Source organism: Neolamprologus brichardi, chromosome 3 (genome assembly GCF_056152115.1).
Source record: "Neolamprologus brichardi isolate AB-2024 chromosome 3, ASM5615211v1, whole genome shotgun sequence".
Lineage (NCBI taxonomy): Eukaryota > Metazoa > Chordata > Actinopteri > Cichliformes > Cichlidae > Neolamprologus > Neolamprologus brichardi.
Genome location: NC_142106.1, coordinates 18,025,946 through 18,098,034, shown reverse-complemented (window position 1 = coordinate 18,098,034; position 72,089 = coordinate 18,025,946). Strand labels below are relative to the sequence as shown.

The window sequence follows — 72,089 nt, the reverse complement described above, 5'->3', positions numbered from 1 at the left end:
AATGGAAACACAAACCTCACGAATTTTGTCCTCCAGCTGCTTCTTCAGGTTCTCTGCTGCTTTTTTCTCCTGCTGGAGCTGATTGATGATTTCAGTATTCATGTGAAATGTTACATAAAGAAAGAGAAGAAGGAAGAAATGTTCATGTTTAAGACACAATAATGAAACACAACCAGAGTCACATTAAAGCTCTGAATTATAGCTGTATCATGTAAATATAAGTTGGCTGATAAAAAAAAAAAAAAGTAAATAAATTAAGACCCTAAGGAAATATTTGAGTTTGAATGTGTTGTCTCCCAAAATAAAAGTCATTTTTGGTTAAATAAATAAATGCACAAAATATAACATTTATCAAGTCTGATTTATAAAATAAAGAAAAGATTAAAATAATGAGTTTTTTTTAGCTTTTACTTGAGTGCAGCTGGATTTCAGTGTCACTAAAGGGTTTGTGGTGTTTTGTGTTGGTAAATAAAGCATCAGTGTCAGAATTAAATGTAAAAACATAAAAGCATTTTTTGTCTTTTGCCTTTGTTTTCATCGTCCCTACGCATGCTCAATCATCCAGGTAAGTTTTCAGTGGGAGAAACCTTTCGTCACTCATCCAAGTGACTTCTTCAGTCTCAGCTGACTGCAGGTTTCCAATCTTATAAACAGTACATTTGCATAATGACTAATACGAGCACCACTGAAGGAACAATGGGTTGTCAGGTCAGATCCTTGATCAACATCATCATGTTTAAGGAACACGTCTGCTCAGTGACAAATAGTTGGAGATCAACATATTCCTAAATAAAAAATAAAGAACGAGGTTGCCACGTTCTTCGGTCATTTTGCTGTTCAGTTATGTCCTACAGCAACTACGACAACATTTGTAGACAAGTTCCTAAATTTATGTTTCAAATCTATGAGGCACCGCCTGTAAAATAAATAAAAATAAACACCTTCAAGCACGGAGAATACAACAGAATAAAGATTGTTGTCAATAAATGACAGTTAATCACAGCATCACTGCAAACAGCAGATAAATCAGCCTAAAATATTATAATCAGTACAGCTCTGCTTATTTTCAATGAATTATATAAAATCAGAATTTCTGAATTTTTCTTCAGAGTGTTTCGATCAGCAGAGAAAGAGATCTGATTAAACATGGCAGTCATGTAAATGCAGGAAGTTAATGTATAAAAAATGAACCTGTTGTTTTGTGGAATCGAGCTCATTGTTCAGTCCCTCCATTTCTCTCTTCATGTTCTGTTTCTCTTCCTGGGCTTGACTGATGTTTCCAGAAAGCTGCAATTAAAAAGAAACAAAGACAGAGAAGACAAAAGTACGTTTTTATGTTTTTTGTTATAACATGTGGGTGATTACACAGAGTCAACAAATTAATTACTATATGGAATCACAAGTTTGATATGATATAACTTGAGGAATGGAGAACCTAAAGAAACAACTTTGTTTGAATTTCATTATAAGTAAATTAATTAAGCTTTGTCTTAAATTAAGAGTTTTCATATAAGAAGCAAGTATGTGTGACAACAACACACACCGTCTCAATGAACTCAACAAATTTCTCTGTACATTTTCAACCAACAACAACACCCTGCAATAAAAGACAGTCTTCACCCTGATGAGAAAACACTGAATCTCAGAGTGACTGATGTCTGTAAAACTCTGAGGAGAGTGAGTGTATGAAAGGCAGCAGGACAACATTCAAGGACGAGTACTCAGAGAGTGTGCTGAGCAGCTAGCACACGTCCTTACAGACATCTTTAACACCTCGCTGGAGCAGAATGTTGTTCCAAAATGTTTCAAATCTGTCACCATAATTCCAGTGCCCAAAACATCCACCATCATGCGTTTTGCCCTTTGCATTAACTCCCTTAATAATGAAGTCCTTGTAGAGTCCCTTCCACATCAGTCTTTGTACTGGCCAAACCGCTCCACAGAGCGATGTCGTCTGCTCGTTACCTGAGCTTTACGAGAACAGTCACGTATGAATGCTGTTTGTTGGTTGATCATCCCCCAGGAGGTGGTGAAAAAACTGACCCCTCCCACAGGTATCAACACCCCCATGTGTATCTGGCTGCTGGACTTCCTCAATAACAGAAATCACTCTGTGAGAGTGGGAAACAGCATCTTCAGCTCCACCTGTCTCTCCATTGGCTCCCATCAGGGCTGTTTACTGAGCCCACTGCTGTTCACGCTGCTGACACATGACTGCAGCGCTGCAACTTCCTCTAATCGCATGATTAGGAACGCAAATGACACAACAGTGGAGGGTCTCATTATGGACAACATAGATCTGTCCTATAGAGGACCGGTGCAGTGTCAACAATCCTGAATGTCAAGAAGACCAAGAAGTTGATCATCAACTTCAGGACAAAACAGTCCAGTCATTCACCACTAATCACTGACAACAGAGCTGTGGAGGTAGTCAGCAGTGTCAACTTTCTGGGGGTACAGATAACTAAGAAGTTAGACTGGTCACCAAACACATCAGCACTGGTTAAATAGTCTCAGTAGTGTCTGAGCTTCCTGCTTCCTTCCAGGACTTCTCTTCCATCCATCCAGGAAGTCGAGCACAGATGCTGTCTCAGCAGAGTCCATAACATCATCAGAGACTCCGCCCACCCCCACCATGCACTGTGCTACCTGCTGCCCTCTGGAAAGAGGTTTAGCAGCATCAGGACCAGGACAGCCAGATGTTACAATAGTTTCATTCTCCAACCATCAGCACACCAACCACCCACCCTGACTGCCTCCCCCCTCCCCTCTGTCCCCCATGACTGTATATTTACAGCTGTGTCATTTCATGGCTGAAATGATGATTGTGCACTTTTCTGCTGCTGTTACTGCTGTTCAGTATATTAAAGGTCCTGCACAGCTTTTCTTTGCCAATAAAAATATTTCATAATCCTAATAATTTCTTTACCTATATTGTTACACGTTTATCCAATACTCTTTTTTATACTTGAAACCTTTAGACTTATTTTTTATTGATTTATTGATATTCTACATTCTGATGACGAGTAAATGCACCACAATTTCATTCTGATGTGCACTAACTGTTCTGAATGACAATAAAGTGGTGATTCTGTTCTATTCTGATAGCTTTATACAAAGAGATTAAATCAAAGCTATTTTATGTAAATATAAGTGAGCTGATGTAGCCTGATGTTAACAACATGAAGTGTTGTGGGATGATCTGAAAAATGTGTATAAGGTGGATTTATAAGTGCTTTTGTGGTCAATGATACAGAAACTGCAACAATGGAAGGAAACACACATGTGTGTGATTACACAATACAATCACACATTCATACATAAAAAATAATAAATTAAGTTCTATATAGAATTAAGAGCCTGCTATGATATAAATTACAAAAGGACGATCCCAAAGAAACACATTCATTTGCATTTCATTATTAGTTCATAATTAATTGAGTATTTTAAATTAACAATGTTGATATAAATGAAAAAAGGAAGATGATGAGTTTCTGCATGTCAGCACTTTCTTTGGATGTAAACAAGAATTATAATCTTGTTCAATATATAGAAACAGTTACTTTTATAGACTTTTGGTGTCAAATAAACAAACTAATATCTAAAGTTTGCTTCATAAATATTTACAATACAGAGATAAAGAGAGTTGAGTCAGTAAATTCTGAATGTTTATAATGGAAACACAAACCTCACGAATTTTGTCCTCCAGCTGCTTCTTCAGGTCCTCTGCTGCTTTTTTCTCCTGCTGGAGCTGATTGATGATTTCAGTATTCATGTGAAATGTCACATAAAGAAAAAGAAGAAGGAAGAAATGTTCATGTTTAAGACACAATAATGAAACACAACCAGAGTCACATTAAAGCCCTGAATTAAAGCTGTATCATGTAAATATAATTTGGCTGATAAAAAAAGCAAATAAATTAAGATCCTAAGGAAATATTTGAGTTTGAATGTGTTGTCTCCCAAAATAAAAGTGATTTTTGGTTAAAAAGATAAATGCACAAAATATAACATTTATCAAGTCTGATTTATAAAATAAAGAAAAGATTAAAATATTGAGTTTTTTTTAGCTTTTACTTGAGTGCAGCTGGATTTCAGTGTCACTAAAGGGTTTGTGGTGTCCTGTGTTGGTCGATAAAGCATCAGTGTCAGAATTAAATGTAAAAACATAAAAGCATTTTTTGTCTTTTGCCTGTGTTTCATCGTCCCTACGCATGCTCAATCATCCAGGTAAGTTTTCAGGGGGAGAAACCTTTCGTCACTCATCCAAGTGACTTCTTCAGTCTCAGCTGACTGCAGGTTTCCCCAAATCTTATAAACAGTACATTTGCATAATGATTAATACGAGCACCACTGAAGGAACAATGAGCTGTGAGGTCAGATCCTTGATCAACATCATCATGTTTAAGGAACACGTCTGTTCAGTGACAAATAGTTGGAGATCAACATATTCCTAAATAAAACATAAAGAACGAGGTTGCCACGTTCTTCGGTCATTTTGCTGTTCAGTTATGTCCTACATCAACTACGACAACATTTCTAGACGAGTTCCTGAATTTATGTTTCAAATTTATGAGGCACTGGCTGGAAAATAAATGAAAATAAACACCTTCAAGCACGGAGAATACAACAGAACACAGATTGTTGTCAATAAATGACAGTTAATCACAGCATCACTGCAAACAGCAGATAAATCAGCCTAAAAAATATAATCAGTACAGCTCTGCTTATGTTCAATGAATTATATAAAATCAGAATTTCTGAATTTTTCTTCAGAGTGTTTCGATCAGCAGAGAAAGAGATCTGATTAAACATGGCAGTCATGTAAATGCAGGAAGTTAGTGTATAAAAAATGAACCTGTTGGTTTCTGGAGCAGAGCTCATTTTTCAGTCCCTCCATTTCACTCTTCATGTTCTGTTTCTTTTTCTGGGCTTGACTGATGTTTCCATAAAGCTGCAATTTAAAATAAACAAAGACAGAGAAGACAAAAGTACGTTTTTATTTTTTTTGCTATAACATCTGAGTGATTACACAGAGTCAACAAATTAATTACTATATGGAATCACAAGTTTAATATGAAATAAACTGAAGAATGGAGAACCTAAAGAAACAACTGTGTTTGAATTTCATTATAAGTAAATTAATTAAGCATCATCTTAAATTAAGAGTTTTCATATAAAAAGCAAGTATGTGTGACAACAACACACACCGTCTCAATGAACTCAACAAATTTCTCTGTACATTTTCAACCAACAACAACACCCTGCAATAAAAGACAGTCTTCACCCTGATGAGAAAACACTGAATCTCAGAGTGACTGATGTCTGTAAAACTCTGAGGAGAGTGAGTGTATGAAAGGCAGCAGGACAACATTCAAGGACGAGTACTCAGAGAGTGTGCTGAGCAGCTAGCACACGTCCTTACAGACATCTTTAACACCTCGCTGGTGCAGAATGTTGTTCCAAAATGTTTCAAATCTGTCACCATAATTCCAGTGCCCAAAACATCCACCATCATGCGTTTTGCCCTTTGCATTAACTCCCTTAATAATGAAGTCCTTGTAGAGTCCCTTCCACATCAGTCTTTGTACTGGCCAAACCGCTCCACAGAGCGATGTCCTCTGCTTGTTACCTGAGCTTTACGAGAACAGTCACGTATGAATGCTGTTTGTTGGTTGATCATCCCCCAGGAGGTGGTGAAAAAACTGACCCCTCCCACAGGTATCAACACCCCCATGTGTATCTGGCTGCTGGTCTTCCACAATGACAGAACTCACTCTGTGAGAGTGGGAAACAGCATCTTCAACTCCACCTGTCTCTCCATTGTTTACTGAGCCCGCTGCTTTTCACGCTGCTGACACATGACTGCAGCGCTGCAACTTCCTCTAATCGCATGATTAGGAACACAAATGACACAACAGTGGTGGGTCTCATTATGGACAACATAGATCTGTCCTATAGAGGACCGGTGCAGTGTCAACAATCCTGAATGTCAAGAAGACCAAGAAGTTGATCATCAACTTCAGGACAAAACAGTCCAGTCATTCACCACTAATCACTGACAACAGAGCTGTGGAGGTAGTCAGCAGTGTCAACTTTCTGGGGGTACAGATAACTAAGAAGTTAGACTGGTCACCAAACACATCAGCACTGGTTAAACAGTCTCAGCAGTGTCTGAGCTTCCTGCTTCCTTCCAGGACTTCTCTTCCATCCATCCAGGAAGTCGAGCACAGATGCTGTCTCAGCAGAGTCCATAACATCATCAGAGACTCCGCCCACCCCCACCATGCACTGTGCTACCTGCTGCCCTCTGGAAAGAGGTTTAGCAGCATCAGGACCAGGACAGCCAGATGTTACAATAGTTTCATTCTCCAACCATCAGCACACCAACCACCCACCCTGATTTATTTATATTCTACATTCTGATGACGAGTAAATGCACCACAATTTCATTCTGATGTGCACTAACTGTTCTGAATGACAATAAAGTGGTGATTCTGTTCTATTCTGATAGCTTTATACAAAGAGATTAAATCAAAGCTATTTTATGTAAATATAAGTGAGCTGATGTAGCCTGATGTTAACAACATGAAGTGTTGTGGGATGATCTGAAAAATGTGTATAAGGTGGATTTATAAGTGCTTTTGTGGTCAATGATACAGAAACTGCAACAATGGAAGGAAACACACATGTGTGTGATTACACAATACAATCACACATTCATACATAAAAAATAATAAATTAAGTTCTATATAGAATTAAGAGCCTGCTATGATATAAATTACAAAAGAATGATCCCAAAGAAACACATTCATTTGCATTTCATTATTAGTTCATAATTAATTGAGTATTTTAAATTAACAATGTTGATATAAATGAAAAAAGGAAGATGATGAGTTTCTGCATGTCAGCACTTTCTTTGGATGTAAACATGAATTATAATCTTGTTCAATATATAGAAACAGTTAATTTTATAGACTTTTGGTGTCAAATAAACAAACTAATATCTAAAGTTTGCTTCATAAATATTTACAATACAGAGATAAAGAGAGTTGAGTAATTAAATTCTGAATGTTTATAATGGAAACACAAACCTCACGAATTTTGTCCTCCAGCTGCTTCTTCAGGTTCTCTGCTGCTTTTTTCTCCTGCTGGAGCTGATTGATGATTTCAGTATTCATGTGAAATGTTACATAAAGAAAGAGAAGAAGGAAGAAATGTTCATGTTTCAGACACAATAATGAAACACAACCAGAGTCACATTAAAGCCCTGAATTAAAGCTGTATCATGTAAATATAATTTGGCTGATAAAAAAAGCAAATAAATTAAGATCCTAAGGAAATATTTGAGTTTGAATGTGTTGTCTCCCAAAATAAAAGTCATTTTTGGTTAAATAAATAAATGCACAAAATATAACATTTATCAAGTCTGATTTATAAAATAAAGAAAAGATTAAAATAATGAGTTTTTTTTAGCTTTTACTTGAGTGCAGCTGGATTTCAGTGTCACTAAAGGGTTTGTGGTGTTTTGTGTTGGTCAGTAAAGCATCAGTGTCAGAATTAAATGTAAAAACATAAAAGCATTTTTTGTCTTTTGCCTGTGTTTCATCGTCCCTACGCATGCTCAATCATCCAGGTGAGTTTTCAGTGGGAGAAACCTTTCGTCACTCATCCAAGTGACTCTTCAGTCTCAGCTGACTGCAGGTTTCCCCAAATCTTATAAACAGTACATTTGCATAATGACTAATACGAGCACCACTGAAGGAACAATGGGCTGTGAGGTCAGATCCTTGATCAACATCATCATGTTTAAGGAACACGTCTGTTCAGTGACAAATAGTTGGAGATCAACATATTCCTAAATAAAAAATAAAGAACGAGGTTGCCACGTTCTTCGGTCATTTTGCTGTTCAGTTATGTCCTACAGCAACTACGACAACATTTCTAGACGAGTTCCTGAATTTATGTTTCAAATCTATGAGGCACCGCCTGTAAAATAAATAAAAATAAACACCTTCAAGCACAGAGAATACAACAGAACAAAGATTGTTGTCAATAAATGACAGTTAATCACAGCATCACTGCAAACAGCAGATAAATCAGCCTAAAAAATATAATCAGTACAGCTCTGCTTATTTTCAATGAATTATATAAAATCAGAATTTCTGAATTTTTCTTCAGAGTGTTTCGATCAGCAGAGAAAGAGATCTGATTAAACATGGCAGTCATGTAAATGCAGGAAGTTAATGTATAAAAAATGAACCTGTTGTTTTGTGGAATCGAGCTCATTTCTCAGTCTCTCCATCTTCTGTTTCTCTTTCTGGGCTTGACTGATGTTTCCAGTGAGCTGCAATTAAAAAGAAACAAAGACAGAGAAGACAAAAGTACGTTTTTATGTTTTTTGTTATAACATGTGGGTGATTACACAGAGTCAACAAATTAATTACTATATGGAATCACAAGTTTGATATGAAATAAACTGAAGAATGGAGAACCTAAAGAAAAAACTGTGTTTGAATTTCATTATAAGTAAATTAATTAAGATTTGTCTTAATTTAAGAGTTTTCATATGAGAAGCAAGTATGTGTGACAACAACACACACCGTCTCAATGAACTCAACAAATTTCTCTGTACATTTTCAACCAACAACAACACCCTGCAATAACAGACAGTCTTCACCCTGATGAGAAAACACTGAATCTCAGAGTGACTGATGTCTGTAAAACTCTGAGGAGAGTGAGTGTATGAAAGGCAGCAGGACAACATTCAAGGACGAGTACTCAGAGTGTGCTGAGCAGCTAGCACACGTCCTTACAGACATCTTTAACACCTCGCTGGAGCAGAATGTTGTTCCATCATGTTTGAAATCTGTCACCATAACTCCATTGCCCAAAAAATCCACCATCATGCGTTTTGCCCTTTGCAACTTCCTCTAATCGCATGATTAGGAACACAAATGACACAACAGTGGTGGGTCTCATTATGGACAACATAGATCTGTCCTATAGAGGACCGGTGCAGTGTCAACAATCCTGAATGTCAAGAAGACCAAGAAGTTGATCATCAATTTCAGGACAAAACAGTCCAGTTATTCACCACTAATCACTGACAACAGAGCTGTGGAGGTAGTCAGCAGTGTCAACTTTCTGGGGGTACATATAACTAAGAAGTTAGACTGGTCACCAAACACATCAGCACTGGTTAAACAGTCTCAGCAGTGTCTGAGCTTCCTGCTTCCTTCCAGGACTTCTCTTCCATCCATCCAGGAAGTCGAGCACAGATGCTGTCTCAGCAGAGTCCATAACATCATCAGAGACTCCGCCCACCCCCACCATGCACTGTGCTACCTGCTGCCCTCTGGAAAGAGGTTTAGCAGCATCAGGACCAGGACAGCCAGATGTTACAATAGTTTCATTCTCCAACCATCAGCACACCAACCACCCACCCTGATTTATTTATATTCTACAGTCTGATGACGAGTAAATGCTCCACAATTTCATTCTGATGTGCACTAACTGTTCTGAATGACAATAAAGTGGTGATTCTGTTCTATTCTGATAGCTTTATATAAAGAGATTAAATCAAAGCTATTTTATGTAAATATAAGTGAGCTGATGTAGCCTGATGTTAACAACATGAAGTGTTGTGGGACGATCTGAAAAATGTGTATAAGGTGGATTTATAAGTGCTTTTGTGGTCAATGATACAGAAACTGCAACAATGGAAGGAAACACACATGTGTGTGATTACACAATACAATCACACATTCATACATAAAAAATAATAAATTAAGTTCTATATAGAATTAAGAGCCTGCTATGATATAAATTACAAAAGAATGATCCCAAAGAAACACATTCATTTGCATTTCATTATTAGTTTATAATTAGTTGAGTATTTTAAATTTACAGTGTTGATATAAATGAAAAAAGGAAGATGATGAGTTTCTGCATGTCAGCACTTTCTTTGGATGTAAACATGAATTATAATCTTGTCCAAGTTGATGATCTAGGACTCAGCTCATCACTGTGTCAGTGGATCCTCAACTTCCTCACAGACAGAACCCAATCAGTGAGGGTGGGAAAACAAGTCTCCCCCTCCATCTCACTCAGCACTGGAGTGCCTCAGGGCTGTGTTTTAAGCCCCCTGCTGTACTCACTGTACACGTATGACTGTGTAGCCACATCAGACACCACCTCCATTGTCAAGTTTGCTGACGACACTGTTGTTGTAGGCCTGATCTCCGACAACATCGAGACGGCCTACCTGGAGGAGATTAGGAACCTGGAGACCTGGTGCCAGGAGAATAACCTCCTCCTAAACATCAGCAAGACTAAGGAGCTGATCGTGGACTTCACTACAAAGCAGGCAAGGAATTACAAGCCACTCATCATCAGTGGCACGCCCGTGGAGAGAGTGGACAGTTTCCGATACCTGGGTGTCCACATCACTCAGGACCTGTCATGGTCCTGCCACATCAACACCCTGGTTAAGAAAGCCCGTCAGCGTCTCTTCTTCCTCAGAAGACTTAGAGACTTCCATCTGCCACTGAAGGTGCTCAAGAACTTTTACTCCTGCACCATCGAGAGCGTCCTGACGGCAAACATCTGCACCTGGTTTGGGAACAGCACCAAGCAGGACAGACGAGATCTGCAAAGAGTGGTGCGCTCAGCCGAATGCATCATTCAATCAGAGCTCCCTGACCTGCTGTCCATCTACACCAAGCGGTGCAAGTCCAAAGCTAGGAAGATTATGATGGACTTCTCCCATCCCAACAATGGACTCTTCTCACTGTTGAGGTCTGGGAAGCGCTTCCCAGACCTCAACCTTAAGGCCAAAACAGAGAGAATGAGGAGGAGCTTCTTCCCCCAGGCTATTCGGGCCCTGAACCAGGTGTAGGACTGGACTCTCACACACATCACATCACCACACGCACTACCACACATTTCCTATAATCCTATAATTCCTATAATTTATAATCTTTATAATCTCCTTCTGCTATGTGCACATTTTTTACTGTAAATTCCTAAGTTAATTTTTAAATTTTGTAGTAACCTGTAAATTGTAAATACTGTAAAACTTTTTTTCTGTCATTTAATGGTTGGGCATTGTACAGCTACAAGCATTTCACCCCCATGTCATACTGTGTATGGTTGTGTGTGTGTGACAAATAAAATTTGAATTTGAATTTGAATATAGAAACAGTTACTTTTATAGACATTTGGTGTCAATTAAACAAAATAAAAGAATTTTGGTGTCTTGTGTTGGTCAGTAAAGCATCAGTGTCAGAATTAAATGTAAAAACATAAAAGCATTTTTTGTCTTTTGCCTTTGTTTCATCGTCCCTACGCATGCTTAATCATCCAGGTGAGTTTTCAGTGGGAGAAACCTTTCGTCACTCATCCAAGTGACTTCTTCAGTCTCAGCTGACTGCAGGTTTCCCCAAATCTTATAAACAGTACATTTGCATAATGACTAATACGAGCACCAATGAAGGAACAATGGGCTGTGAGGTCAGATCCTTGATCAACATCATCATGTTTAAGGAACACGTCTGCTCAGTGACAAATAGTTGGAGATCAACATATTCCTAAATAAAAAATAAACAAAGAACGAGGTTGCCACGTTCTTCGGTCATTTTGCTGTTCAGTTATGTCCTACAGCAACTACGACAACATTTGTAGACGAGTTCCTGAATTTATGTTTCAAATTTATGAGGCAATGCCTGGAAAATAAATGAAAATAAACACCTTCAAGCACAGAGAATACAACAGAACAAAGATTGTTGTCAATAAATGACAGTTAATCACAGCATCACTGCAAACAGCAGATAAATCAGCCTAAAAAATATAATCAGTACAGCTCTGCTTATTTTCAATGAATTATATAAAATCAGAATTTCTGAATTTTTCTTCAGAGTGTTTCGATCAGCAGAGAAAGAGATCTGATTAAACATGGCAGTCATGTAAATGCAGGAAGTTAGTGTATAAAAAATGAACCTGTTGGTTTCTGGAGCAGAGCTCATTGTTCAGTCCCTCCATTTCACTCTTCATGTTCTGTTTCTCTTTCTGGGCTTGACTGATGTTTCCATAAAGCTGCAATTAAAGAGAAACAAAGACAGAGAAGACAAAAGTACGTTTTTATGTTTTTTGCTATAACATCTGAGTGATTACACAGAGTCAACAAATTAATTGCTATATGGAATCACAAGTTTAATATGATATAACTTGAAGAATGGAGACCCTAAAGAAACAACTGTGTTTTTAATTTCATTATAAGTAAATTAATTAAGCTTTGTCTTAAATTAAGAGTTTTCATATAAGAAGCAAGTATGTGTGACAACAACCCACACTGTCTCAATGAACTCAACAAATTTCTCTGTACATTTTCAACCAACAACAACACCCTGCAATAACAGACAGTCTTCACTCTGATGAGAAAACACTGAATCTCAGAGTGACTGATGTCTGTAAAACTCTGAGGAGAGTGAGTGTATGAAAGGCAGCAGGACAACATTCAAGGACGAGTCCTCAGAGAGTGTGCTGACCACAGATGGGCAATAACGCGTAATCCGATTACATTTTGATAGGTAATGTGATAGGTTTACTTTTTTGGAGAAGTAATCAGTAATTAGTAATGATGTCCTCTGCTCTTCACCTGAGCTTTACACATCTGGAGGACACAGTCACATACAAATTCAGCATTATGACACCCCCACCCCCACCTCTGTTTTCTGAGCGATGCTTTCACTGACCTTTGATTCCAGTGTAGGAAATGTTTTCATCAGCTTCTGAATGATTTCATCCTTTTCGTTCTCAGATACGATGATCTGTCAGAAAGAAACACAGACAGACAGATGTTGATGTTTCTGCAGCACTTTGTTGATAAAAGTGACAAAATTATTGAAGCTTCACACTGTGAGCAACATGTTTCCAACCATTGTGTCCTGATTGGTGTTTATTTTTCAGTGATACAGACTGTAGAGAGTAATATGTAATATGTAAGAATCTAAATGATTTTAATTACAGTCATAAACACACAAAAAACTAAAATCACTTTATTTCTTAGACATTTTATTTAAACACAACTACTGAGGATTAGTGCTACCCTGTGCTACTCTGCTTCAGCTTATGACCATCAACCACACAAGTCTCATATACTCTACAGTCTGACAGCACATTTATTTTTGTTGTCAGTTTAAGTTTGTAAAATAATAATGAACTTAAACATAACCACAGCTTTTACAAGGATACAGTAACGTGTCTTTAATGAAATGAACCTGAGCAATATTCTCACTCTTATCTTTGTCTCTTCACACACAGTTAATCACATCAAACGTAACAATAAACAGAAGCTTTAAATCTCACTTCACTTAGTGCTGTTTGATCAGGTGTGTGATAAAGTCAATATTTAATATGAAATAAGTTCAAATTTCAACAACACAAAATGCTGCCAGTTTAAAAAAATAAATGAACATTAGACCAAATAAATATTCTGCTGTGGTAGTTTCCAACATATTAAACTTATTTGATGACAGACTTTTTTTCTTTGCTGTGGATCCTATTTTTCCCACATCCTCAAAATCTCCTTAAAGTGAAGGTTACTGTGTTCATTTACTGAGTTCTCATTTTAGACCTTTAGATTTAAATGAATTAGTATATATATATATATATATATATATATATATATATATATATATATATATATATATATATATATATATATATATATATTATACTATTCATAAGTTGAATCAGTAATTTCTCAATGTTAACGGAAAGACAAACCTCTGGATTTTTGTTCTCCAACTGGTTCTTCAGGTCCTCTGCTGCTACTTTCACCTCCTGGAGCTGTTTGAGGAATTCAGTATTCTTCTCTAACTGCAGGTGAAATTTTACATGAAGAAATGTTCATGTTTAAGACAGAATAATGAAACACAACCAGAGTCAAGTTAAGGCTGTAAATAAAAGCTGCATTATGTAAATGTAATAGAATGATATATAAAAACTAATACATGAAGAATTATTTGTAAATAAATGGAGACCCTGGGCAGCTCAGTAGTCTATCACAGGGCTAACACAGAGACAACAACCATTAACAGCTATGGGTATTTTATAATAATCTATTAACCTTGTAGCTGAAATGCTTGTGTGGGTTGCCGTGTCAACACAAGAAGCCAGCATCATAGATCATCATATCATTTTCTAATTGTTTTCCCCCGTAGGAAAATTACTCCTCTGCATTTAACCCATTCACCCAGTTAAGCAGTGGGCATCCACCAATGCAGCGCCTGGGGAGCAGTGTGTAGGGACGGTACGTTGCTCAGGGGTACCTCAGGGTAGCCGTTCAGTGGAGTCAAACCCCTGACCTTCCAATCAATGGGCCACCACTCTACCTACTGAGCTATCCCTGCCTCTGTGCTGCCCCATGTGAATACGGCAGCATTTAGATCAAAAATAAATGCACAAACTCTAACGGTGTGTTCACAGTGAATGTGTTAGATGCGACCAGAGCGTCAGGTCTACATGAAAAGTCAATGGAGAAGTGATGACACGCGACTGGGGTCCTGCGAAAACTCAGAAGCAGAAAATGCTCTCAGTTTAAAAAAACCCCACAAAAATAAATAAAAAAATTATTCAGCTGTGGTAGATTCCTGCATATCAAACACTCTGATTTCACAACAGACTTTTTCTTCTTTGCTGTGGAGCATTTTTTACATTGTGTCATCCTATTTTTCCCACATCCATAAAATCTCTGTAAAGGAGGTGACAGTGTTCATTTACTGAGATCCACAGTTTGCATATCATAAATTTTTTTTCTCATATTTAAGACCTTTAGATTTAGATTAGCTTACTTATATTGTACAGTCTGATGGTGAGTAAATACTGATGTTTACAATTATACGATTCACAAAGAGAGTTAAATCAGCAAAATCACAGTGTTTATAACTGAAAGACAAACCTCTGGATTTTTGTTCTCCAGCTGATTTTTCCATTTATCTGATGTTTGTTGGAGCTGATTGATGATTTCAGTATTATTCTCTGACTGCAGCTGAAATGTTACATGAAGAAAGAGCAGAAGGAAGAAATGTTCATGTTTAAGACACAATAATGAAACACAACCAGAGTCAGATTAAAGCTGTGTGATGTAAATATAAGGGAGCTGATGTAGCATGATGCTAACAACATTAAGTGTTGTGGGATGATGTGAAAAATCTTGGATTGTTGGATGTCAAAGTTGTGTTTGGTTAATGACACACAAACTGCTGTTGGACAAAACTGCAGGAATATAAGTGCACAGCTCTGTGATCATTGGGAGGATGACAGCATCACATATGTTCATGTTTACCTCTGTGTGCTGAGAGATGCTGAGCTTTGAGTCCAGTGTAAGAAGTGTCTCCATCAGCTTCTGAATAAATCCAGTCTTCTCCATCTCAGATTTGATCATCTGTCAGAAAAAAACACAGACAGACAGATGTTGATGTTTCTGCAACACTTTGTTGGTTAAAGTGACAAAACTAAGTTTCACACTTTGAGTAACATGTTTCCAACCATTGTGTCCCCTTACTCAATCTGTTTGGTGTCTTTTTAATGATACAGACTGTACAGAGTAATTTATAAAGAAAGTAAATTATTTTATTTACAGTTACAAACACAAGAAAACTATCGATCCATTCTCTACCACTTATCCTTCCCAGGGTCGAGGGGGGGCTGGAGCCTATCCCAGCTGTCTTAGGGTGAGAGGCAGGGTACACCCTGGACAGGCCGCCAGTCTGTCGCAGGGCTAACACATAGACAGTGTTGGGAAGGTTACTTTTAAAATGTATTCCATTACAGATTACAGAATACACGCCCCAAAATGTATTCTGTAACGTATTCCGTTACGTTACTCAATGAGAGTAACGTATTCTGAATACTTTGGATTACTTAATATATTATCATGCTGTTTACAACTACATGAATGTACTATTGCTGTGATTTATTACTGTTACTGAAGGTCCGCGGCTCCGAACCGTAGTAAAGGGACCTCTGGCTAATACGGCGGGTTCTGTGTCGGGCTCGTAGCCGAAAACTAGCTTTACTTTGTTGTCTGGGTCAACTTTGCTAGCGAGAGACAGAGAGAGGGGTTGAAAGGCTGCTCCAACAGAACTTATTGTTTCAGAGGAAAACACGAACACGGTGTACAGTCGAGTCTTAATAGCTTACTTACAGCTGGGCTCGTCAGGCTCTCTTCTTGGCTGCAGTGGTTATTATTATATTTACATGCTTCCAGCTCCCGTTTCTGCTCGATGACAGCTCGTACTTTTCCTTTTTCTCCCTCCCTCGCTCACAGACACATAACGGTTATGGCAGTCCATTCTCCCTGCAGCACGGACTACACTGCCTATGATGCTACATTCTTTAGAGCTATACCTGTAGCATTCTGCCTGTTAGCTTAGCACAACAACAACAACAGGCGCTCTCTCACCCAGGAAACACGCAGAGAGAGCGTCACCCTGTAACCATGGCAACCGTAACACTGCCGCCTGGAACAACAGAACGTAGCTGTCAAACAAAACCCAAACAGTCCTGACCCGCCACAATATGAAACAGGGAAGTACCGCCGTGTAATCCATTTATTTCAACAAAGTAACTGTATTCTAAATACCACCTTTTTAAACGGTAACTGTAACGGAATACAGTTACTCATATTTTGTATTTTAAATACGTAACGGCGGTACATGTATTCCGTTACTTCCCAACACTGCACATAGACACAGACAACCATTGGCACAGACACTGTGGGAGGAAGCCGGAGTACCCGCAGACAACCCAAGCAATCATGGTGGTTAGCACTGTTGCCGCACAGCAAGAAGGTCCTGAGTTCAATTCCACCATCAGGCCGGGGTCTTTCTGTTTGCATGTTCTCCCCGTGTTTGTGTGCGTTCTCTACAGGTACTCTGGCTTCTTCCTACATTTCAAAGACATGCAGTTAGTGGCGATAGGTTAATTAGTAACTCTAAATTCCCCGTGGGTGTGAGTGTGAATGGTTGTCTGTCTCCATGTGTTAGCCTTTTGTAAATAAATAGAGACCCTGGAGAGGTCAGGTGTCTATCACAGGGCTAACACTGTATAAAAGGCTCTGAGATTTTATGTTCCTGAAATATTGTTCTGAGTGAGGTTATGGGAAATGACGTAAGCATGAGTTTGATGTGCTGTGCTGCTGCTCCAGAGGGAGAGAGGGTACTTCTGGGTCGGTTTTTGGTTATCACCTCATGATGTAAGCTGTGTTCCTGTTTGCAATCCTTCACAGTGATACTCCAAGTGTTAAGTCAATGCCTGAAAGTAAGTTACCTTAAATATGTTTATTTGCAAACTCGGCTTGAATTACTTTCTACTGAGTTATAACCAATGTTCCCTCTAATTTTTCATGTGTCTGAGCAAACACACAAACTCCCTGAGCGATCCCTTGGACCACTGTGAGCAACATTAAACATGTGCACTGTGGTCACGCCAGCATCGAATCCATCCAAGTTACATGGTTTATTAAAATAATCAAATTACAGCATTTACATTTATGTTAGACTACTTTTAATTAACTGCTTTAGCCCACTTACAATGAAAATTTTAAAAAAAACAACAAATCTTGTTCATGACCTGTGTAGTATGTTAACACTATTGGAAGTAAAAATAACTTGAACTCTAACTTTGAAAACACACTTTCATTTTTTTTTTTTTTTTATAAAGCTCTGACTTGCATTAAGAGTCTGTGGTCTGGGAGAGAGTCCTGGTGTCTCTGTCTGCAAAATACAGTAAATAATGACCAATGCTGGGCAATTAATTATATAGTCACTTCTTCAAAAAAGTTACTGAGCTTTGCAACAAAGTTTTTTGCAGCTATTTACCTAAAAATGCAGCCAAGGTGTTTTTTTAGATATTTAGAATTTTGAAAACACAACTTTCTTCTTCTTCTTCTTCTTCTTTTTTATAAAGCTCTGACTTGTATTATGAGTCTGTGGTCTGGGAGAGAGTCCTGTAAATCTCTGTCTGCAAAATACAGTATATAAAGACCAATGTTGGTCTTTATATACTTTATATAACATTCAGCAGTCGCCTCATTGTTCTGACAAACACAACAAAACTATTGACTACACTACACACTAACTACACAAGACAACACACTAACTTTAGCCTCCAAACAAGCTAAACGTCGCAAATCTCTCACATCTCAAAACACCGCCGTCAAACTTCCCCCCTTCCTAAACAACTAAATACCATGTTGCTATATCATTTTTTGATTGGTCGACATGGTACATTTTCCCGCCAATAGGAAAGAGTAGGGGGTTTTCTTTGGTTTTGTTTTTGCTCACAAGCGGAGAGTGCCTTTGAGCGCTTTCTCTATAGTATATATAAACAACGATAGTATTCAGGAAGAAAACCAAATATTGCATATTTTTTTATCATAACTCTGGTTTTACGTGGCCTATCAACACAATTTAAAAACTAGTATAAAGTCCACACTTTTCCTGTCAATTGTTCCGTCTGTCCTGCTCACATCTCCAATGGTTGTACACGTTGTCATTAACGTGGCTTCACTCCACATCAGCCACGCTGCTCTGCTAGCTAAAACACTGGTGTCAGCACATAAGGACGCTGTCATAGCCTGTCAACGACGTTGATTAGCTGCGTATATGCGAATGTGAATCGCATCATTGGCTGGAGCAGCCAGTCACCGGTCACTTACTGACTCACATTGGAAAACCGAATGAATTGTTAAAGTATTTATTTTAGTTTCAATTCAGGTTAGATTTTTTTTGTGTGCAGAGACCGTGCCAGCAGTGCGCGATTGCACATGCGCACAGCTTAGAGGGAACATTGGCTATAGCGCGTTTTCATGCGGTGAATAAGGCATGTGCCGCCATAGTGTAGTAATTTTATTCAGCCACACGATGGCGCATTTAATGATGGTTAGAGACGGTGAATGTCTCTGCTTGTAGTATGACGTTACCACTGTGTTTAATCTGAGTTCTCTATGTTTGAACCTAGTAATGTAATATTTATTGGTTTATATATTATGTCATGGACATTATATGGATAGATCGATGTGTAACTTTATCTTACTTTATATTTTGAGTTTATATTAGTTGAACCAGTGTTGCTGTAATATATTTGGTCTACGGCAACTTATTATTTACTACAGACTATTGGCAACATTGAGCATTGAAGTGACGATAAACCAGCTGACTGTGACAGTTCAGCAAAGTGGAAGCCTCTTGTCCTCCTTCCTGTGTTCTGACCGACACACCATCTTGTTAGCTGCTGAACCTAAAATAACCACCCCTCACCTATTACTCCTCAATAAACACAGAGGAGAACAACCATTCACATCTATGAGCAATTCAGAGTAATCTGTAAACCTAACCTCCCTAACTGCAAGTCTTTGGACTGTGGTAGGAAGCCAGATTATCTGGACAGAACCCGTGCAGACACGGGGAGAACATGCAAATCCCAGCCAGATGGTGGATTTGAACACAAGACTTTCTTGCTTCTTGGAAATGGTGCTAACCACCATGCCACTGTGCCATGTTTCACGGTTTTAGATAACTGACAGCCTGGAATGGTTATTAAACTGCACTGGTTAAACAGTCTCAGCAGTCTCTGCACTTTGCATTTTGGATGAGGAGAGCACAGCTTTCTCCTCCATCATCTCCACTTCCTACTGAGGCAGCATCAAAAGTGTGCTGAGCAGCTGTGTCTTCATCTGGTTTGACAGCTTCAAGGCCTCAGAGAGGAAATCACTGCAGAGAAGATCATCAGGACTTCTCCTCCATCCATCCAGGATGTCGAGCACAGATGCTGTCTCAGCAGAGTCCATAACATCATCAGAGACTCCACCCACCCCCACCATGCACTGTTCTACCTGCTGCTTTATTTATTTTTATATTCGATGACGAGTAAATGCACTGGAATTTCATTCTGATGTGCACTAACTGCTCCGAATGACAACAAACTGGCGATTCTATTTTATTCTATAATCATAAATAAATGAAATAACTAAATGAAAGAAGAAAGTTGCTACATTTCTGCAAGTCAGTACTTTCTTTGAATAACAACATGAATTATAATTTCGTTCAATGTATAGAAAAAGTTCCTGTTTCAGACATTTGTTAACAAATAAACAAACTAATCTCTTTCATAACTCTTTACAATACAGAGATAAAGAGACATTTAATAGGAACACAAACACACATATGACAAATAAATAACAAATAACAAATCCAAACCTTTGCTTTAATGTTCTGCAGGTTCTTTTCAGCTTTCTCCCTCCTCCCTTGTTCCTCCAGGAGTTTCCTCCTTGAAGTTATTGGCAACTGAGAGATGGCAGACAAACAAAGTACAAATACTTGTTACTGTACTTCAGTAGAATTTTCAGGTATCTGTACTTTACTTGAGTATTTATTTTTATGAGAACTTTTTAAGTTTACTTTAGTTATTGCGCATTGGATATTCATCACTTTGAGCCTCCAAACATCAAACCAATTTGAGCCAGGATGAGGATGTCGCATAAATACAGATGACATGTGCCAAAGTCAGGAGTTAAAGTGTGTGTGTGTGTGTGTGTGTGTGTGTGCGCAAAGGTGGTTTATGAGGACATTTCACAAGAATACACGCCACACTGTCCGGACATTTGGAATTATGAGGACAGGGCCGATGTCCTCACAATTCATGGAATGAAAACTCGATGTGAGGGTGCTTAAATAGGTGTCAAAAGCCTAAATTCAAAATTTCAGCGAAATCGAAAAAAAGTCCTTACTATTCACAATTACCCAACTTTTGTGTATAATCTGCGTATCAACACAGCTCCCCTGTAGACCGGTTTGGGTACTGCACCTGGTCATGAATATTCACACAACGTGTATTTTTTAAGGCTTCTGATTGGCTAACAGCCGGAAGGTCCCTATAATTACGGTTTTTGTCAGATAGTGTGTGTTACATAAAACAATTCTGTGTTCTGATTGGCTGGCAGGCAGAAGGTCCTTATAATTACGTTTTTTTTTTTAAAAAGATTGTGTGTTACATAACAAAGTTCTGTATTCTGACTGGCTGACAGTTGGAAGGTACCCATTGTTGTAGTTTTTATTAAAAATAGTGTTTCAAAACATGACCATAGATAAATCCTTAAAACTCTGTTAAATTTAAAACTCCACTTTCAGTGATACTGAGATGACTAAACTACTTAATCTAGCACTTAATATATACTGTAGTTATGCTTTATTAACTCTTGACTGTGTGATGGTTAATTTTTTAAGCATTTCTTTTTTCATATTTTGCTCTAGGAATCCTTTATATTATATATATTATATGTATTATTATATATTATAATAGAGGAGAGGAGAAAAGTGCGACCGCCTTCGTCAAGAGCAGTTTTCCTATTTTATTGTGAAGGTCCTGTGTTTCCATGTTCATTCTGTTCAGTTTTGCTCCCCCTGTCTCGTTATGGTTATTCGTGTTACTGTGTTCCTTGTGTGTTCTCACTTCCTTCTTATCCTTCTGTGTATTTAGGTCAGTGTCTCCCTCAGTCCTGTGTTGCTTCCTCCCTCCTTACTATGTGCGTGTCCCTGTGTCCTTCCTCATGTATTTAGGGCTCCAATTATAGTTCATGTTATTTTTCCCAGTTTCGGTTTTGTATGACTTTTTTGTGCTCAGTAATAAAGCTGTATTTTGAGTTCACATTTCACCCTAGTGAGTTTGCGTTTGGGTCCTATCCTGCATGAAATCAGCTGCTTTATGACACCATCTGTCATGGCTGGGCAACACTCGTTGCCTTGTTGTTGTTCGTGTGTAATTTACGTTGAGTACGCTAACCACGTTATTAAATTAATGCACGTAAGGTGAACTAGCAAACACCGTCATATTTACATGCGGCTGTCTTCTTGTTTGATGGCAGATACTCCCTTCACCCTGGCCAAAGGCTAAAATGACCAAAGAAAAAGAGGGAAACAGCTAAACATGAGAGGTTTTTGGATAAAGTTTGTGTTTTTTTCCATTGTTTAAGCACTGCTTCCAGCCAAGAGTAATGCCATAAATCCCCTATAGCTGCAGAAACGGCTAACATTCTTATCTTTTTACAAAAAAACAGCTAAACATGAGAGGTTTTTGGACAAAGTGTGTGTTCTCCATTCTTTAAGCACCGGTTCAAGCACCGTTTAAGCACCGGCACCGTTTCAAAAGTACCGGTTTGGTACTGGTATCGGATAAAACCTAAACGATACCCATCCCTAATCATCAGTGCATCAGGAAGATAAACACAAGTGATTAGGTGCTTAGTAAATAGTTCAAGCAGCTGAAACCTCAGGAGGAGGAGGTGGAGCAGGAAGCATCATGGAAGGACAAACCCTTGTAGGATGAAGCACTAATCAGGGCTCCAAGTGCAAGACCAGTAGAGGCTGGTGTTTACCACACCAGGCAGGACCCTAGATCCAGTCTGTGCAAAGATGCCTGCCATATATGATCTCTCACCTTCTCAACAAAATCCAAAGGGTTCTGGATGTGGTGTTTGGAGCTGCTTATAAATGGGTTGTGGACAGAAGACAGAAATGTTGAGATGTTATAGGTGACCAAATTGATCATCCAAACAATTGTTCTTAAACATACACCCTGGCCTCATCAGTTCTCATGGCCACTGATCAATGGTCATGACAAATTGGATACTAATGATCATGGAACTGACCTCACAGCCCATTGTTGATGCTAGTTTCTGTCATTATGTAAATGTACTGTTTATAAGGTTGGGGAAACCTGCAGTAGGCTGAGACTGAAGAATTCACCAGTTGGGGATGAAACATTTCTAAAAATCACTAAAAATAGTATGTCCAGATGAACAGATTCAGCATTCTGGTACTCTTTAAAGAATGTAAAAGTAAGGTTTGAGATTAGCCTATAATTAGATAAGTCAGCTGGGTAAAGTGATGACTTTTCTCTTGTTTATAGTCCCCTCATGCTTCAAGAGGACCACCGTCCTGAAGAAACCTAATGTGAGCTGACTCAGTGACTGTCACCCAAGAGCACTTACGCCCATTGTTATGAAGTGCTTTGAGCATATAGTCAAAGTTCACATCACATCTTCAATGCCATCTCGACCAGTTTCAGTTTACCTACAGGCCAGAAAGATCCACAGATGATGCAATAGCATTAGCTCAGCATATTGCCCTCTCCCACCTGGATCATAAAACACATGCAGTGGTGTGAAAAAGTATTTGCCCCCTTCCTAATTTCTTAGTTTTTTTTATTTTATTTTTTTGCATATTTATCACACTCACATGTTTCAGATCATCAAACACGTTTTCATATTACACAAAGATAATATGAGCAAATACAAAATTTACTAAGGGAAATAAGCTATCCATACCTACCCGGTCCAGTGTGAAATAGTAACTGCCCCCTCTTGTTAAATCATCAATTAACAGTTTTTGTAAAGCTGAGTTCAGTTTCACTGGCCACACCCATACCTGATTATTACAGACCTGCTGAATGAAGAAATCACTTAAAGAGAACCTGTCTGACAAAGTGAAGAAGGCTAAAAGATCTCAAAAAGCCAAAGAGCTTCACAATCTACAAAAACAATATGAGAAACAAAGTCATTGACATCTATCCATCTGGGAAGGGTTACAAAGACATTTCCATCGCTTTGGCACTGCAGAGAGTCATTATCCACAAATGGAGAAGACTTAAAACAGTGCTGAACCTTCCCAGGAGCAGCCTGCCTACCAAAATTACTCTAAGAGCGCACTGCCGACTCATCAAGGAGGTCACAAGAGAACAGCCAGAACAGCATCTAAAGAACTGCAGACCTCACTTGTCTCAGTTAAGATCAGAGTTCATTATTCAACAATAAGAAAAAGTCTGGGCAAAAATGGCATCCATGGGAGAGGTCCAAGGAAAAAACTACCATTGACCAAAAAGAACACAAGGGCTCCTCTCATATGTGCCAAAAAACATCTTAATGATCCTGAAGACTTTTGGGAAAATATTCTGTTGACTGACAAGACAAAAGATGAACATTTTGGAAGCTTTGAATCCCGTTACATCTTTTATCAAACTAACACAACATTTCATAAAAAGAACATATAGCAACAGTCACACATGGTGGTGTTATGTGATGGTCTGGAACTGCTTTGCTTCATGACACCTTGCTGTAATTGATGGAACCATGACTTCTGCTCTCTACCAGAAAATCCTGAAGGAGAATGGCCGGCAATCAGTTCATGTCCTGAAGTGGACATGAACTGAACATGAACTCATGAAGTTGGGTACTTGGGTTATACAAAAGGACAATGATCTGAAACACATCAGTAAGTCCACCTTTGACTGGTTAAAAACCCTCAAAAGGAAACCAAAATAAAGGTTTTGGATGGGCAGGTGACACTACCATCATTCGTTGCATTTCAGATGGAGACGAGTCTGCTTACAGAGCAGAGGTGAGAGCCCTGACATGGTGTCAGGAAAACAACCTACTGCTACCTACCCTGTCACTTGGTGTTCGCTCGCTCTGTAGTAGAGTATCACTTCCTGTTCCTGCTCAAACACAGTGGTGTTTCTGAGTAGCTTATTTGCTTAGCAGTTTAATTAACAACTTTTAAATACATTCTTTTTTCAGAGTATAATCTTCACGTGCTTCATCCGAAGCACACTTTCTGTGTACTCACTACCTAATTTATAGCCAAAGTTTTCACTCACTGTCTCTGTACTGTTTTGCTAGCTTAGCTTAGCTCGTAGCCGGCTCGTTAGCACCATGGCTACTTCACCTGTCCCTCCTGCACTTTCTTGCTCATTGTGTCAGATGTTTAGTTACTCCTCGGCCTCCTTTAGCAGTAATGATATCTGTAACAAATGTAGCATATTTGCAGCTCTGGAGGCCAGGATTACTGAATTGGAGACTCGGCTTTGCACCCTTCATTCACCCTTAGCTAGCCAGGCCCCTGTAGCTGGTGCAGCCGAAGATAGCGTAGGCCCCGCTAGCTGTTCCCCGGCAGATCCCAAGCAGCTGGGGAAAGAGGGCGGCTGGGTGACGGTGAGGAGGAAGCATAGTCCTAAACAGAAGCCCCAGGTACACCACCAACCCGTTCATGTGTCTAACCGTTTTTCCCCACTCTGCGACACACCCGCTGGGGGTCAAACTCTGGTAATTGGTGATTCTGTTCTCAGACATGTGAAGCTAGAGACACCGGCAACCATAGTCAATTGTCTTCCAGGGGCCAGAGCAGGCGACATTGAAGGAAATTTAAAACTGCTGGCTAAGGGTAAACGTAAATTCAGTAAAATCATAATTCACGTCGGCAGTAATGACACCCGGTTACGCCAATCGGAGGTCACTAAAATCAATATTGAATCGGTGTGCAACTTTGCCAAAACAATGTCGGACTCTGTAGTTTTCTCTGGTCCCCTCCCCAATCAGACCAGGAGTGACATATTTAGCCGCATGTTCTCCTTAAATTGCTGGCTGTCTGAGTGGTGTCCCAGAAACGATGTGGGCTTCATAGATAATTGGCAAACCTTCTGGAGGAAACCTGGTCTTGTTAGGAGAGACGGCATCCATCCCACTTTGGATGGAGCAGCTCTCATTTCTAGAAATATGGACAAATTTATTAAACCCCTCAAAATATGACTATCCAGAGTTGGGACCAGGAAGCAGAGTTGCAGTCTTACACGCCTCTCTGCAGCTTCTCTCCTCCTGCTACCCCCCCAAAAACCCATCTTCATAAAGACTGTGTCTGCTTCCAAAAAGAAAAAAAACAAACTAAAAACCAGCAACAAACAACTTAAACATAAACAATTACAAAGAAAGAACAATACAGTATCCACATCTGAACCAAAGAGTAAAACAGTGAAATGTGGATTATTAAATATTAGGTCTCTCTCCTCCAAGTCTCTGTTAGTACATGACTTAATAATTGATCAACAAATTGATTTACTCTGCCTTACAGAAACCTGATTGCAGCAGGATGATTATGTTAATTTAAATGAATCAACACCCCCGAGTCATTCTAACTACCAGAAATCTCGAAGCACAGGTTGAGGGGGCGGTGTGGCAGCAATTTTTCACACCAGTCTATTAATTAATGAAAGACCAAGACAGACTTTTAATTCATTTGAAAGCCTGATGCTTAACATTGTCCACCCCAGCTGTGAAACTCAGAAACCAGTCTTACTTGTTATCATCTATTGTCCACCCGGCCTTACACAGCAGGGTGAACATGGTTGAAACGCAGACAGACCAGCGACCAGCACACGAGAAGACACGACTTAAATATACACAGAAGAACATCGGGAGATTACACACAGGTGGGGAACATAGCTAGAAGTAATTGACGAGACGAGACAAGGGACAGAAACAAAAAAAAAAAAAAAAAAAAAAAAAGACAAGGAGCATAAGTCCAGAAACACATGAAAACGATTCAAAACAAAGCTAAACCAGATCAAACATGAGTCCACAAAAAAGTTCAGGGGGGTCGACAGCACATGAGCCAAATCCAGAACAGTTCAGGGGGGCGGCCGTGTGGACAGCAGCGGCGGCGGCAACGCAGGCGAAACAAGTCAGGAGGAAGGCAGTGGCGGCAACAGAGCAGGTCCGGAGGCCAACGGCAGTGTAGCAACCGCAGCACCAGACGAGGAGGGACCAGACGAGGAGGGACCAGACGAGGAGGGACCAGACGGCAGCGTGGCAGCCACGGAACCAGACGGCAGCGTGGCAGCTGCAGGTGGTGACGCTGCAGGCGATGGTGTGTAAGTTGCAGGTGGTGGCTGAACGGACTCCCTAGAGCCGTCAGCGGACACGAGGATATGCTGGCTGGGTCCTCCGGGACCCCCAGCTAACGAGACGTGATGCCGGACGGGCTCCTCGGACCGTGCAGCTGACGAGGCGTGACGCTGACTAGGCTCTCCTGAACCCCCAGCTGACGAGACGTGACACTGGCGGGGCTCTCCAGAACCCCCAGCCGTGCTACTGGCTGAGCTAGCGGCAACACAGGAGACTGAATGGCAGACTGAACTCAGGGCAGCTGGGCAGCAGACTGAACTGAGGGCGACTGAAGTAATGGTTGAGATGATAATGGTGGTGGAGTTGGCAACTGAGCTAAAGGCAGCAGGGCTGCAGACCGAGCTGCAGGCAGCGGGGCTGCAGACTTGAGCTGCAGGCGGGGCTGCAGACTGAGTGGGGGAGGGTGAAGATGAAGTTTGTGGAGAATGAAATCCTGAATGAGCGGGTGCAGTTAGTCCAATAGCCAGGGGTGGCCGGAAATGAGCTGCTGTAGCCTGGCTTCCACAGCGCAGAGCAGCTCACTCTCCCTCATGCTCTAGCCATAGGTTGACCAACCTGGAAGCAGAGTCGATTATGACCTCCTGAAGTTCCTTGGGTGGGGCAAATGCCGATGGATCCATAATGTGGCTGGTCAGTAATGTCACAGCGAACGGGATGAGACATGTGGAGGAATTAAATGAGGATCCAAGCGCAGGTACTCGTAGATGCGAAGGAGATTTATTGAAAAAATAAAGCACAAGGTGGAAATGGCAAAACGGAAACAAAACTAATCTATACTGGGACAAACTAAACTACTGAACAGCAAACATGAACACGAACATGAAGGAAGGTGAGCAGTTGAACCTGAAGTTGGACAGCAGGGTGAACACGGTTGAAACACAGACAGACCAGCGACCAGCACACGAGAAGACACGACTTAAATACACACAGGTGGGGAACACAACTGGAAGTAATTGACGAGACGAGACAAGGGAAGCTAAACTGAATACACTCACATAAGACACGGACCTTCACAATAAAACAGGAAACAAGAAACAACTACACAAAGATGCAGACTAGACACTAAACTAAACCTACAGGAGGGCACCAGAACAAATCTACACTAAACATGAGACACAAAACCTAAGAACTAATCCCTTAACAAGAATAAACAAAAACATAGAATTCTACTAATAATCAACAAAGCACAAGAATCAGAATACAATCCAAAATTAAACCAAAACACAAGAACTCAAAATGCTGGGTCAAAATGACCCAGAACCGTGACACCTTACTTTTTTTCATGTTTGTCAAATAAAGGATGGTTAAAATTCTTTGAGCCTTTAAAAAACACACCTGATTTGTCTGCTAGATGTGGATGTGATTGTTAGCTTCAAGCCACGGCACATCTTGGACCCACTTTTCTGAAAAAAGTCTTTTCTCTGGCTCTGGTTGGTGTTTCTTAGCTAGTGGTGGCACACCAAAGAAGCTGCTTAATGTCTGTTGTTTTTTTGGACATTTAGCTGGTGACAAGCAACACATGTAAGATTAAATGAGACAGTCAAGTACGCAAAGTGTCACTACGCATTCCTAATTTTTGTCACGCATTCGTACCTGCGTACCAGTTATGTGCACCCCTGTCTATAACACACAGCCAAACAACTACTCACTCAATAACTACTATCAAATTATCATATCTATTCAACCTAACATACATGTTTTGCATTTAATCTGTCAAGTTTGTTGTTATAACTAATAACTAATGCAGGAAAATGGCATGTTTCTTTAAGGTTTTGTTCTGCTTGTTCTATATTGTAAACAGAGCCAATTTTACACTGTATAATTTCCATAGGATTTATTAGTTTCAGATTTTTTTAGTCATATCATATGATCTCATTTATTCTGTACTGCTAAACAAAACAATGTTTGGTTTCTCAAACTGTCCATAATTGCTAGTGATAAATTCATTGGTTTCAGGATGCACCTTCTGTATCTTCAAACAAAAGATCAGAACAAAAATATAATAATTAAATACATTTTTCCGAAGAAAGCCACATCTTGATACATGCTGGTTTAACATAAGGATCTAAAATATGTCACACTATGTTGTTGGTTGAATCTCAGATTTGTTTAACATATGCAGATGCAAGTGTAAAACCATTGCTTCAGTGGTGGACCTCGGCTGGTGGTGTGTGAGGAAACATGTATTCCCTTGTAGTGTACCTTTGCCTCAAATAAATAACTAAATACTTTTTAAAAGAGGAATTTCCTATAAACAAACAAATGCAATAAAACTCAGTCCTTCGTCACTGTAAATGTTTCACTGAAATTCCATAAAAAAGTCAGAACTCTCATCACCTGACCACTTTTTAGCCAATGAGCTGTTTTTCACCCCTCCCCCTCACTTCGTGACTTCGAGTTGAGGAGTACCGACACCGACGCTGGTGTGGAGAAGCCAACAGGTAACTTTAAACTTTAAACTTTCGAATTTTGCCAGCTTTGTAGCCCAGCAACTGGTCAGATTTAGTTTTGTTGAGATTTTTCTTTGGTGTATATTCCTTGATTGAGTTTTGTATTTCAATGTAATTCTCATGCTAAAGCTAGCTTTTTTGATGACACGCGGTTGTGTATTTAATTAGTCAAGGTTAAATACCTAGTCTAACACACACCTTTTTAGTTAAACTGTAACATTTGAAATTACTGAGATGTTATTATTTATTCATCCATCCCACTGTCTCCAGATTTTAAGCAACGCTGAAATATAGGTGACACGCTATTAATGAGACATTTCAGATAACCGAGGTAGCTAACATTTAACTCTCTGGAGTGCAGATTATATGACCAATTTACGGTGTATCAGCAACATGCGTATATAACAGTTTTTAAAAATGTGTTGATAGGCCAAGTAAAACCAGAGTTATGATACACAATTTACGCTTTTTCCTGAAAACTGTCGTCAAGTTTAGTGCAGGAAAATATAAAAACGGTATTTTCTTAAAAAACAAAACATAGATACATTATTGCCTCTCAATTCAATTTTATTTATATAGCGCCAAATCACAACAAAAGTCGCCTCAAGGCGCTTCATAGATGCAGAGAAAAACCCAACAATCTCATTTCCTATTGTGGTGGATAAATGAACATGAGCCGATAAAACAATTAAATAAAAGGAGTCAAAAACAGCCGATTATACCATTGACTCCAGAGGGTTAAAGACACCTCCTGTGAAAGATCAGTTTTCATTATCAACTATTTTCCTGAAATATTAAATAAATTGTACTATTTTTTTTTCTTTTTCTGAGACAGTGTATTGCAATGAGGCCCCCGAGAGCAAAAATTAAACCAAAAGATGAAGCAGTAAAATTTTCATCTTTGGGGCAGGACAAAGATGGATTTGAAGTGAAATTCATAAATTCAGTAAAAGGTGAGGTACTAGGATACTTGTTGAGGATTTTTGGCACAGTCATAAGTTTAACCATTGTAGTAGACCCATGTTGACATTTTCTATTTTCTTTGTAAGGTCGAGGAGTGTTTAGTAGGTGCAACTATAACAAAGGAGACTTCCTTCTGGAATATCGCGGAGACGTTGTAACCAAGAAGGAATATGAAAACAGAACAAGATTGTACCATGACGCCTTAAAGGTTTTTCTTTTTGAATTCAGGTACAATGGACAACAATTGTGGTATGTAATCAAAATAATTCATTTTTCAGCCTACTTTTTGCAAAAGTTGTGACGACCACATTAAGACAAACTGCTAGCTTGTTACAAATCCATATAATTAAAAATGTAATCAAATTGTTCAGCCTTTTTATAAACCTTGTGTAATTTTGTGTCTTACATTTTTTGTTATCTCAGCATTGATGCAGCCAGAGAGGATGGCTCCTTGGGCAGACTGGTGAATGACGATCACGTGAAATGAGGACAATCACAGTAAATGGAAAGCCTCATCTCTGTTTATTTGCCATAAAAGACATCAAGCCGGGGGAAGCAATAACATACAACTACGGTGACTCTGACTGGCCATGGAGAGTAAAGGTACATATTATATTTACATTTACCGTAGTGTAGTGTAGTATTGTATAGTCTCAACTTATCTGTGTTGAATGGATGTTAATGTACTTTTGTGTTTGCTTGCACAAGGTTTCAGAGCACCCTGACCGTTCTCAAGCTGATGTGCCCATGGCATCGTCCTCCTTTGAAGTTGATGAGCAGGTGACTAATTTTCTGGTGTTGTTATTATTGCAGCAAGAACACAGCCGAGTTGTTTGGATGTTGATAGTGAGGGTGTTAGACACAAGTCCTATAGTGTTGGTTAATGTAAGATACCTACATTATGAGGACTGTGTGTGGATACTGCCGAGTGTCATGTTGGTTCACACTGGAGAATTAATTTTCACTCAATATTAATTCATTACATTTACCTCATTTATGTCAATAACCAGTGTACCTTCATAATTGTATTGTATATTCTCAACGTATCTGTGTTGAATGGATGTTAATGTACTTTTGTGTTTGCTTGCACAAGGTTTCAGAGCACCCTGGCCGTCCTCAAGCTGCTGTGCCCATGGCATCGTCCTCCTTTGAAGTTGATGAGCAGGTGACTAATTTTCTGGTGGTGTTATTATTGCAACAAGAACACAGCTGAGTTGTTTGGATGTTGATAGTGAGGGTTTTAGACACAAGTCCTATAGTGTTGGTTAATGTAAGATACCTACATTATGAGGACTGTGTGTGTTTTGGATGCGTAAGTCTATTGAAAGATGGGCTCTCAAGTCTGTGTGTAACAGAGACCCTGCAGTGTATGAAGCTTTCAGGTACATTATTATGAGGACTGTGTGTGGATACTGCCGAGTGTCATGTTGGTTCACACTGGAGAATTAATTTTCACTCAATATTACTTCATTACATTTACCTCATTTATGTCAATAACCAGTGTACCTTCATAATTGTATTGTATAGTCTCAACATATCTGTGTTGAATGGATGTTAATGTACTTTTGTGTTTGCTTGCACAAGGTTTCAGAGCACCCTGACCGTTCTCAAGCTGCTGTGCCCATGGCATCGTCCTCCTTTGAAGTTGATGAGCAGGTGACTAATTTTCTGGTGTTGTTATTATTGCAACAAGAACACAGCCGAGTTGTGTGGATGTTGATAGTGAGGGTGTTAGACACAAGTCCTATAGTGTTGGTTAATGTAAGATACCTACATTATGAGGACTGTGTGTGGATACTGCCGAGTGTCATGTTGGTTCACACTGGAGAATTAATTTTCACTCAATATTAATTCATTACATTTACCTCATTTATGTCAATAACCAGTGTACCTTCATAATTGTATTGTATAGTCTCAACGTATCTGTGTTGAATGGATGTTAATGTACTTTTGTGTTTGCTTGCACAAGGTTTCAGAGCACCCTGGCCGTCCTCAAGCTGCTGTGCCCATGGCATCGTCCTCCTTTGAAGTTGATGAGCAGGTGACTAATTTTCTGGTGTTGTTGTTATTGCAACAAGAACACAGCCGAGTTGTTTGGATGTTGATAGTGAGGGTTTTAGACACAAGTCCTATAGTGTTGGTTAATGTAAGATACCTACATTATGAGGACTGTGTGTGTTTTGGATGCGTAAGTCTATTGAAAGATGGGCTCTCAAGTCTGTGTGTAACAGAGACCCTGAAGTGTATGAAGCTTTCAGGTACATTATTATGAGGACTGTGTGTGGATACTGCCGAGAGTCATGTTGGTTCACACTGGAGAATTAATTTTCACTCAATATTACTTCATTACATTTACCTCATTTATGTCAATAACCAGTGTACCTTCATAATTGTATTGTATAGTCTCAACGTATCTGTGTTGAATGGATGTTAATGTACTTTTGTGTTTGCTTGCACAAGGTTTCAGAGCACCCTGACCGTTCTCAAGCTGCTGTGCCCATGGCATCGTCCTCCTTTGAAGTTGATGAGCAGGTGACTAATTTTCTGGTGTTGTTATTATTGCAACAAGAACACAGCCGAGTTGTTTGGATGTTGATAGTGAGGGTGTTAGACACAAGTCCTATAGTGTTGGTTAATGTAAGATACCTACATTATGAGGACTGTGTGTGGATACTGCCGAGTGTCATGTTGGTTCACACTGGAGAATTAATTTTCACTCAATATTAATTCATTACATTTACCTCATTTATGTCAATAACCAGTGTACCTTCATAACTGTATTGTATAGTCTTAACGTATCTGTGTTGAATGGATGTTAATGTACTTTTGTGTTTGCTTGCACAAGGTTTCAGAGCACCCTGACCGTTCTCAAGCTGCTGTGCCCATGGCATCGTCCTCCTTTGAAGTTGATGAGCAGGTGACTAATTTTCTGGTGTTGTTATTATTGCAACAAGAACACAGCCGAGTTGTTTGGATGTTGATAGTGAGGGTGTTAGACACAAGTCCTATAGTGTTGGTTAATGTAAGATACCTACATTATGAGGACTGTGTGTGGATACTGCCGAGTGTCATGTTGGTTCACACTGGAGAATTAATTTTCACACAATATTAATTCATTACATTTACCTCATTTATGTCAATAACCAGTGTACCTTCATAATTGTATTGTATAGTCTCAACGTATCTGTGTTGAATGGATGTTAATGTACTTTTGTGTTTGCTTGCACAAGGTTTCAGAGCACCCTGGCCGTCCTCAAGCTGCTGTGCCCATGGCATCGTCCTCCTTTGAAGTTGATGAGCAGGTGACTAATTTTCTGGTGTTGTTATTATTGCAACAAGAACACAGCCGAGTTGTTTGGATGTTGATAGTGAGGGTTTTAGACACAAGTCCCATAGTGTTGGTTAATGTAAGATACCTACATTATGAGGACTGTGTGTGTTTTGGATGCGTAAGTCTATTGAAAGATGGGCTCTCAAGTCTCTGTGTAACAGAGACCCTGCAGTGTATGAAGCTTTCAGGTACATTATTATGAGGACTGTGTGTGGATACTGCCGAGAGTCATGTTGGTTCACACTGGAGAATTAATTTTCACTCAATATTACTTCATTACATTTACCTCATTTATGTCAATAACCAGTGTACCTTCATAACTGTATTGTATAGTCTCAACATATCTGTGTTGAATGGATGTTAATGTACTTTTGTGTTTGCTTGCACAAGGTTTCAGAGCACCCTGACCGTTCTCAAGCTGCTGTGCCCATGGCATCGTCCTCCTTTGAAGTTGATGAGCAGGTGACTAATTTTCTGGTGTTGTTATTATTGCAACAAGAACACAGCCGAGTTGTGTGGATGTTGATAGTGAGGGTGTTAGACACAAGTCCTATAGTGTTGGTTAATGTAAGATACCTACATTATGAGGACTGTGTGTGGATACTGCCGAGTGTCATGTTGGTTCACACTGGAGAATTAATTTTCACTCAATATTACTTCATTACATTTACCTCATTTATGTCAATAACCAGTGTACCTTCATAATTGTATTGTATAGTCTCAACGTATCTGTGTTGAATGGATGTTAATGTACTTTTGTGTTTGCTTGCACAAGGTTTCAGAGCACCCTGGCCGTCCTCAAGCTGCTGTGCCCATGGCATCGTCCTCCTTTGAAGTTGATGAGCAGGTGACTAACTTTCTGGTGTTGTTATTATTGCAACAAGAACACAGCCGAGTTGTGTGGATGTTGATAGTGAGGGTGTTAGACACAAGTCCTATAGTGTTGGTTAATGTAAGATACCTACATTATGAGGACTGTGTGTGTTTTGGATGCGTAAGTCTATTGAAAGATGGGCTCTCAAGTCTGTGTGTAACAGAGACCCTGCAGTGTATGAAGCTTTCAGGTACATTATTATGAGGACTGTGTGTGGATACTGCCGAGTGTCATGTTGGTTCACACTGGAGAATTAATTTTCACTCAATATTACTTCATTACATTTACCTCATTTATGTCAATAACCAGTGTACCTTCATAATTGTATTGTATAGTCTCAACGTATCTGTGTTGAATGGATGTTAATGTACTTTTGTGTTTGCTTGCACAAGGTTTCAGAGCACCCTGACCGTTCTCAAGCTGCTGTGCCCATGGCATCGTCCTCCTTTGAAGTTGATGAGCAGGTGACTAATTTTCTGGTGTTGTTATTATTGCAACAAGAACACAGCCGAGTTGTTTGGATGTTGATAGTGAGGGTGTTAGACACAAGTCCTATAGTGTTGGTTAATGTAAGATACCTACATTATGAGGACTGTGTGTGGATACTGCCGAGTGTCATGTTGGTTCACACTGGAGAATTAATTTTCACTCAATATTACTACATTACATTTACCTCATTTATGTCAATAACCAGTGTACCTTCATAACTGTATTGTATAGTCTCAACATATCTGTGTTGAATGGATGTTAATGTACTTTTGTGTTTGCTTGCACAAGGTTTCAGAGCACCCTGGCCGTCCTCAAGCTGCTGTGCCCATGGCATCGTCCTCCTTTGAAGTTGATGAGCAGGTGACTAATTTTCTGGTGTTGTTGTTATTGCAACAAGAACACAGCCGAGTTGTTTGGATGTTGATAGTGAGGGTTTTAGACACAAGTCCTATAGTGTTGGTTAATGTAAGATACCTACATTATGAGGACTGTGTGTGTTTTGGATGCGTAAGTCTATTGAAAGATGGGCTCTCAAGTCTGTGTGTAACAGAGACCCTGCAGTGTATGAAGCTTTCAGGTACATTATTATGAGGACTGTGTGTGGATACTGCCGAGAGTCATGTTGGTTCACACTGGAGAATTAATTTTCACTCAATATTACTACATTACATTTACCTCATTTATGTCAATAACCAGTGCACCTTCATAATTGTATTGTATAGTCTCAACGTATCTGTGTTGAATGGATGTTAATGTACTTTTGTGTTTGCTTGCACAAGGTTTCAGAGCACCCTGACCGTTCTCAAGCTGCTGTGCCCATGGCATCGTCCTCCTTTGAAGTTGATGAGCAGGTGACTAATTTTCTGGTGTTGTTATTATTGCAACAAGAACACAGCCGAGTTGTTTGGATGTTGATAGTGAGGGTGTTAGACACAAGTCCTATAGTGTTGGTTAATGTAAGATACCTACATTATGAGGACTGTGTGTGGATACTGCCGAGTGTCATGTTGGTTCACACTGGAGAATTAATTTTCACTCAATATTAATTCATTACATTTACCTCATTTATGTCAATAACCAGTGTACCTTCATAATTGTATTGTATAGTCTCAACTTATCTGTGTTGAATGGATGTTAATGTACTTTTGTGTTTGCTTGCACAAGGTTTCAGAGCACCCTGGCCGTCCTCAAGCTGCTGTGCCCATGGCATCGTCCTCCTTTGAAGTTGATGAGCAGGTGACTAATTTTCTGGTGTTGTTATTATTGCAACAAGAACACAGCCGAGTTGTTTGGATGTTGATAGTGAGGGTTTTAGACACAAGTCCCATAGTGTTGGTTAATGTAAGATACCTACATTATGAGGACTGTGTGTGTTTTGGATGCGTAAGTCTATTGAAAGATGGGCTCTCAAGTCTGTGTGTAACAGAGACCCTGCAGTGTATGAAGCTTTCAGGTACATTATTATGAGGACTGTGTGTGGATACTGCCGAGAGTCATGTTGGTTCACACTGGAGAATTAATTTTCACTCAATATTACTTCATTACATTTACCTCATTTATGTCAATAACCAGTGTACCTTCATAACTGTATTGTATAGTCTCAACATATCTGTGTTGAATGGATGTTAATGTACTTTTGTGTTTGCTTGCACAAGGTTTCAGAGCACCCTGGCCGTCCTCAAGCTGCTGTGCCCATGGCATCGTCCTCCTTTGAAGTTGATGAGCAGGTGACTAATTTTCTGGTGTTGTTATTATTGCAACAAGAACACAGCCGAGTTGTGTGGATGTTGATAGTGAGGGTGTTAGACACAAGTCCTATAGTGTTGGTTAATGTAAGATACCTACATTATGAGGACTGTGTGTGGATACTGCCGAGTGTCATGTTGGTTCACACTGGAGAATTAATTTTCACTCAATATTACTTCATTACATTTACCTCATTTATGTCAATAACCAGTGTACCTTCATAACTGTATTGTATAGTCTCAACATATCTGTGTTGAATGGATGTTAATGTACTTTTGTGTTTGCTTGCACAAGGTTTCAGAGCACCCTGGCCGTCCTCAAGCTGCTGTGCCCATGGCATCGTCCTCCTTTGAAGTTGATGAGCAGGTGACTAATTTTCTGGTGTTGTTATTATTGCAACAAGAACACAGCCGAGTTGTGTGGATGTTGATAGTGAGGGTGTTAGACACAAGTCCTATAGTGTTGGTTAATGTAAGATACCTACATTATGAGGACTGTGTGTGTTTTGGATGCGTAAGTCTATTGAAAGATGGGCAGGTTGCTGTACTGTTATCACCAGACATGGTTGAAGCCCTAACGCAGCTCATAAGCAGAAGACTAGAGTGTGGAGTCCCGGAAGAAAACCCCTTCCTCTTTGCAAGACCCAACTGTTTGACTCCTTACAGAGGACAGGACTGTCTCAGGATTTATGCAAATGACTGTGGTGCACAAAGTCCTGAACTCCTTAGGTCAACACAGCTACGCAAGCATGTTGCAACTTTGTCACACGTCTTGAACCTAAAAAATCACGAGCTTGACCAAGTTGCTGACTTTCTAGGCCATGATATCCGTGTCCACAGAGAATTTTACAGACTTCCAGAGGCTACAACCCAGCTGGCAAAAATATCAAAACTACTACTTGCCATGGAGAAAGGGACCCTTGGAAATCTCCAAGGCAAAACATTGGAAGAGATTGAAATTGAAGGTATTTCTAAGTAGATAGTATTTTAAGGTGTCTAGTTTTTAAGCTTTTGAGTGTTCTTAACACAATATATTTAATAACCTTACTTTTACATTAAAGCTGTTAAGAGAAACAAGGAATGTTTGTACCTGCTGTTTAACATCTCCAAAAAGTTGATTCTGTTCATCTGGACATAGCTGAAGTTGATTCTGTTCATCTGGACATAGCTGAAGTTGATTCTGTTCATCTGGACATAGCTGAAGTTGATTCTGTTCATCTGGACATAGTGTTTTGTGGGAGAAATGTTTCGTCACTCATCCAAGTGACTTCTTCAGTCTCTGCTGACTGCAGGTTTCAATCTTATAAACAGTACATTTGCATAATGACTGAAACCAGCCCACTGAAGGAACAATGGGCTTGGAGGTCAGTCCTTAATCTTAATTATGCAAATTCTCACGACCATTGATCAGCAACCACTGACCAAAACCCACTGATCAAAGACCACTGATCAATGGCCATGAATACCATTCACAGAGAGCTCTTCTGTGTTGTGCCATGCGCTTCGCCAGAGGTTGTTTGGTTTCCCCGATGTATAAATCCTGGCAATCCTCCTGGCACTTAACAGCGTACACTATTTTACTCTGTTTGTGTCGGGGGACCCGATCCTTGGGGTGGACTAGTTTTTGGCGCAGTGTTTTGGGGTTTGAAAGCCACAGAGACCCAGTGTTTAGATAAAATGCGTCTCAACTGCTCCGATACTCCTGACACATATGGGATCACTACAGGTTTTCGTTTGGGCAGCAGTTGTCCTTCTCTCCTGGATTGGCTGGAGCTTTCTTTAGGAGCCGTCCCAGCTTTGACAAAAGTCCAGCTGGGATAACCACATTTACTCAGGGCCTTCCTGATGTGATGTTCTTCTGCCTCCTTGGCCGCTGTGTCAGTGGGGATGGTGTTCGCTCCTAATGACACCCAGTTTGTGCTCCAGTGGATGATGAGAGTCAAACCTTAAATACTGATCCGTATGTGTAGGTTTACGGTACACGTCAGCTTTTAGATGTCCCCCATTACTGATGGAAATCTCAGTCTAAGAAAGCTAACCTGCCACTTTTCATAGCCTCCCTGGTGAATTTCATGTGTCGGTCCACAGAGTTAATGTGATCCATGAATTGTGGTACGTCCTGAGATTTGATTTTCACCCAGGTGTCATCCACATACCTGAACCAATGGATTGGTGGTGTTCCAGGGTAGGATAGCAAAGCCCTCTTTTCCACTTCTTCCATGTACAAATTGGCCACGATGGGTGAAACTGGGGAGCCCATGGCACACCCATGTTTCTGCCTGTAGAACTGACCCTTGTATGTGAAGTAGGTGGAATGAAGACACAGTTCCAAAAGCAAACACACTTGGTCGATGCTGAGAGTGGTCCTGTTGCTGAGGTTGGTGTCATAATCTCTTACGAACTACCTTCAATGCTTCCGTGACTGGGATGCAAGTGAAGAGAGATGTAACGTCGTACAAGACCATGGTTTCATCTGCCTCCGTAATGACATCTCTCACCCGTCCATCCATCTTCATCCGCTTTATCCGAGGCCGGGTCGCAGGGGCAGCAGCCTAAGCAGAGGCCCAGACCTCCCTCTCCCCAGCCACCTCCTCCAGCTTATCCGGGGGAACACCAAGGCGTCCCCAGGCCAGCCGAGAGATATAATCTCTCCAGCGTGTCCTGGCCTGCCCCGGGGCCTCCTCCCGGTGGGACATGCCCGGAACACCTCGCCCAGGAGGCGCCCAGGAGGCATCCTTGTCAGATGCCCGTACCACCTCAGCTGGCACCTTTCAATGTGGAGCAGCAGCGGCTCTACTCTGAGCCCCTCCCGGATGGCCGAACTTCTCACCCTATATCTGAGGGAGAGGCCAGCCACCCTTCGGAGGAAGCTCATTTCTGCTGCTTGTGTCCGCAATCTCGTTCTTTCGGTCACCCTCTTCACCACGACGGACCGGTGAAGTGTCCGCATCACTGCAGCCGCAGCCCCAATCCGTCTGTCAATCTCCGGCTCCCTTCTCCCATCACTCGTGAACAAGACCCCGAGATACTTGAACTCCTCCACTTGGGGCAGGAACTCATCCCCGACCCGGAGTGGGCACTCCACCCTTTTCCGGCTGAGAACCATGGCCTCAGATTTGGAGGTGCTGATCCTCATTCCCGCTGCTTCACCCTCGGCTGCGAACCATTCCATTGCGAGCTGGAGGCCCTCACCCGATGAAGCCAACAGAACCACATCATCCGCAAAAAGCAGACTTGAGATTCTGAGGCCACCAAAGTGAAAGCCCTCCACTTCTTGGCTGCGCCTAGAAATCCTGTCCATAAGAATTATGAACAAAACCGGTGACAAAGGGCAGCCCTGGCGGAGCCCATCACCCACCGGGAACGAGTCCGACTTACTGCCGGCAACGCGAACCAAGCTCTGGCAACGGTTGTATAGGGATCGAATGGCCCGTAATAATCGGCCTGATACACCATACTCCCGCAACACCTCCCACAGGACACCCTGAGGGACACGGTCGAATGCCTTCTCCAAGTCCACAAAACACATGTAGACTGGTTGGGCAAACTCCCATGCACCCTCAAGTATCCTTGAGAGGATAAAGAGCTGGTCCAGTGTTCTGCGACCAGGACGAAAACCGCATTGTTCCTCCTGTGTCCGAGGTTCGACTAGCAGACGAACTCTCCTTTCCAGCACCCTGGCATAGACTTTCCTAGGGAGGCTGAGGAGTGTGAGCCCCCTGTAGTTGGAACACACCCTCCGGTCTCCCTTCTTAAAGATGGGGACCACCACCCCGGTCTGCCAGTCCAGGGGTACTGCCCCTGATCTCCACGCAACATTGTAGAGGCGTGTCAACCAGGACAGCCCTACAACGTCCAGAGCCTTCAGGAACTCGGGGCGGACCACATCAACACCAGGGGCTCTGCCACCAAGGAGTTGTTTAACTGCCTCAGTGACCTCGCCCCCGGAAATTGGTAGGTCATTCCCCTCATCCCCAGACTCTGCTTCCTCCTCGGAAGACGTGTCAGTGGGATTAAGGATGTCCTCGAAGTATTCCTTCCACCGCCTGACAATTTTCTCAGTCGACGTCAGCAGCGCTCTGCCAGCACTATACACAGCGCAGGTAGAGCACCGCATTCCCCTCCTGAGACGCCTGACGATTTGCCAGAATCTCTTCGAGGCAGTCCGAAAGTCTTTTTCCATGGCCTCCCCGAACTCCTCCCACACCCGAGTTTTTGCTTCAGCCACTGCCCGAGCCGCATTCCGCTTGGCCTGTCGATACCTGTCGACTGCCTCCGGAGTCCCACAGGCTAACCAAGCCTGATAGGACTCCTTCTTCAGCCTGGTGGCTCCTTTCACCTCTGGTGTGCACCATTTGGTTAGGTGATTACCACCACGGCAGGCACCAACCACCTTGCGGCCGCAGCTCAATGCAGCAGCTTCGGCAATGGAGACGCTGATCATGGTCCAATGTCCCCAGTCTCCCTCGGAATGCTGTTGAAGCTCTGCCGGAGGTGTGCGTTGAAGATCTTGCGGACTGGGGCCTCTGCTAGATGTTCCCAGCACACCCTCACTACGCGTTTAGTAGGGGTGCAACGATACACAAAATTCACGGTTCGGTTCAGTTCGATACTTTGGTGTCACGGTTCGATATTTTTTCGATACAAAAAAAATGTTCATGCCTTTTTATTAATTTGTCATTTATTAAATTTTCACGGCACATTCTGCACCACATCTCTGTGCGTTCATCATTTGTTTGAAGCCAGCTCACCTCCTGCAACCACTTTTCTGAGAATACGCGCTTCTTTTGTGGTTCAGACTCCATTTCTTTGGAGGTGAAGGAACACCAAAGTAATTGCTTAAAGGATTTTGCTTCTTCAACATCTTTAAGAGTTCTAAACAAATGTCTGTCCTCCTCCAGAAAATCCTATGTACGCAAACACGCGTTGCAACTTCTTATCTTGTGCGCGTTTTTTATTTTGACAGCGAATGCGCACCTGCGGACCACTTATGTGCAGCCCTGGTTATTTAGCTCGTCATATTGCAGCCACAGAAATTCTTTTGTCCATGAAACCATAAAGCTGCACTTTCTTTTTGCCTTATAGTCTGATTTGTCATAACTTTTCCGTTTTGTGGTAAGCTTTGTTTGGCTGTCACTTCTTCACGCTGACCTGTCTTATTTGGCTCAGCAGAACTAAAATATATATCCTGCTGCTTTTACACATGCACTCACATAACGCTCAGCGATTCTCTGCGCGATCAACCTCTCACATGTTTAAGCTTGCTGCGGGAGATTTCACTTGTCATGTTTGCATAGTAAGCTAACGATTGATAAGATGTCAGAGGAATTGGTGCGCAAATTATCATCACTCACCAATCAGTGCTGTCGCTCTGTATACGCAGTTCGCACGATTGCAAAGTGAAAGCAAAAAACAAGCGCAAATTCAAACGCAATTTCAATATGTCACATATTGACAGTGGCTCACCGATGCCAATGACATAATTACCCAGCTACATTTCCGAAAGAATGCAAAAGCATTGACATATATTTTGCGAGCCCTGTATCTGATTGAGGAATCACTCATCTTTGGAAAAGAGAGTTTATTACAGAGAAATGGCTCTTTCCAAAATAAAAGCTATACTATACGCTTCTTCTGGGCTATATTCTCAGCACCATATTAAATATATCAGGTCCCCATAAGGAGAATCATGTGCTAACGGCTGTCTAAATGACTCGGGTAAAGTTTGTAGCATGCGTGCTTGTTGTTTTTGTCTGCTTCCACTTGTCTTTGCACTAGGATGATGTCGGAGTAAATGTGCAGTCATATTCGTTGTGTTCCCACTAGTGCTGTCAGCGTTAATCTGAAATGAGGTTAACGACACAACACCTCCGTTAACGAGCTACTGCGGATTGCCTTGTGCGTGGGGCTGGACGGCCAACACAACGAGCTAACTGCGCTAACACACTAGTTCCCACCCATGTAATTGAGCATTGCTGGCACATCCAACATACTGTTTTACTTTAATCCATGACGCGCTTACCTTCAGGGTCATACTTCACATGAAAACCAAAATAGTTCCAAACGCCAGATCTGAATGAGGGTGGGGGAGGTTCAATTTGCCATGTTGCAACGAGCTTAGCTTCTGTCTCGCTAGCTTGCCCTGCGCTCAGTGAATCTGCGTTCGACTACTCCGCCTAGGCTGCACTGTCGAGCGCAGATCCACTGAGCGCTCAACACAGACAGCATCGTCAGAAGGGAAGTTGATAAAATAAATTAAAAATGTTGTATTGTTCGATACATATGCGTACCGAACCGAAAGCACTGTATCAAACGGTTCAATATCGATACGAGTATCGTTGCACCCCTAGCGTTTAGGTGCACCGGTTCTGTCCAGCGTCCTCTCCTGCCACCTGATCCAACTCACCACCAGGTGGTGATCAGTTGACAGCTCAGCCCCTCTCTTTACCTGAGTGTCCAGAACATATGTTCGCAGGTCTGGTGATACGATTACAAAATCAATCATCGATCTGCGGCCTAGAGCGTCCTGGTGCCACGTGCACTTGTGGACACTCTTATGTTCGAACAAGGTGTTTGTTATGGCCAAACTGTGATTTGCACAGAAGTCCAATAACAAAACACCGCTCGGGTTCAGATCAGGGAGGCCGTTCCTCCCAATCACGCCCCTCCAAGTCTTGCTGTCGTTACCCACGTGAGCATTGAAGTCTCCCAGCAGGACAACAGAGTCTCCAGGTGGAGCACCTTCCTCTCCATGGTGATTTTGGATGCTGGGGGCTTTGCATTGCTGAGACAGGCCAAAACTTTCGTCTGTAGTTGCTATGCTTCCATTTCTGCAATATTGTTGTTACGAATTGCTGTTTCTGTGGCTGTGATCAGCTCCACTAGCGGGATTTGTCCCGGTGTGACAGCAAAATTCAGCCCTTGAGCAAGGATGTTTTTCTCTGTTTCGGTGAGCTGTCTGTCAGACAAATTCTTCACCCACTTGTCCACATCCTCTGTGTCGCATCCTTGTCTCTTCTGGTCACTGAGGACACTCTCCGTATTTTGCCGTGGTTTCCGACGTACAACAAGTAAGTCAAACTTCCTTTGTTGCCTGGTCTTAGACTTCTTGTGCTGTGCTAGACGAGCCTTCTCAGTAAAGTCAAACACCTTTTTAAGAGTATTCTCATCTAGAAGCATTGTCAGTCTCTGTTGGATCCGCTCCTCTTGAGATTTTAGCATGTCCATGGTAAAATTTGTTTGCCTCACCCGTTCATTAAGCAACTGATGCTGTGCCTTCTGGAGGATTTTTGTTGCCCGGAAGCCTTTAACAAAGAGCTCATTTGCAGACTTTTAGGAGTAATCCGGTTTTGTCTGCATCTGAGGCTGAATCTCAGGTGGTTCCTGTAATCCACCATCTTACGTGCTGTTTGCTCATACTGACGTACAAGCTTCAGGCCGTCCTTGCCAAAGTGGGTTAAAACGTCTTGATGCATTCAGAATGCCTCGATTCATAATCAAGGAGGGGGCCTAAGGCCATCTTACAGTGCTGTGATTGCAGCCATTCCCCAACTCTCTGTGTATGGTACTCATGGCTATTGATCAGTGGTCTTTGATCAGTGGGTTTTGGTCAGTGGTTGTTGATCAATGGTCATGAGAATTTGCATAATTAAGATTAAGGAACTGACCTCCCAGCCCATTGTTCCTTCAGTGGGCTGGTTTCAGTCATTATGCAAATGTACTGTTTATAAGATTGGGGAAACCTGCAGTAAGCTGAGACTGAAGAAGTCACTTGGATGAGTGACGAAACGTTTTTCCCACAAAACGCTATGTCCAGATGAACAGAATCAACTCTTGGAGATTTACTTACCTGGATGATTGAGAATGCATCAAGATGCTGCTTAACATATTTTTTTGTCAGATAACCTAGACTTGACAGACTCTGGTGAGAGTGAAGACGGCGAGGCTGACAAAGAATACCCACCAGCACAAACAAAAATGGGTAAATGCACCAACAAACAACTCATATTTATGTAGTATTCAGTTGAATGCAATATTGTGAGATGTTTCAGGTATACACAGTTATTTAAAAGGTAGTAGTAAGGATTATATGTGCACTGTAAGTCTTAAGTATTGAAAATGTCTTAATTTGTTTTGGGCTGAGGTTAATACACTGCTTAAGCTATTCTTGACATAGTCATAAAGATTGATGTCTGTCAAATAATGTCACTAAAGAAAGGTCTAACCAGATCAGTACAAAAAATGTAATAGTACTTACATTGATAGTTTTGTGTTGTGATGCTACAGATATCTAGCCAGAGATGTGTGTAAATGAATCAACCACAACGCAACAGAGCATTAATATTGAGCTACACTATTCAACTACAGAAAAGGGAACTAGGAAATTTGTTGAGGTACCTCCAGGGACCTCTGACAGTATTACCCACTTCCTACAGTGTGCCCACTGATGATGATTGTCTTATAACTGGACTGTTGGAGTATTGTGTTTACATTTTTACAAGGTATGCCGAGAACATCTCTTCCGCTTATCCTAACCCCAGCAAGTGCACTTATTGGACTTGGCTGCCCAGTCGATAAGGCGGGACGTTAGCATAGTGGTTAGCACTGTTGCCTCACAGCAAGACGGTCCTGAGTTCATCGGTCCAGGGTCCGCAAACATGGAGTTGTTTTCTCCATGTTTGCGTGGGTTCTCTCGGCATACTTCAGCTTCCTCGCACAGTCCAAAGAAACTGGGGTTAGGTTAATTGGTCACTCTAAATTGCCCATTGATGTGAATGTGATTGCATATAGTTGTTTTTCTCTGTGTTAGTCCTGTGGGAGACTGGCGACCTCAGTCATTTTAGGACTGAGCTATGGACCTGAGGATTACTTGTATTTATGGATGCCTCTCTCCTTGTTAGTGAAAATCATTGTCTTGTTAAAGGAAAGTCTAAACAGGAACAGAAAATGTGACTGCTATATTGAGCTAAAATACTCCTTGTACTATAGGGAGGAGTACTATGCCACCTGTAGAGGAACCTTCAAACACCTCAAACGGTATAACTATCCATCACCCTACATATTGATGGCTCTTCCATGATTACCAAGCCACTCATATTGTTTGTGATATTTTTGTTTTACTTATCTATTTATAGATGTGGACTCGGCTGGAGAAGGCACATCACAAGGTACCACAAGAATAAAATATTTTAAAATATCAAGACATCTTTGAACAACAGACTAGCAAATGGTTATCTCTGTAACAGTGTTTGACGGGATTTTTGATGTCTTTCATCTTTGTAGATGGCTTTTATGTTTTATTTCTAGTAAAATGCTTTCTAGTTTTGGGAAATGCAGTTAAGATTACTTTGAAAAGACACAATGCTTATTCAAATTCAGAATGAATAAACAGGTGTGTCCAAAGTTTTAACTGGTACTGCAGATATATCATGACAATTCACTGATATGCCAGCTGAAGAAATGGTCAATGTAACTTTAAACTTCTTCAGTCATTTTAGGACTGAGCTATGGACCTGAGGATTACTTGTATTTATGGGTGCCTCTCTCCTTGTTAGTGAAAATTATTTTCGTGTTAAAGGAAAGTCTAAACAGGAACAGAAAACGTGACTGCTATATTGAGCTAAAATACTCCTTGTACTATAGGGAGGAGTACTATGCCACCTGTAGAGGAACCTCCAAACACCTCAAACGGTATAACTATCCACCACCCTGCATATTGATGGCTCTTCCATGATTACCAAGCCACTCATGTTGTTTGTGATATTTTTGTTTTACTTTTCTATTTACAGATGTGGACTCGGCTGGAGAAGGCACATCACGAGGTACCACAAGAATAAAATATTTTAAAATATCAAGACACCTTTGAACAGATTCTTTGAACAACAGACTAGCAAATGGTTATCTCTGTAACAGTGTTTGACAAGATCTGATATGAAAGTTTGGTCAATATGACATGCCAGAATTTTACAAACATTGCATAGTTCATGACTAATATCCAGTATGACCTTAAAGTTGGCATGAGGAATTTTCTTCTCAGGTTCAACATTAGAATACTTTTCTTATTTTGGTTCTTATTTCAGTTTTGGGATTTGAAAGCCACAGAGACGTTATCTTTTAAGAAAATCCGTATCAGCTGTTCTTGTCCTTCTTCGCTCCTGGATTGGCTGGAGCGTTCTTTAGGTGCCTTCCCAGGTTTGACAAAAGTCCAGCTGGGATAACCTCATTTACTCGGGGCCTTCTTGATGTCATGTTCTTGTGCTTCCCTGGCCGCTGTGTCTTTGCTCTATTTTGTAATATCTTGATGACGCCCAAGTTGTGCTCCAGTGGATGGTGAGAGTAAAGCCTTAAATACTGATCTGTCTGCATAGGTTTACAGTACACATCGACTTGAAAGTTGGCTCACTTAAAGCTCCAGTAAACTCAGCTTAAATACTAATATTGCATATTAATACTTACCATTAATCATCTTCAAAAGCCTGATTAACAGTTCAAATGTTCATAACTATTCGAAAACAAAGATGGGAAACTGCTTATCTTGCTTTTTAAACCATATATGAAAACTACATTGGCATGTTAGATCACCTTTTGATTGAAATCTTTTTATTTTTATTTTAAGAGACAATATGAGAGTTTATTGTCAGTGTTGGTGATTCTGTAAATGTGTACATCTTTAAACTAATATTTTTTTGCACGAGTTATTTCTGACTCAAATGTTTTTTAATCTCCCATGTTTCACGGTTTTTATCAAATGAGAAAGAGGTTTCATGTGAGTCATCTTGTTTTGCTGAGTATGACATCAGAGTAGACTGTCCTACATTGTCTTCGGAACAGATTGTTTTGACTTTCAGAGGAATGGAAACAAATGTGTGCCTTACATCACTGGATCTTGAATGAGTCCTCAAAGTATCCTGGATATCTTTAGAGTTTTCATTAATGCTGGTTGTATCTGATCACCCAGAACTTGTCATAATGCCAGGTCTGAACTGGGCTACTGTTACAGTACAAAATCACATGAGAATAAGAGTGGTGGAAATGAGGAATAATTTGCTTGACAAACTAAGTGAAAAGATCAGAGGACAAAGCTGAAGTAATGGGTTGAACCTGGATTCTGCATGATTGGAAGTAGAGGACAATAAAGGAGGACATGATGAAACTGGATGGGAACTAATGTCACTTTGTAATTGGGTGTCCCGTGGCATTCACATAGTTAGAAGTTCTATCTTTAATAGTTTTCTTTGAGTTAATGTTTTTGCAGGAAAGAACGAGCTAGATCTTCTAATCAGAATATAGCTTTTAAGACACTGTATTTATCTAACATGGCAAAAAGCCAAACCCCCGTGTAAATCTAAAGCCCCACAGCTATTTAAACCAAGTTAAAAAATGCTGTGGTTAATGCCTGGACTTCTTTTTGATATGTGTACCATGAAATGGATTTGATGTTTACATCCATATTGTTCTTGAAGAGTAACTTTATAATAACTTAATAATTAACAAATCAAAAGTAAGCTGATCTTATTTTCTCTCCCCCTTGTAGCATTCCCTGGAAATGGCGCAGAAGGGGAAAATCCTCGAAGGAGACAAAAATGTCCATGGTCTCCCAAAGAGATTGCAGCAGTCATGAGACATTTCCGTGGGCACATTGCAAATGGGAAACTAGCCACTGTGACAGAAATCAAACAGTGTAAAAATGCTGAACGTCCTGTATTAGACAGTCGCTCTGTTCAAAATGTGAGAGACTTCGTCAGGAACCGCGGCATAACTCTAAAAAAAAGGAACAGCCGCTAAACGATTAATCAAGTTACAAAAATATATACACAGATGTTTGACATATATGTCATGTTTGCAAAAAGCACGTGTTCTTGTTGAAATAAACTTGAGTATTCACCATCAGATTGGCTATTATTTATATATATATATATATATATATATATATAATTTTTTTTTGTCTCTAAAGACCGTACTTAAAGGGAACATGATATGTGAAAAGCACCTTTTCTGTGCTTGAGCATGTATCTTATTACCAATTCAAGAACTCTGAAGATACACAACCCTGGAACCTTTTCTTTTGGAACTGAATATTTGTCTTTCAGTGAGGCTTTCTTATACTGAGGGGAAAAGTTCCTAAAAGCAAATTCTCATCAGCAGTTGTATAACTCAAATTAAGGAAGATATGTGCTTAATGTAAATGCATAATATACCAACTAGGAAATCTAACCTTTAATTGCTAGCCTTTAACAGAGAAGACCTGTAAATTCATGGTTGAAAAGTTACCTTTGGAACTCTTATCCCTGTATTGCTTTGACTTGAGCATTAGACATTTCATAAAGACTATAGGGAATTCAAATTATAAATATGTGATGGCTCCAATACAAATCTAAGAATAAGGTTTGTCTTTGCAAATTGCATTGAGCTAGTTCTCAAATTCAGGTCTTTGTGTTTTGTGATGTTCGATTTTTGTCATAAGACCACGTTTTGTTAACTATTAATTTTAATATGCAGTAGTAGTGTTTGAGTTTAGCCATGTCCCACTTATTCATTTTTGGCCCTATAATATACTTTGGTGACAGGTATGTGTGTTGTATAGCCAGTGTCCTTACAAATCCTGTTGGGTGTTAAAATGTCTAATATTTTCATAGGCGGGGCTTCTCACCTAATTATCTATGTCCTGATAAGGTTGCAAAAAAACAGGTTCTTATATCTCTAGTTGTGTTGCGTGTATAGGAACTTTGAAGTGAGATCTGTGCTCTGTGGCTCAAAACAGATTTTTTGACGTATTCAGCATCTCTCAGGGGCAAGCGGAAAGTGGTGTCCCCATAGTCCACCACCTGGGCTGGTTTGGAAAAAGTGTCCTTGCAATACATAGAAACCCGTATAGGTGTGTGTGTGTGTGTGTGTGTGTGTGTGTGTGTGTGTGTGTGAGGGGGAGGGGGGGGGCTAGCACATGACTTTGTCACACAAAACGGGCTCATTATTACTCTTGGTTTAACAAAACTGAGTTATTATTTCAGGGCACTTCAAACATCAAATTGCTTTGAGCATAAGCGCTAGCTTATGAAAGGCAATGGTGTTTGTTTATTAATCACACGGAGATTTTGCATAAAATGAGATGAAATAGATACCAGAGGCAAAACTGAGTATCATAGTCAGGAGTTAAAGTTTTTTACTTTTTGTCTATATTGCGGTACTTCAGCATCGAGCCAGGTAATTTCATTTCTGTCAGCTCAACAAACATCAGCAAACAAAACATATTTGTGTGCACCAAAAAAGTAGTTTCTGTTCATCTGGATGTTTTCAGTGGGAGAAACGTTTCATGACTCAACCAAGTGACTTCTTCAGTCTCAGCTGACTGCAGGTTTCCAGCTTCATAAAGTTACTACATGAGCATGAAACCACAAACAGAACTATTTCTTACCGAAGACGATTAGAAATCCTAACATCCATGTCCGCAGGAAAATTAGTCTCCACGTTACAGGCTGCTTCACTTCCATTACATTCACGTTTCCTCACTTCTAATATGAAGGAATCCAGTCAGTGAGATGATGTGAGGAAAAAACAAAAGGTCTCCCAACGAGTGTGGCATCTCTTCCTGGAGTCTCCGCTTTTTTCTTTCTTTTTAGTTTTACTGTCGTTATTTTCCTCTCAGATCTCAATTCTCTCACTAGTTAACTAACATAAACTAATGTAAGTCTATCAACCGTAACCAACTACATGACGTCAAGTACTGACAGAAGATGGCGCTAAACATGTTTTTAAAACTTTAAGCATTTTATTCTTAAATCCAGCTTCACAGTTACATCTGTAATGGCCTGGTAATGGTAATGGCCTGTATTTATATAGCGCTTTACTAGTCCTTAAGGACCCCAAAGGGCTTTACATATCCAATCATCCACCCATTCACACACACATTCACACACATCTATGTCAGTGTTTGAGGGCTCATTGTATAAATTAGCCTTTATGTGCGCAGCTTTCATGTCCTCTTAAAGGTCCAGCTACTGTAAGTCTGACCCTCTACAATGGAGCCAACAGAAAATGGAGGTTTTTTTAAATGTTATTTTTTTGTCTGCTCAATCTCTACTTAAGTGATTCAAACTAACTACATTTATTAGAATTAAAATTTACACTGAACTAATGTTTGTATTCCTATATATTGATATTATTTTATTATTAGTTAGCTTTGAAAAAAATTGCTAGTAGAAACGTCTTTCAAAGAGCTACTTTTACTTTCTTACTTTGTGTAAATTTCAAGTCTGTACTTTTTCACTTTTACTGAAAGTAAATTGAATCAGTAGTTCAACTTTTACTGAGTATTTTTAACACTAGTATCTGTACATTAACTTAAGTAAAGAATATCTCTACCTTTACCATCTCTGTGTCGTCATTAGGATGAAGATTTGTGTCAGTCTGTGGGATTGTACTCTATAATGTAACATATTACTTTAAGTGTAATGTGAATTACAGCACGAGCAACACTGGTTAAAGCCACAATCAATAAATCTGCATATATGACATAAAACACAATGATGAGGTAAACAACTTATTTTTCATGCTGGGTTGTATTTTTAAATCAATATGTTTCTTTTATTTATGAGCACACCTCGTGTTTGTTGGTGATGTGTGTTGTCATCACACACAGTCCAGTTCCCATCCAGAAAAGGTTTGATTATATTAAAAAAAGTAACATTTTGACTAAAACAGAGACTGTGGTGACATTACTGAAGTCATAATCTAATAATGATAATGTGAAACACATTATTTCTGCTTTATTCCTTTAACATCAAAAGAGAATTCTTTCAACTCACACTAGTAAATGCCCATAATGTCTGTGTAGTAACCGTGTGCAGTTTTTTTCTTTTCCTGTTGAGCATTATTTCAGCTGGTTTTATTGTGAAATCCTGATTAGTATTTAATTGCATTTCTGAAAAACAATGAACATTTTGATATTTAACTTATTCATGTTTATCTACTCACGCATGAAGTCTGCTTCTTAGTTTTGGTAGAAGAGCTACTCACATTTTGTTTCTCTCTCTTTGTTGGCATCAGAGGATCCTCAGCATCTCCCCCACCAGGTTGACCTCTTGTCCTTCTGTTGGTGTCTTTTTGAAATTAAAATTAAATAAAAAGGAAATGCCCAAACTTGGATTAAAATATTAAACCTCTCATCAGAGTCTCAATAAAAACTTTGATTCCTAGTAGAGGTAAAGAATAATTAATCAGTGACTTACTCATCATGTGTTTCCTCTTTCTAAGTAAAAGAACAACAGCTGATAAAATTAACAGGATGATGCAAAGAGCCAAACTAACAGCCAAACCAATGGTGACAGAGGATGAACTGGACGGGATCTCAAAGAAATCCTCTGAAATGATAAAAAAAATCAATAAAACTGGAGTTCAGATGTTCAAAAAGTCTTTCTATCATAAAGGTAAAAATATAATTTGAACCTGGAACATGTATGTGTGTCTCTCTGCTCTGGTTGGTGTTCCTCTGTTGGACTCTGCAGGTGATGTTGTTGCTGTGTCTCTTCTCCACAGTCACTCTGCTGCTGACAGTATAGAGGTCATCAGGACCTCTGAGGGTCTCTGTAGGTCCAGCAGAGAGGAGGTTTCCCTCACCGTCCAACCACAGCAGCTCAGGCTCTGGGTACCAGCCTGCAGACTCACACTGTAACACCACTCCTCCTCTGTTTTTGTCAATCCCTGATAAACTGACGACAGGTGAGGTGGCAGTATCTGATGCTGAGCAAAAGAAAACATGATATTTCAAAGTCAATGGGCGTTAATGAAATTACAAGATGCAATAATATAATGTGTACCTCAAAGCAAATTGAGTTCTGAATTCATAAGTCTGGTCACTTGTAAAGAAATGAATTGTCTCATAATTTTATGCCTTGTCTTAATTTTAATAGAGGGAGACAGACCAATCAACCAAAACCACAGAAAAAAATGTCTACAGATTTATTTTGTTCTATTCTAACTTCTCCATCACCATGGGCAAGGACAAAGAGCTTTCAAATGATACCAGGGACACGACTGCACAACACAAGACCATCAACAAGAAGCTACTTACCAACAACTAGCTCGACAAAAGCTTTTTTTTCCATATCTGGAATATAGCATCTGTATGTCCCTGTATCGGTAAATTTCACTTTGGAGATTTTCAGTGAAATATTTCCATACTTGAGTTCATCAACAAACACTGACGTCCTTCCTTTGAAAGAAGGATTTTTTAGTTTTTCGATTTCCTGATTGGCACGTGAAACGTAGACAAATCTAGGGTCAAGTGAAAATCTTGTCCACTCCAGTGTCTTTGTAGAAATATCGGATGCAGGTTCCAGATGACATGGCAAAATGACATCATCACCAGCTCTTGCCACCAGGACCTGAGATGGACCAATCAACAGAGGCTGACCTGAAAATAAGTAATCATAATTTTTAAATAAGAAATCGCTAGAAGGAGGGATTTTTTTTAGCATTATCTCACAATATCTTTTTAAATTATTGAACCTAAAGGTGTGATGTGGAAACCGTAGAGACTAGATCCATGTAAACTCTGCTGGGGTAGAGCCTATAAGCTCTCCTATCTATTATTAATGTGTCTATGAATTGCTTGTTTTATGTTCACCCCAAGTTGTAATTTCCCTTTAAGAGACAATTTACCTCAAACTGTATTTATGTCTAGACTAAATCAGTGCTGGCAGAGGCCTACAGCATCACATGGCCAATCACAATCACTGTGAATTTGTAAAGAGCTAAAACTTGTTTCAGCAAGATGTATCTGTGCAGTCAGCCATGTCTCAAACAAGCATCTTCCCTGATTCTAAAACTATTAAGATTATTGTTAGTGTCAGAGTATAGTGTATGTTGATATATAATATTATATATCTATCCTATTTAAATACCTCTGCTGACAGAAACTGAAATGTGTTGGTTCATAAAAATAAAACAGTTCTGTATCCTGCCAGTGTTGCTTTGACTTCTTAAAACATGGATCTTAATGAAGGCACATTAAGAGCACAAATATAAATAATTAAAATGTGTGCTTGAAATATGACAAAAAACAACATTTATTTATGTATGAATTACCATTACAGACATCCTTTAGGAGAATGATGAAGATCAGAACACTGAAAGCTTTGAGCAGTGGTTGAGGAAACAGTCCGTTCTGCTGATGAGCCATCCTGCAGCACTGAAAACAGACAGATAACATTAATACAATGGAAACCACTGCTGACTGGACAATTCTGATTTGTGTTTCAGTAACATAAGCTGCACAATTAAGACCAAATAAATTCCTGGGAGGAATTCTTGTCTGTCACAAAAATTAGGCTTTTTTTTTCGTTGCAGTACTTCACTGAGTGTGGATCATCCTATCTATACTGTCTTATGGAATTACAGTAGGTTCACCTACTGTAATGGCACAGATACATCTAGTTTATAGATTCACCTTTTCCACCCACATAAAAGCTTTAGAACAACTTAAACTTGGACTATATTCTTCAAACCCAGTTTGACTCCAAAGTTTTAACAGTTTTTTAGACAGAAGCTACACGTCACATTAATAACAACATTAAATTTAAAAGACAACATACCTGTTGACTGTGCTCTCTCTGCAACTTACTGAATGACTGTTAAAGAAAAACAAGTACAAATGATCAGTGATAGTTTCACTTACAGCGTGAACTTTGAGCCTGTTACTAAGTAACACTTAAGTTTCATAAACACTGCGGCAACAATAAAAAAAACACTGTTGGTGAGGACTGTTCCTTTGTTTCTGTTTATCTTATCAAGTTCATAAAGAATGTGTAGTTGTTTGGTGTATTTTATGCTGCACGGGGCAGATTTGTTGATATATCTCCTACAATCTTATAAAAATGTAAGTGAAAGTAAGAGTTAAACAGTGAAAAACAAAAGAAAGAAAGCTCTTCCTGTTTTACCAATTTGATTTACCGTAATACAGATTGCTCACAGAAAATCCTCTTTGTTCTGCCTGTGGGTTAGTCCATGGCCCCTCAGCACTTTCATTACAGTAGGTGTGCAAACACAGACACACCTATTTGGGTCCTGCTTGATATAATTGCAAGTTTGGCCTCCTCACAAAGCTCCACAGTTCTCAGAGGTATATGGAGCAATGTTCTACTCCATGTTCCATACAAGTTTGTGGCAGTAATGTACTGTGGAGGTGTGACCCCAGGCTTAGCTGCAGGGGAGGAGTGGGTCAACTGTCGGCCTCGGGGCAGTCCACACCCAGAGCATTTGCATACTGTGTGTGTACGCTGTGGACAAATATACCCTACATTCATGCCAGTATATGCGGGCTACAGTGAGCTGCCCACAGTGTCCATGTCTCCATGGAGGCATGTTTGCTGGGTATAAGCTTGAAATAGCCTTTTCTTTTACTTTTGTTAATCTATTTATTTATTTCAACTAACACTCAAAAAACTATTGAACAGAAAACAATCATGGAAAGGATTGCCAAATGATTAAAACACTTTATTTTAGCATTATGCAATTCTGTTATTCCAATTTAATGTATTTAAGTTGGACCAACTTGGACCACTTAATTAACTGATGAATTAACTTATTTACTACAAAGTTCATCCAACACAGAGGTTCCCAAAGTGTGTGTGGGGGGGGGGGGGGGGGGGGGGGGGGGGGTGAAAAGGAAAAAATAAATAAATAAAAGAATGCTTGGACACTGCTTGCATAATGGACAGGTTTTTGACGGGGCTCCCACACAAACGCAAAGCAGGAGATGAAGCATCACCAAATATGTTTCCAAACCAACCTTTCAAGCCAAAGACTAGAAAATATGGTGAAGTATCTATTCCCTTTGGCTTCACCTGCACAAGTGCAAGGTAGGTCTCTGCAACAGAATTACTTTCCCCTGCGTCGGGAGCACGCGCTGGACTCTCCAAGTCACGGACAAACAGTATCCCACATTCTTGATTTTTAGTTCAAACACTTGTTGTAATGACTAACTACTCCTGACAGATGTGAGCTCTTTATACAGTAAAGTTACAGCGGGATACAAATAATATCAGGCTGATCCTGCCACGATTTGTTCCCCCTGTCTAAATCAGGGACAAACAGGATCCCACAGTTGTTTATGTTTTTAACCTCTTAAGTCCCAACGCCCCCTGATACGGGGGCAAAAGGCAGGAGATTGGGTAGGCTTGGGGCTTAAGAGGTTACCCATTTTGCACAGAGAGGCATTTTTTTTTTAAATGTATTGATAGCAATGTTGAAGATTATTACACAGGGAAAAAACAACTACATGTAAAATAATTACACGATGACGGCCTCTGCCTTTCTAAATGGAGGGACAGTAACTGCATGTGTATATGTAAGCGAGTAAAAACTGCAGATAGTAAGATTAACAGTATTTTGTCTCTATCTGCCATTGTAGAAATTCATCTCATGTAAACAATAATGTGGCGCACAGCGTGGCGTGAAAAAAGGCACATTCCTTTGACGTTGCACAGCGAACTCTGTATTCCTCGTCCACACGTAAACGAAAAAACTGAGTTTTCAAAAATCTCCACCCTGGCAGAAAAATCTCAGGTTTTAGTGACCGAAAACGCCGTTCACGTGTGGACGAAAGGTGCAAACACATAGAAAAATCTGCGTTTTCAAAAATACCTGTATACATTTGGACGTAAAAGAGTTAGTAGTTTATTTCATTGCAGTTTACTTGTATTTGTTTAATTGTTTACTAAATGTACTGAATGCGTTTTCAAACAACAACGGAGTGTGTGTGTGTGTGTGTGTGTGTGTGTGGGGGGGGGGGGGGGGGGGGGGGGATTGTAAAAGAAAGGGGGGTCTAACAAAAAAAGTTTGGGAACCACTGATCCAACCCATGGAAGTTCATTTCCAGAGACTAGATAGCATAAAACTTGTTATGCACACCGTTATTTTCTCCAATTTATTGGTTTCATAACAAATTTCACATAGCTGTCATTCCATCCATACATCCTCTTCCACTTGTCCTTGTCAGGATCATGGGAAGGCTGGAGCCTGCCCCATGTGTTACAGGGTGATAGGTGACGTACACCCTGGACAGGCTACCAGTCTATTGCACAGCCAACACAGGTAACCATTCATACTTACAGGCAATTCAGAATCACCAATCAACCTAACCCCACAAACAGCATATCTTTGTACTGTGGAAGGAAGCCAGAGTACCCAGAGAAAACCCACGCAAACACAGCGAGACCATGCAAATTCCAGAAAGAACTTTTTGATTTGAACACAGGGTCTTCTTTCTTTGAGGCAACAGTGCTAATCACCAGGCCATTAAGCAGTCATTCCATACTAAAAAAAGATAGGAAAGCAATGATTACAAAGCTTGATACAGAATTATCTTTACTTTTTGTTCTTGGCAGGTTAAACCACAATAAATAACAATAGCATACATGTGGAGTGTGTATTCTTCTCTTCCTATTATAACCCCATTGATTTTCCTGTGGTTTGAAATCTCGTGTGATCCTGTGATATCACATGTACAGGCAATTAGTTAGACTCTTGTAAATGTACTAACCACCTAATTTCATTTTTTTTGAGTGAACTAGAGGAACAGGTCCAACTCCCTGCTGCAGACCATGTGAATAATTGTTCTTAGGTTTCTCTTTATATTTTAAGGTTTACTGTATACATGTTAATACATCAAATAATTTATGGCTTTCCTGTGCTAATTTAGTAATGCTTTTAGTTATTCTGCTGGGGACACATGTTCAAAATACCTTTACCCGACAAAGGATGAGTGAGTTAGAGAAGTTAGAAAAACAATTTAATCAGAATTTTGATTCATCTGTTAAAGTCTTGTGATGTTTCTAATTTTCAGGTGCAGCTACTCTTCATGTGACTCCTAATAGACTCCAACACTTTCAATTCAAGTTGTTATCTTTTGATTGTGAGAGCCCTGATGGTTCTACTTAAGTAGTGATGCCTGAATCATGAACGAATCGTTCAATACTCGAGAATCACTTTACTGACTCATGAATCATGATTCACAAGCCCAACTGACTCACTGACTCATCCCTGTTGCTGTTAGCAGCAATATATCTAGCTTATAATTAAAATTGTGGAGAAAAACACAACATCCAGTATCTTAACAAACAGTATCTTTCTGCTCTGAACTGGAAGAAAAAACCCTGAGTAGAAGCTCACATCAAGAAAATAGCTCCTCAGTTCACAGTAGCATCGCTCTGCTAACATGCTAACAGCACATTTGAGCTACTCACCCCCTCCTTTCCTGTGCTGAATCGTAAGCGTAAGTGAATCACTCACTCACTCATGCTGTGTCCCAATTCGGGGTATGCACGCTTGAAGTACGCACACTACGCGTACTACGTACGGTGCGTACTATAAGTACGAGAAGTGCGGAAGTGAGAGGCTTGTGAAATGGGACGGTATATGCTTCGTCGCGCTGTTCAGGTTGCCTAGCAACCATGATACTAACCGCGAGACACGCTACATACAGCTTTGTTTGACAGAAATGAAGGAGAAAATTGTTTTGTTGGTCAATCATTTTTGTCATGACATCACTTTGATTAGTTGAGTATCTAAGGCTGAGACCACAGGACTGTAAAACATGATTCAAGGGCTTCATTTCTGTACCGAACAGTTATTTAAGATTAGCTAGTAAATAATAATTAGTTAATGTTGTTCATGAGACTAAAGTCATCTCACTATGGTAATGTAAATATAATATGGCCAATATTATAGTATTGTCAGATTATTATGATATATATATATATATATATATATATATATATATATATATATATATATATATATATCACTGACTGTCAGCTTGTTGTGTTTGTGGATATATGACTGACTTTAATTATCCATAAAATCATCAGATTCTCTGTAAGATTAAGGTCGACTATATGTATATTTAGAAGTAGAGGCTTTAAAACCATGTTAATGCTGAAAGTACAAACATCACTAGTGTCACATAACTTTGCCGACATGTGGCCAACAGCAATGTTTTAATGTTCTTCGTTATTAAACATTCGCACATGAATAAGTGACGTCATATTCAGTACTTACTTTTGACAGTTCACTTTTCGGCTGCTCCCTTCTGCCGTATTTTGCGGCAAAATTATCCACACCCACCGCCGCGCTATGAATTGTGGGATATATGGGACCACGAAGCGTGCACCGGACCACGCTTGATATTTGGGGAAATCGACGGCGCATTTGGAGTATGCATTTGAAGTACACTTCGAATTGGGACAGCCGTCGTCGCGTGGCGGTGACGTAACCGCACTTAAAATGCGTACTTCAAGCGTGCAGACCCTGAATTGGGACACAGCATCACTCACCCCCTCCCTCCTGGCTCACAGCTTCTTCTTCTTCTTGGTTTGTAACCAATGTTAAGGCACATTACCGCCCCCTGGCTCACAGCTCAGTGGACATTTAGATGAGAAAATATATATTTGACACATTTAAGGAAAATACTAATAAAATAAAAAATAAACAAAATAAATGTTTATTAAGCAATTGTGATAGGAAATTGCTTAATTTTAGAAATGTTTTTGCTCTTTTTTGCTCTATAAAATAGTTGTTTTCTTTTAGAATCATTCATCTTAGCAGTAGGATTTACATGAAAAGAGATACAAATTAAGTTTGAGTGAAAATGTACATTTTTTGCACTCTCTGGTCAACTGACTCAGTGAATCAAATGACTCAAAAAACCCAATTCACTTTGGTGAGTGACTCATTAAAACTCGATTCAGTAAAAAGAATCAAATTTACCATCACTATACTGAACTGAGAGGAGAACCTCTGAGGAAAAGTTAAAACATTTTAGTCCAGCGTGTAACAGTAAAAGAAATTCCTCTTCATGCACAATTACTCAAACTTATCTAACAGACAGTGCAGAGTACTGGTGTGAGGTTAAAGAGGGTCAGAGAAGCAATAGTGTCAACATTACCATAACTGGTAAGTTCATCATATTTGTGAAATTAGTACATGGCTCACTCTAACCCCATTTACCCGCCCCTGTTGCTTGTCATGTGTTACGATGTGAACATTCATGTGTTTTTGTGCTGAGGAGTTTTTGTTTTCAGTTCTCTTACTGATCCCCTGCCAGGAGCTCAGTCTGAGTAGAGTTCTGTTTTTCTCCACTGCACTATTGTGTTGTACATTTTGTTGTTTTTCTTTAATGCTACCTGTTCTGACCTGTTCTGATGTTATTTTTGTGCCACTATTCTGAGCTCACGTAAAAAAAAAAAAAATGCAGGTGCAAGTGTTGCATTTTGAGAAGAGATTTATTTTAAGCGAAGAAAAGCTAAATTTGAGTGAACAAAATTCATTGCTGCGTCCAAAAAATGTATTTCAGTGTTTGCTATTATTCACACACACACACAATAGCGCCCCTCTCGCTCAGTTGTTGTATTTGCACTCGCTCGCAATGTGTTGCTCGCGCTCTCAACATTTCTGCCCGTGCGCGTTCAACTCTTTCTGTACACCGTTATATTTGTGCCACAAAACCAGCCAATCACAGACTTGGATGCAAAAAAAATCTGATTGGCTGTTTTGGTCTCCAATCAGCTTGAAATGACGAAATGCAATATCTCAGAATCCATTTCGTACAAAACTCAAACGAGGCAGTGGCGGAGGAGCACAGAGTGGCGAAGTTTGAAATATTACTCTTTCTGGGTCACAAAATAAACTTTTAAGATATTTTCATACGAGAATGGTGCTGTGTAAACTTCAAATACCTGCTCGATTTATCAAGACATCACATATTTGCATAAGTGCTCTAACGTTTTCTGCGTTCTGAGTTTTGGACGAAATGGATTCTGGGATATTGCATTTTTTCATTTCGAGCTGATTGGAGACCAAAACAGCCAATCAGATGTTTTTTTGCATCCAAGTCTGTGTTTTTGGTAGCATTTGTATTTCATCAAAGTACATCAAAGTGTAAATACCCACTGTGTGTAATTCCTGTATATATGTATATATGTATATATACATACATACATATATATATATATACATACATACATACATACATATATATATATACATACATACATACATACATACATATATATATATACATACATACATATATATATATATACATACATACATACATACATATATATATATATACATACATACATACATACATATATATATATACATACATACATATATATATATATATATATATATATAGTGTATTATATATGTGCATGTGTTTGAGTTATGTTTTTCACTTTCTTTTGTTCTTAGCTCCTTCTATAATGGATTACATATAACTAAGAGGCTGTACCTTGATCCTGTTGCCAGGTAGCTGATCACCACAGTTATAAAATTCTGCAGCCAGGCAGCAGTGAGCTGCTTTATTAAACTCTGGCCTTTTATAACATGAAAACATGACAATGTTTACTGGTCAGTAGGGGGCCCCATAGGGCCTGTTCATGCTCACACTACCATATAATGCTTAATCTCATGTAAAGGTTCACCCCTTGCTCTTTTTCCATCGCCATCTCATTTGTCTTTGCTTTATTAATTGTAATAGTTTCTCCAGTGATCAAAACACTGAATTATCTAAACAACATGTTTGCCTTAGCTTTTCTTATTGCCGTGTTTTTAGATTCCTGTGAATAACAACAGCACCGTACTTTCCTATTGTGGAAATTCTGCTGACATCTTCAGCTACAGAAACTGTGAAATTCTGCAAAATTGTCCCAATTTTCTGCATATCTTTTACTTGCAATTCAACATTTTGTCACAAAGCAGATGCTTTAATGCTAGTTATAGTTACATACTTTGTGGTACCGAAATTTAAAAATAGGATTTTTAAAAACAATAATGTAAAATTTAAAATCCTTTGTGATCATCATGACATCAAGGTTTCACAAACAAGAGACAAGAGATAGGTTGCTTCTTGTCTGTAGAAGATGATGATATGCAAATGAAGCGCATTTGAGGATATTGGGGACCATGAAGAAATTATTGAAGGGCCGTGTGCTCAAAGTTAAAAAGGGGCACATAGTATGGGCAGAAATCTGTGCCATCAGAAACTGAAATTGAATAAGTTAAATTTGAATTGCTCGGATTGAATTTGAATTGTAACTTGAATAAATGCTTTTAAAAACTGAATATGAATTAGCCTAATTTGAAATTCAATTTATTGGTTTGAAAATGATCATCACTAAATTGAAATTTAATTTTATATTTTGAAAATGAATTCATTTGCTTTGAAACTGTATTTTATCCTTTAAAAATTTAGCTCTCGAATAATTTCAGATTCACTTCTCACCAGTTTCAGTTCTACAATTCAGTTATTTGGGACTTACATCCGGTTCCGGTTCAAGCGCAGATTAATAGAACTACGTTTTACTAGCGGACCGAAAGTGTTACTGACGGGAATCTACAGCGTCTTGAGCTGGATTAAAACTTCAGAAGTCATTCGTCATGTCGAATGACCAGCAGATAAACTCTCGGGTTGGTAATAAATGTATTACATGTATAAGAACAAGCGTCATGTTAACAAATGATAGCCGTACAGTAACCTTTATGCTTATTGTAGCTGTTAGCTAAAAACGCTAATTTAGCGTAGTTTGCCCTGGATTCAGCTTTGACAAACAAATATGATCGACTGTTTCTAGTAGAATTCCAAAGTTGTCATCTTGTACCCTCTCAGAGCCCTGTATGCTTGCAGAGACCCTTACAGTAAGGAAACATGCAAAACGGTGTCCAAACCTTTGTATTTTAGCTTTATTTATGTCTTACACAGCATCCCAACTCTTTAGCTAACTTAATAACTTTAGCTAAAGTAAATAGTTAGTCTAATTCATTAGTGCAGCAGGGGAAGGGGATGCCATAAGGCTTTATTAGACATTTGTAAGTGATGACAGAAACGTGCGACCTTTAGCTCCTCACTGACTCGTTTCTTAATTCTGGGGACAAATTGGCTGGGGCTGTGTGTGGGGATGCATTTATGACTTATAATGACATGTAGTGTCTGCACTATACTCATTGGTGACGGGAGTTGGTCCATCACTGACTCTGGTGAGGTGGAGACAGCAGGACCTTCTTAGAAGGATCTGCCGCTTCCAGCGGTTCACTTCATAAGAGATTTCCCTGTAGAACAGTCTTGTGACAACACTCTATGCTCAACCTTTGACCAAGTTATGGAAATGGTTATCAAAATGGTGCCACATATACATTTGGTGCAATTAGCAGGCAAGGAGCATTGGGCTGTGGACAGGGGAGCTGAAAAACTGCCAACACAAACATTGTGTTCAATACTACATTGACAAGCGTTGGTTCACTTTTCTGCTTCAGCATAATTCAAGCATAAATGTTTACGCAAATTTAAATAAGTGTGTAATTGTCCAAATTGTCAAAAACAAAATTAAAAAAAGACAATGAAGGAATTATTAAAATAATTTTATTTCACATTAACAATATTGCACACAAAAATGTGCATGCTGCAGACTGAATGAGAAACACAGCAAGGAGTTGTTAATTAATTTTGTTGATGCAATTGTTAGGTGGTTTCCTAATTACTCCATAAACAGTACAATAAAACAGGTAACAACTGCTAACATGAGAAATGACAGGAGGATGCTTTGATAAATTGTTAGTAAGTATTTATTTTCTGTAATAGCTAAAACAATCACGGTAGACTCACTTTTAATGAGCACTTTCAGATTACCTTGCCAGAAAGGAGTATAACAAAACAATAACCAAGCATTCATCAGTCTAAGGAGCTTGTAAAGAAAAGCGTCTGGACTTTCTTGAAAACATTTCACCTCTTATTCGAGAAGCTTCATCAGTTCTAAAAGTTTGAGGCAGGTAAAATTAATGAGTACTCACGTTAATTAAAATATCTTAATCTAAGAAGATTGAAGACAACATACTGAAAATTATGTTGTACAACAAATGCTTAAAGCTGTATAGGATATCTATGATGTCTATCTATGCTTTCTATGAAAGCAACAAAGTAGGGAAAATGTGTTTGTTTGTCAATGTTCTTGTCTTTGTCTTTGTTTTGTCTACAGAAACAAACAACCTCCGGTAAACCAGAAGTGAGTGCTGGAGCACAGAAGAAAAGAGAAGTAGTAACCATGTGTCTATTCAATAGAGTGCCACACCCTGTGTGCAAAAGAGGGTATTACAATATCTTTTAAAGAAGAGTGAGTTAGTGCCAACTAGTGGTAGGATTGAAATACAGTGGCTTGCAAAAGCATTCGGCCCTCTTGAACTTTTCCACATTTTGTCACATTACAGCCACAAACATGAATCAATTTTATTGGAATTCCACGTGAAAGACCAACACAAAGTGGTGTACACGTGAGAAGTGGAACGAAAATCATACATGATTCCAAACATTTTTTACAAATAAATAACTGAATAATAATAATAATAATAATAATAATAATAATAATAATAATAATAATACATTTTATTTATAGGTGCCTTTCAGACCCTCAAGGTCACCTTACAGTAGCACGTAAACAACACCATAAAACATAAGAAAAATGTATATATAGCAAACATGGTAGATAAAATTTAGACATAAACAGTCATAAAAGTATAAAAGCAAATATAAAAACTGAGCAAGGTAAAAATGGTCTAAGACAGATCAGGTGTATGCAATTCTAAACAGATGGGTTTTGAGTAGTGATTTAAAAGTGGTGAGACAGTGTGTGTTCCGTAGAGCAAGTGGAAGTGCATTCCAAAGTCTCGGGGCAGAACAACTTTGCCATTAAGTTTAAGAAAGTTGTGAGTAAACCAGACCTTGATTTCACTTAAACAGTCAGAAATGGATGTGGGTGGGAGAGTAGCTGTGGGTTTGGAGGATAGGTAGAGCTGGGTGTCATCTGCATAGCAGTGAAACTGGATGTTATGCTTCCTAAAAATATTACCTAGGGGTAGGAGATAGATGATAAAAAGTAAAGGACCCAGGACAGAGCCTTGGGGTACACCGGAATTAACTGGATTAGATACTGATCTGTGAGGGAGTAATTGAACAAACTGTGAGCAGCCAGAGAGATAAGAAGTAAACCAGGCGAGTACTGTACCATTGATGCCAATAGATGCTAATCTGTGAAGGAGGATGCGGTGGGAGATAGTATCGAAAGCTGCTGTAAGGTCAAGGAGAATGAGGATGGATATAAGGCCAGAATTAGCTGCAAGCAAAAGATCATTGATGATTTTTACTAGGGCTGTTTCTGTACTGTGACATGAACGGAAGCCAGACTGAAACTGTTCATACAAGTTATTTCCAATGAGATGATGATGAACCTGTGCAGCCACTATCTTTTCAAGAATTTTTGCTAGGAAAGGGAGATTTGAAATTGGCCTGAAATTATTTAGATTGGAGGGATCTGAACCATTCTTTTTCAGTATTGGAGTTATTATTGCAGTTTTAAGAGAAGAAGGAACAGAACCAGATATAAGAGAGGAGTGTACGATATTAGCAATCAATGGGGCAAGAGACGGGAATGAGAGTTTAACAAGATTTGTTGGCAGTGGATCACGTTTACATGATGATGAAGGTCAAGGTCAAGGTAGGTCAAGGTAACTTTATTTATACCCATTGGCAAGGTAAATTTGCTTTACAGAAAAAATGACAGCATTTGGCATCCCTTTAAAAACCCACATACCTACTAAAGATATAAACCTCACTGTGGCACATATATAGTAATTTTAATATTTCGAATCGAAAACAGTTTTTATTTAATTCAGTGACAGCAACAGGGACAAAGCTATTTTTATAACGCTTTGTCGCGCATCTCGGAAATAGAAACCTCCTTCCTGAGGGAAGAAGCTGAAATTCACCCCTTAGAGGATGGGAACCATTTTTAAGGATTGATAAAGCCATCCTCTGTACCTGCTTAGAGTACAGGGAGGCTAAACAAGACTGTGGCTCACCTATCAGACGACTGGACCATCTCACTATCCGATTTAGAGAGTTTTTTCTCTGTGACAGAGGTCTGACCAAACCATGCCACCAAACAAAAGGATAAAATAGACTCAATAAAAGAACAATAAAACAAAGTTAAAATTTTTTGGTCAATGTGGAAATGAGCAAGTTTCCTAATACAATAAAGGTGCTGGTGACCCTTTTTACAAACTGATTTGTAATTTTGATCAAAGTTCAGTTTTTCATTGATTCTGGTCCCAAGATATTTATATGATTGTACTTGCTCTATTTTCTGACCTTTAATTAAAGCGACTGCGTGCCCATTTTGTTGTTTCCTAAAATCAATCGCCATATCTTTTGTTTTAGATATGTTCAATTGGAGATAAGACTCCTCACACCACTGAACAAAGTCATCAATGACTGGACCGTGGTTAGTTTCACCCTCTTTCAGTAAGCAGACAATAACAGAGTCATCTGGATATTTAATAATGACCCTGTTTTCATGTCTGCTCTGACACATATTTGTATAGAGAATGAATAATAAGGGCGATAAGATGCACCCTTGAGGAGAACCTGTGGAGGAAAACACTGGGTCAGACAGAATCCCATTTATTCTCACTCTTTGTGACCTGTCAGTTAAAAAATCTAAAATCCAGCCCACCAGGTTTTTCCTGATTTCAAACTGTTCTAAAAATCTTTTAATTAAAATATGGGGCTGTATTGTATTAAAAGCTGAAGAAAAATCAGTGAAAAGAAGTCTTGCAAAAGTCCCTTTACTCTCTACATGTTTAAGAATCAGATTTAGTAAAGTCAAAAGTGCATCCAGCACTCCTCTGTTGGACCTATATGCAAACTGCATTGGATCCAGCTGATGTTCAGTCTCTTTCATAATCACATTTCTGATGATTTTTTCAAAGACTTTCATTACAACTGAAGTGAGGGCAACAGGCCTGAAGTCATTTAGAATTTTTGGACGACTAGATTTAGGGACAGGAACCACGACTGCTTCTTTCCAAAGAGAGGGCACATCTTGTGTTTGCAAGGATTTATTAAAAATAACCTGAAATATAGGACTGAGTTCGTCAGCACAAGATTTAATTAGGCGGCCACTAATATTATCAGGACCCTGGCTCTTGTTCACATTAACTGTATGAAAGGCCTTTTTGACATCACTGAGTTCAATGATAAAGTGCTGAGTATCTCTCAGTTTCTGTTTCAGTTCCAAAATATCCTCGCTAAAATCAGAAGAACTAAAACGAGCATAAAACATATTTAAAGCATTTGCAAAATCTCTGTCTGAATTAAAACCATCTAAAATGACCTGACTACTGCTCTGGGGATTTTGAAACCCTGCTATGGTTTTCATACAAGTCCAGGCAGACCCAAAATTTTTTGCAGCAAATTTGCTTTCAAGAAGGTTTTTGTAGCTCTGTTTTGCTTTCAAGATCTCGATTTTCAGTTCCTTGGTGGCTGTCTGAAAATCAGTAACAGTCCCCTCTTTAAAGGTCTGTCTCTTTTTCCTTAAACAGGATTTGATGCTTTTAGTGACCCATGGCTTATTGTTAGCGTAGACTTTAACGCACTTACGGGGTATAATCATATCTTTACAAAATACTGCATAAGAGCTAGTAACATCCACCAAAGCGTCGAGATCATCTCCACAAGACTGAATAAACACTTCCCAATCTGTACACTTAAAACATTCCTGCAAGGTAAGCACAGATTCTTCTGACCATATGTCAACATCCTTAGTCTTTGTCTTCTCTCGTTTTAAGACAGTTTTATAGATGGGCAGAAGATGCACACAGTTATGGTCAGAAGATCCCAGAGGAGGAAGTGGGAGGGATTTATAAGCATTCTTCACCGATCCGTAACAAAGGTCCAACATTTTATCCCGTCTGGTAGGACAGGATACATATTGATACAGATTGCCCAAAGTTGATTTAAGAGAGACATGGTTAAAGTCCCCCATTATAAAGTTTGGGGCGTCAGGAGAGAGCGCCTGCAGCTTCTGCACTACGTCTGAGATGATGCTGCAGGTGGAGGCGGGGTGAGCCCTCGGGTGAATGTAAACTACGGTAATAAAAAGTTGTGGAAACTCACGAGGGAGATAAAAAGCGTGCAGTGACACGGATAAAAGTTCAACATCTGGTGTACAAATACACTCTCTAACAGTCACAGCGCTACAGTAACGTTTGTTCACATACAAACATACTCCCCCTCCTTGAGATTTCCCTGTTACCCGTGCATCCCGATCCCGGCGAAAGGGAGCTCCAAAACCGTCAATTGAAAAAATCGGCGTCCTGATCCAGCTCCGTCAGCCATGTCTCGGAAAAAGCCATTACACAGCTGTCCCTGAAGTCTTTCTGGAACCTGACGTTTCCCTGGAGTTCATCCAGCTTGTGCCTAAGAGACTGAACATTTCCAAGGATAACAGACGGCAGGGGAAACCAACTGACTTGTTGTCTCCTCAGACGCAATTTAACACCTCCACGTCTCCCTCGTTTCCTCTTCTCACTCGTTCTGTTAGAGTCTTTATGTATAAAATCCAGCATACATGAGGTGAGGTCCTTACCATCAGGTCCTTACCAAGGTAAGTTGTAACAGTTCATCGCGGGAGTAAACAATCCTCAGCTGACTCACGGCCTCGCCCACATCATTGGAAGCAATCCAGCACAGTAGAAATCCAACCACAATGAAGAAAAAAGAATCCATGACGTTCTCACTGTTGTGGGGCGTCACTTTGTAAGAAAACTGTCACTTCCTTCAACCAAAACACTATGCCAGCGATAGAAACGATAAGAACTTAAAAACTTAGGATGCCAAGCTCTCACTCACTGCCGGTCGCTGCGTGCGCATGCGCCCAAAAACAGAAAGCTATCTTCCATAATTACTAACTTAAAGTTGAGTTATTGTGGGAAGTTCAAAAGTGGGGTGTGCGTAATTATTCAGCCCCCTAAGTCAATACTTTGTAGAACCACCTTTTGCTGCAATTACAGCTGCCAGTCTTTTAGAGTATGTCTCTACCAGCTTTGCACATCTACAGACTGAAATCTTTGCCCATTCTTCTTTGCAAAACAGCTCCAGCTCAGTCAGATTAGATAGACAGCGTTTGTGAACAGCAGTTTTCAGATCTTGCCACAGATTCTCGATTTGATTTAGATCTGGACTTTGACTGGGCCATTCTAACACATGGACATGTTTTGTTCTAAACCATTCCATTGTTGCCCTGGCTTTATGTTTAGGGTTGTTGTCCTGCTGGAAGGTGAACCTCCGCCCCAGTCTCAAGTCTTTTGCAGACTCCAAGAGGTTTTCTTCCAAGATTGCCCTGTATTTGGCTCCATCCATCTTCCCATCAACTCTGACCAGCTTCCTTGTCCCTGCTGAAGAGAAGCACCCCCAGAGCATGATGCTGCCACCACCATATTTGACAGTGGGATGGTGTGTTCAGAGTGATGTGCAGTGTTAGTTTTCCGCCACACATAGCATTTTGCATTTTGGCCAAAAAGTTCCATTTTGGTCTCATCTGACCAGAGCACCTTCTTCCACATGTTTGCTGTGTCCCCCACATGGCTTGTGGCAAACTGCAAACGGGACTTCTTATGGTTTTCTGTTAACAATGGCTTTCTTCTTGCCACTCTTCCATAAAGGCCAACTTTGTGCAGTGCATGACTAACAGTTGTCCTATGGACAGATTCCCCCACCTGAGCTGTAGATCTCTGCAGCTCGTCCAGAGTCACCATGGGCCTCTTGGCTGCATTTCTGATCAGCGCTCTCCTTGTTCGGCCTGTGAGTTTAGGTGGACGGCCTTGTCTTGGTAGGTTTACAGTTGTGCCATACTCCTTCCATTTCTGAATGATCGCTTGAACAGTGCTCCGTGGGAAATCTTTTTGTAGCCTGCTTTAAATTTCTCTCTAACTTTATCCCTGACCTGTCTGGTGTGTTCTTTGGACTTCATGGTGTTGTTGCTCCCAATATCCTCTTAGACAACCTCTGAGGCCGTCACAGAGCAGCTGTATTTGTACTGACATTAGATTACACACAGGTGCACTCTATTTAGTCATTAGCACTCATCAGGCAATGTCTATGGGCAACTGACTGCACTCAGACCAAAGGGGGCTGAATAATTACGCACACCCCACTTTGCAGTTATTTATTTGTAAAAAAAAATGTTTGGAATCATGTATGATTTTCATTCCACTTCTCACGTGTACACCACTTTGTATTGGTGTTGTGTCATGTTGTGGTTTAAACTCAGAACCTTCTTGCTTTGAGGCAACAGTGCTAACCACCACGCCATTGAGCAGTCTCTCCGTACTTTAAAAAAAATAGAGAAGCTATGATTTAGTGCTGTCAGCGTTAATCTTGTTAAAATGACGTCAATGTCATAACTGCATTAACGCAGCAAATCTCCGTTAGCAGGTTACTGCGGATCACCCCATGCGTGGGTCTGCATGGCCTCAACCCGTTAGCTTGGTTAGCTCATTAATGTGTCATTTTTAACGAGATTAACACTGACAACACTACTATGATTACAAAGCTTGATACAGAATTATCTTTACTCTTTTGTCCTTGACAGGTTAGACCACAATAAATAGCAAAAGCATTTATGTGAAGTGTGTATTCATTTTCTGCTTTGTTATAACCCCACTGATTTTCCTACGGTTTTGAGATCTTGTGTGATTTTTTTTTTATATATTGCATGTCCAGGCAACTAATTAGACTTGTGCAAATGTAATAACCACCTCAATTTATTTATTTTTTTCAAGTGATCTAGATGAACAGGTCCAGGAATGGTGGACCTCCTTTACAGCTGAATTCTGTCAGACTCATATATGTTGAAGCATTATGACTAAATCAAATGCACAGGAACAGGAAACCTGCCCTCCCCCAGTGATATTCTTCAGTTGTATTTTAGTCTGTTACTCAGTCAGTCAGCATTAAGACAACATGATGATTACAACTCCCTGTTTCAGACTATGTGAGTAATTGTTGTTAGGTTTATTTTTATATTTTATATTTACTGTATATATGTCTGTACATCATATAATTTATGGCTTTCCTGTGCTGATCTAGTAATGCTTGAAGTTATTCTGCTGGGGACACATGTTCAAAATAGCTTTACCCAAAAAATGGGTGAGTACGTTAGAGACGTTAATAAAATAAATAATCTTTTTTTACTTTTTTGGAGGGTGAGTAAGTTGGGTTTGACTTGAAAATCTTACAAGTCTGTTGATGATGTTTATTAAAATCCTTTTAAGTTTAATCATCTGTCACTAACACATTTTATAAGAATTTTGATTATTCTGTTTACTATTAATCTTGTGATGTTTCTAATTTTCAGGTGCAGCTACTCTTCGTGTGTCTCCTAACAGACTCCAACACTTTCAATTCAAGTCTTTATCTTTTGTTTGTGAGAGCCCTGATGGTTCTGCTGAACTGAGAGGAATCAAAACCTCTGAGGAAAAGTTAGAATCTTTTAGTCCATTATGTAATAATAAAGGAAATTCCTCTTCATGCACAATTACTCAAACTTATGTAACAGACAGTGCAGAGTACTGGTGTGAGGTTAAAGGGGGTCAGAGAAGCAACAGTGTCAACATTACCATAACTGGTAAGTTCATCATATTTGTGAAATTAGTAAAGAGTTTTATTTTAAAATTAGGTGAGATTTATTGTCCACTTTGTCTTGTATGGTACATAATGTATTTGTCATTTAACATTTTGCTTTATCTTCAGATGGTTCTGTGATCCTACAGAGTCCAGTTTTCCCTGTTTTTGAGGGACACAATGTGACTCTCTGCTGCATAAGCAAGACAACTCACACCAACCAAAGTGCAAATTTCTACAAAGATGATGTCCTCATAGACCGGAGCCCTTCTGACAACATGCACATCAACAGTGTTTCCAGGTCTGATGAAGGACGATACAAGTGCAGCATTTCTGGTGTTGGAACATCACCAGAAAGCTGGCTTCATGTCAGATGTAAGACTAAAACTATATTTAGTTATTTCTGTGTCTGGGCTTCATAGAGAGAGAAATGTGACTCCAACAATTAGATTTCGGATTTTTTGGTCCTGATGAAAATGTTTATTTTATAACAATGACGTTACATTTTTTATGTTTAAAGTCAGAAAAATTACAAATACAATGCTATTTATAAAGTTGTACCATTGCAGCATATTCTTCAGGAGAGACCCTGTCTGATGACTTCAATTCCACTCCTGACTTATTCCTGCTGTGGATTGCGTTGCCTCTTTTAGTGATAATATTGACACTGCTGGTAGTCGGATTTCTTAATACTTGCAAACACAGAGGTAATTCAGTTTTTTTTTCAGTTTACATAATTTCTAAGAATAATCTTCTGTTCCCAATTTAATTTTTTTCTAATGCTGGGTTTTTCTTTCTATTCATTAGTTTCCTCAAAGACATCAACAGCAGCATCAAACTCATATGAAGACCATCCAGGAGGTGAGAGAGAAATAATTATCACAATTGTATTACACTATTTCATGCTTGTTACCAATTTTATGGCCTTCTATC

General features: G+C 39.7%; 3 protein-coding genes and 1 long non-coding RNA gene across 6 annotated transcripts in view; 3 read left to right on the top strand and 1 right to left on the bottom strand.

Annotated features, from left to right (window-relative positions):
- The first annotated feature begins 28,219 nt into the window (after positions 1-28,219).
- LOC148103708 (uncharacterized) lies at positions 28,220-30,685 on the top strand. The gene is made up of 4 exons (XR_015718631.1): positions 28,220-29,238; positions 30,083-30,200; positions 30,297-30,459; positions 30,634-30,685. It is a non-coding gene; the product is annotated as an uncharacterized LOC148103708 (long non-coding RNA).
- A 6,291-nt stretch (positions 30,686-36,976) lies between these two features.
- Positions 36,977-48,538, top strand: LOC148103707 (uncharacterized). 3 transcript variants are annotated; one of them, XM_087832839.1, is made up of 8 exons: positions 36,977-37,016; positions 37,188-37,614; positions 44,550-44,630; positions 45,638-45,685; positions 45,784-45,816; positions 46,292-46,339; positions 46,438-46,470; positions 48,183-48,538. In XM_087832839.1, exons 1-8 carry the CDS (start codon positions 36,984-36,986, stop codon positions 48,431-48,433), a joined length of 954 nt encoding a protein of 317 aa, XP_087688965.1. In that variant the 5' UTR covers positions 36,977-36,983; the 3' UTR covers positions 48,434-48,538. The 3 variants fall into 3 exon arrangements, with proteins under 3 accessions (XP_087688965.1, XP_087688970.1, XP_087688974.1); XM_087832844.1 differs by lacking the exons at positions 45,638-45,685; positions 45,784-45,816; XM_087832848.1 differs by lacking the exons at positions 45,784-45,816; positions 46,292-46,339.
- A 3,149-nt stretch (positions 48,539-51,687) lies between these two features.
- LOC148103706 (butyrophilin subfamily 3 member A2-like) lies at positions 51,688-53,826 on the bottom strand. Its single transcript, XM_087839515.1, has 5 exons — positions 53,732-53,826; positions 52,716-53,057; positions 52,091-52,384; positions 51,874-52,005; positions 51,688-51,734 (listed from the first exon to the last, which is right to left on the bottom strand). Exons 1-5 carry the CDS (start codon positions 53,823-53,825, stop codon positions 51,688-51,690), a joined length of 909 nt encoding a protein of 302 aa, XP_087695641.1. The 5' UTR covers position 53,826.
- A 16,670-nt stretch (positions 53,827-70,496) lies between these two features.
- LOC148103705 (uncharacterized) overlaps positions 70,497-72,089 on the top strand; it is a 6,384-nt gene continuing 4,791 nt past the window's right edge. Inside the window, exons 1-6 of the mRNA XM_087839514.1 lie at positions 70,497-70,527; positions 70,623-70,682; positions 70,891-71,160; positions 71,286-71,531; positions 71,726-71,863; positions 71,964-72,017. Coding sequence (XP_087695640.1) covers positions 70,497-70,527; positions 70,623-70,682; positions 70,891-71,160; positions 71,286-71,531; positions 71,726-71,863; positions 71,964-72,017 — 799 coding nt within the window. The remainder of the gene's footprint in view (positions 70,528-70,622; positions 70,683-70,890; positions 71,161-71,285; positions 71,532-71,725; positions 71,864-71,963; positions 72,018-72,089) is intronic.

Excerpts from the sequence above, each read along its gene's own strand:
- LOC148103707 (XM_087832839.1), top strand. The coding sequence starts at position 36,984 with ATGGCATCGTCCTCCTTTGAAGTTGATGAGCAG. Across the intron at positions 37,017-37,187 it reads CCTTTGAAGTTGATGAGCAG|GTTGCTGTACTGTTATCACC; the intron begins GTGACTAATTTT and ends AAAGATGGGCAG. Across the intron at positions 45,686-45,783 it reads ACCTTCAAACACCTCAAACG|ATGTGGACTCGGCTGGAGAA; the intron begins GTATAACTATCC and ends ATCTATTTATAG.
- LOC148103706 (XM_087839515.1), bottom strand. The coding sequence starts at position 53,825 with ATGGCTCATCAGCAGAACGGACTGTTTCCTCAACCACTGCTCAAAGCT. Across the intron at positions 52,006-52,090 it reads GACACACATACATGTTCCAG|AGGATTTCTTTGAGATCCCG; the intron begins GTTCAAATTATA and ends TTATCATTTCAG. Across the intron at positions 51,735-51,873 it reads AAAGAGGAAACACATGATGA|AAGGACAAGAGGTCAACCTG; the intron begins GTAAGTCACTGA and ends AGACACCAACAG.